Consider the following 72089-nt stretch of genomic DNA (forward strand, 5'->3'; position numbering starts at 1 on the left):
TGATACAATAAGCCTGCACTGGTGCATCGGAATCCAATACTGGTCTCCCAGGAGCCGCTCAAAGCACAAACTCTTAGAAGATTCACTCTTCTTGTACTTAAGTCGGCATTGTGCATTTTATATTCAATTCCGATGCGATTTCTGTGTTTGATCGTCAATGTGAAGGTCCAAGTGATACAGTAAACCTTGACTGGTGCATCGGAATCCAATACTGGTCTCCCAGGAGCCGCTCAAAGCACCAACTCTTAATAGATTCACTCTTCTTGTACTTAAGTCGGCATTGTGCCTTTTATATTCAATTCCGATGCGATTTCTGTGTTTCATCGTCAATGTGCAGGTCTAAGGGATACAGTAAACCTACACTGGTGCATCGGAATCCAATACTGGTCTCCCAGGAGCCGCTCAAACCACAAACTCTTAGAAGATTCACTCTTCTTGTCCTTAAGTCGGCATTGTGCCTTTCATATTCAATTCCGATGCGATTTCTGTGTTTCATCGTCAATGTGAAGGTCCAAGGGATACAGTAAACAAGCACTGGTGCATCGGAATCCAATACTGGTCTCCCAGGAGCCGCTCAAAGCACAAACTCTTAGAAGATTCACTCTTCTTGTACTTTAGTCGGCATTTTGCATTTTATATTCAATTCCGATGCGATTTCTGTGTTTGATCGTCAATGTGAAGGTCCAAGTGATACAGTAAACTTTCACTGGTGCATCGGAATCCAATACTAGTCTCCCAGGAGCCGCTCAAACAACAATCTCTTAGAAGATTCACTCTTCCTGTACTTAAGTCGGCATTGTGCCCTTTTATATTCACTTCCGATGCGATTTCTGTGTTTCATCGTCAATGTGAAGGTCCAAGCGATACAGTAAACCTACACTGGTGCATCGGAATCCAATACTGGTCTCCCAGGAGCCGCTCAAAGCACAAACTGTTAGAAGACTCACTCTTCTTTTACTTAAGTCGGCATCGTGCCTTTTATATTCAATTCCGATGCGATTTCTGTGTTTCATCGTCAATGTGAAGGTCCAAGGGATACTGTAAACCTGCACTGAAGCATCGGAATTTAATACTGGTCTCCCCGGAGCCGCTCATACCACAAAATCTTAGAAGATTCACTTTCTTGTACTTAGGTCGTCATTTTGCCTTTTACATTTAATTCCGATGCGATTTCTGTGTTTCATCGTCAATGTAAAGGTCCAAGGGATACAGTAAAACTGCACTGGTGCATCGGAATCCAATACTGGTCTCCCAGGAGCCGCTCAAAGCACAAACTCTTAGAAGATTCTCTCTTCTTGTACTTAAGTCGGCATTGTGTCTTTTACATTCAATTCCGATGCGATTTCTGTGTTTCATCGTCAATGTGCAGGTCCAAGTGATACAGTAAACCTGCACTGGTGCATCGGAATCCAATACTGGACTCCCAGGTGCCGCTCAAAGACTCACTCTTCTTGTACTTAAGTCGGCATTGTGCCTTTTATATTCAATTCCGATGCGATTTCTGTGCTTCATCGTCAATGTGAAGGTCCAAGTGATACAGTAAGCCTGAACTGGTGCATCGGAATCCAATACCGGTCTTCCAGGAGCCGCTCAAAGCACAAACTCTTAGAAGATTCACTCTTCTTGTACTTAAGTCAGCATTGTGCATTTTATATTCAATTCCGATGCGATTTCTGTGTTTGATTGTCAATGTGAAGGTCAAAGTGATACAGTAAATCTTCACTGGTGCATCGGAATCCAATACTGGTCTCCCAGGAGCCGCTCAAACAACAAACTCTTAGAAGATTCACTCTTCTTGTAGTTAAGTCGACATTGTGCCTATTATATTCAATTCCGATGCTATTTCTTTGATTAATCGTCAATGTGAAGGTCCAAGGGATACAGTAAACCTGCACTGGTGCATCGGAATCTAATACTGGTCTCCCAGGAGCCGCTCAAAGCACTAACTCTTAGAAGATTCACTCCTCTTGTACTTAAGTCGCCATTGTGCCTTTTATATTCAATTCCGATGCGATTTCTGTGTTTCATCGTCAATGTGAAGGTCCAAGGGATACTGTAAACCTGCACTGGTGCATTGGAATCTAATACTGATTTCCCAGGACCCGCTCAAACCACAAACTCTTAGAAGATTCACTCTTCTTGTACTTAAGTCGGCATTGTGCCTTCTATGTTCAATTCCGATGCGATTTCTGTGTTTCATCGTCAATGTAAAGGTCCAAGGGATACAGTAAACCTGCACTGGTGCATCGGAATCCAATACTGGTCTCCCAGGAGCCGCTCAAAGCACAAACTCTTAGATGATTCACTCTTCTTGTAGTTAAGACAGCATTGTGCCTTTTATATTCAATTCCAATGCGATTTCTGTGTTTCATCGTCAATGTGAAGGTCATGGGATACAGTAAAACTGCACTGGTGCATCGGAATCCAATACTGGTCTCCTAGGAGCCGCTCAAGGCACAAACTCTTAGAAGATTCACTCTTCTTGTACTTAAGTCGGCATTGTGCCTTTTATATTCAATTCCGATGCGATTTCCGTGTTTCATCGTCAATGTGAAGGTCCAAGGGATACAGTAAACCTGCACTGGTGCATCGGAATCCAATACTGGTCCCCCTGGAGCCGCTCAAATCACAAACTCTTAGAAGACTCACTCTTCTTGTACTTCAGTTGGCATTGTGCCTTTTTATATTCAATTCCGATGCGATTTCTGTGTTTCATCGTCAATGTGAGGGTCCAAGCGATACAGTAAACCTACACTGGTGCATCGGAATCCAATAGTGGTCTCCCAGGAGCCGCTCAAAGCACAAACTCTTAGAAGATTCACTCTTCTTGTACTTAAGTCGCCATTGTGCCTTTTATATTCAATTCCGATGCGATTTCTGTGTTTCATGGTCAATGTGAAGGTCCAAGGGATACTGTAAACCTGCACTGGTGCATTGGAATCTAATACTGGTCTCCCAGGAGCCGCTCAAACCACAAACTCTTAGAAGATTCACTCTCCTTGTAGTTAAGTCGGCATTGTGCCTTCTATATTCAATTCCGATGCGATTTCTGTGTTTCATCGTCAATGTAAAGGTCCAAGGGATACAGTAAACCTGCACTGGTGCATCGGAATCCAATACTGGTCTCCCAGGAGCCGCTCAAAGCACAAACTCTTACATGATTCACTCTTCTTGTAGTTAAGTCGGCATTGTGCCTTCTATATTCAATTCCGATGCGATTTCTGTGTTTCATCGTCAATGTAAAGGTCCAAGGGGTACAGTAAACCTGCACTGGTGCATCGGAATCCAATACTGGTCTCCCAGGAGCCGCTCAAAGCACAAACTCTTAGATGATTCACTCTTCTTTTAGTTAAGACAGCATTGTGCCTTTTATATTCAATTCCAATGCGATTTCTGTGTTTCATCGTCAATGTGAAGGTCATGGGATACAGTAAAACTGCACTGGTGCATCGGAATTCAATACTGGTCTCCCAGGAGCCGCTCAAGGCACAAACTCTTAGAAGATTCACTCTTCTTGTACTTAAGTCGGCATTGTGCCTTTTATATTCAATTCCGATGCGATTTCTGTGTTTCATCGTCAATGTGACGGTCCAAGGGATACAGTAAACCTGCACTGGTGCATCGGAATCCAATACTGGTCTCCCAGGAGCCGCTCAAATCACAAACTCTTAGAAGACTCACTCTTCTTGTACTTCAGTCGGCATTGTGCCCTTTTATATTCAATTCCGATGCGATTTCTGTGTTTCATCGTCAATGTGAAGGTCCAAGTGATACAGAAACCTTGACTGGTGCATCGGAATCCAATACTGGTCTCCCAGGAGCCGCTCAAACAACAAACTCTTAGAAGATTCACTCTTCTTGTAGTTAAGTCGGCATTGTGCCTTTTATATTCAATTCCGATGCTATTTCTTTGTTTCATCGTCAATGTGAAGGTCCAAGGGATACAGGTAACCTGCACTGGTGCATCGGAATCCAATACTGGTCTCCCAGGAGCCGCTCAAAACACAAACTCTTAGAAGATTCACTCTTCTTGAACTTAAGTCGGCATTGTGCCTTTTATATTCAATTGCGATGCGATATCTGTGTTTCATCGTCAATGTGAAGGTCCAAGGGACACAGTAAACCTGCACTGGTGCATCGGAATCCAATACTGGTCTCCCAGGAGCCGCTCAAATCACAAACTCTCAGAAGACTCACTCTTCTTGTACTTCAGTCGGCATTGTGCCTCTTATATTCAATTCCGATGCGATTTCTGTGTTTCAGCGTCAATGTGAAGGTCCAAGGGATACAGTAAACCTGCACTGCTGCATCGGAATCTAATACTGGTCTCCCAGGAGCCGCTCAAAGCACTAACTGTTAGAAGATTCACTCTTCTTGTACTTAAGTCGCCATTGTGCCTTTTATATTCAATTCCGATGCGATTTCTGTGTTTCATCGTCAATGTGAAGGTCCAAGGGATACTGTAAACCTTCACTGGTGCATTGGAATCTAATACTGGTCTCCCAGGAGCCGCTCAAACCACAAACTCTTAGAAGATTCACTCTTCTTGTACTTAAGTCGGCATTGTGCCTTCTATATTCAATTCCGATGCGATTTCTGTGTTTCATCGTCAATGTAATGGTCCAAGGGATACAGTAAACCTGCACTGGTGCATCGGAATCCAATACTGGTCTCCCAGGAGCCGCTCAAAGCACAAACTCTTAGATGATTCACTCTTCTTGTAGTTAAGTCGGCATTGTGCCTTTTATATTCAATTCCGATGCGATTTCTGTGTTTCATCGTCAATGTGAAGTCCAAGGGATACAGTAAACAAGCACTGGTGCATCGGAATCCAATACTGGTCTCCCAGGAGCCGCTCAAAGCACAAACTCTTAGAAGATTCACTCTTCTTGTACTTAAGTCGGCATTTTGCATTTTATATTCAATTCCGATCCGATTTCTGTGTTTGATCGTCAATGTGAAGGTCCACGTGATACAGTAAACCTTCACTGGTGCATCGGAATCCAATACTAGTCTCCCAGGAGCCGCTGAAACATCAAACTCTTAGAAGATTCACTCTTCCTGTACTTAAGTCGGCATTGTGCATTTTATATTCAATTCCGATGCGATTTCTGTGTTTCATCGTCAATGTGAAGATCCAAGCAATACAGTAAACCTACACTGGTGCATCGGAATCCAATACTGGTCTCCCAGGAGCCGCTCAAAGCACAAACTCTTAGAAGATTCACTCTTCTTGTACATTAGTCGGCAATGTGCCTTTTATATTCAATTCCGATGCGATTTTTGTGTTTCAGCGTCAATGTGAAGGTCCAAGGGATACAGTAAACCTGCACTGGTGCATCGGAATCTAATACTGGTTTCCCAGGAGCCGCTCAAAGCACGAACTATTAGAAGATTCACTCTTCTTGTACTTAAGTCGGCATTGTGCCTTTTTATATTCAATTCCGATGCGATTTCTGTGATTCATCGTCAATGTGAAGGTCCAAGCGATACAGTAAACCTACACTGGTGCATCGGAATTCAATACTGGTCTCCCAGGAGCCGCTCAAAGCACAAACTCTTAGAAGATGCACTCTTCTTGTACATTAGTCGGCAATGTGCCTTTTATATTCAATTCCGATGCGATTTCTGTGTTTCATCGTCAATGTGAAGGTCCAAGGGATACTGTAAACCTGCACTGGTGCATCGGAATTTAATACTGGTCTCCCCGGAGCCGCTCATACCACAAACTCTTAGAAGATTCACTCTTCTTGTACTTAGGTCGTCATTGTGCCTTTTACATTTAATTCCGATGCGATTTCTATGTTTCATCGTCAATGTAAAGGTCCAAGGGATACAGTAAAACTGCACTGGTGCATCGGAATCCAATACTGGTCTCCCAGGAGCCGCTCAAAGCACAAACTCTTAGAAGATTCTCTCTTCTTGTACTTAAGTCGGCATTGTGCCTTTTATATTCAATTCCGATGCGATTTCTGTGTTTCATCGTCAATGTGCAGGTCCAAGTGATACAGTAAACCTGCACTGGTGCATCGGAATCCAATACTGGACTCCCAGGTGCCGCTCAAAGCACAAACTGTTAGAAGACTCACTCTTCTTGTACTTAAGTCGGCATTGTGCCTTTTATATTCAATTCCGATGCGATTTCTGTGTTTCATCGTCACTGTGAAGGTCCAAGTGATACAGTAAGCCTGCACTGGTGCATCGGAATCCAATACTGGTCTCCCAGGTGCCGCTCAAACAACAAACTCTTAGAAGATTCACTCTTCTTGTAGTTAAGTCGCCATTGTGCCTTTTATATTCAATTCCGATGCTATTTCGTTGTTTCATCGTCAATGTGAAGGTTCAAGGGACACAGTAAACCTGCACTGGTGCATCGGAATCCAATACTGGTCTCCCAGGAGCCGCTCAAATCACAAACTCTTAGAAGACTCACTCTTCTTCTACTTCAGTCGGCATTGTGCCTCTTATATTCAATTCCGATGCGATTTCTGTGTTTCAGCGTCAATGTGAAGGTCCAAGGGATACAGTAAACCTGCACTGCTGCATCGGAATCTAATACTGGTCTCCCAGGAGCCGCTCAAAGCACTAACTGTTAGAAGATTCACTCTTCTTGTACTTAAGTCGCCATTGTGCCTTTTATATTCAATTCCGATGCGATTTCTGTGTTTCATCGTCAATGTGAAGGTCCAAGGGATACTGTAAACCTTCACTGGTGCAATGGAATCTAATACTGGTCTCCCAGGAGCCGCTCAAACCACAAACTCTTAGAAGATTCACTCTTCTTGTACTTAAGTCGGCATTGTGCCTTCTATATTCAATTCCGATGCGATTTTTGTGTTTCATCGTCAATGTAATGGTCCAAGGGATACAGTAAACCTGCACTGGTGCATCGGAATCCAATACTGGTCTCCCAGGAGCCGCTCAAAGCACAAACTCTTAGATGATTCACTCTTCTTGTAGTTAAGTCGGCATTGTGCCTTTTATATTCAATTCCGATGCGATTTCTGTGTTTCATCGTCAATGTGAAGGTCCAAGGGATACAGTAAACCTGCACTGGTGCATCGGAATCCAATACTGGTCTCCCAGGAGCCGCTCAAATCAAAAACTCTTAGAAGACTCACTCTTCTTGTACTTAAGTCGGCATTGTGCGTTTTATATTCAATTCCGATGCGATTTCTGTGTTTCATCGTCAATGTGAAGGTCCAAGGGATACAGTAAACCTGCACTGGTGCATCGGAATCCAATACTGGTCTCCCAGGAGCCGGCTCAAAGCACAAACTCTTAATAGATTCACTCTTCTTGTACTTAAGTCGGCATTGTGCCTTTTATATTCAATTCCGATGCGATTTCTGTGTTTCATCGTCAATGTGCAGGTCTAAGGGATACAGTAAACCTGCACTGGTGCATCGGAATCCAATACTGGTCCCCCAGGAGCCGCTCAAACCACAAACTCTTAGAAGATTCACTCTTCTTGTAGTTAAGTCGGCATTGGGCCTTTCATATTCAATTCCGATGCGATTTCTGTGCTTCATCGTCAATGTGAAGGTCCAAGGGATACAGTAAACAAGCACTGGTGCATCGGAATCCAATACTGGTCTCCCAGGAGCCGCTCAAAGCACAAACTCTTAGAAGATTCACTCTTCTTGTGCTTAAGTCGGCATTTTGCATTTTATATTCAATTCCGATGCGATTTCTGTGTTTGATCGTCAATGTGAAGGTCCACGTGATACAGTAAACCTTCACTGGTGCATCGGAATCCAATACTAGTCTCCCAGGAGCCGCTGAAACATCAAACTCTTAGAAGATTCACTCTTCCTGTACTTAAGTCGGCATTGTGCATTTTATATTCAATTCCGATGCGATTTCTGTGTTTCATCGTCAATGTGAAGATCCAAGCAATACAGTAAACCTACACTGGTGCATCGGAATCCAATACTGGTCTCCCAGGAGCCGCTCAAAGCACAAACTCTTAGAAGATTCACTCTTCTTGTACATTAGTCGGCAATGTGCCTTTTATATTCAATTCCGATGCGATTTTTGTGTTTCAGCGTCAATGTGAAGGTCCAAGGGATACAGTAAACCTGCACTGGTGCATCGGAATCTAATACTGGTTTCCCAGGAGCCGCTCAAAGCACGAACTATTAGAAGATTCACTCTTCTTGTACTTAAGTCGGCATTGTGCCTTTTTATATTCAATTCCGATGCGATTTCTGTGTTTCATCGTCAATGTGAAGGTCCAAGCGATACAGTAAACCTACACTGGTGCATCGGAATTCAATACTGGTCTCCCAGGAGCCGCTCAAAGCACAAACTCTTAGAAGATGCACTTTTCTTGTACATTAGTCGGCAATGTGCCTTTTATATTCAATTCCGATGCGATTTCTGTGTTTCATCGTCAATGTGAAGGTCCAAGGGATACTGTAAACCTGCACTGGTGCATCGGAATTTAATACTGGTCTCCCCGGAGCCGCTCATACCACAAACTCTTAGAAGATTCACTCTTCTTGTACTTAGGTCGTCATTGTGCCTTTTACATTTAATTCCGATGCGATTTCTATGTTTCATCGTCAATGTAAAGGTCCAAGGGATACAGTAAAACTGCACTGGTGCATCGGAATCCAATACTGGTCTCCCAGGAGCCGCTCAAAGCACAAACTCTTAGAAGATTCTCTCTTCTTGTACTTAAGTCGGCATTGTGCCTTTTATATTCAATTCCGATGCGATTTCTGTGTTTCATCGTCAATGTGCAGGTCCAAGTGATACAGTAAATCTGCACTGGTGCATCGGAATCCAATACTGGACTCCCAGGTGCCGCTCAAAGCACAAACTGTTAGAAGACTCACTCTTCTTGTACTTAAGTCGGCATTGTGCCTTTTATATTCAATTCCGATGCGATTTCTGTGTTTCATCGTCACTGTGAAGGTCCAAGTGATACAGTAAGCCTGCACTGGTGCATCGGAATCCAATACTGGTCTCCCAGGTGCCGCTCAAACAACAAACTCTTAGAAGATTCACTCTTCTTGTAGTTAAGTCGGCATTGTGCCTTTTATATTCAATTCCGATGCTATTTCGTTGTTTCATCGTCAATGTGAAGGTTCAAGGGACACAGTAAACCTGCACTGGTGCATCGGAATCCAATACTGGTCTCCCAGGAGCCGCTCAAATCACAAACTCTTAGAAGACTCACTCTTCTTGTACTTCAGTCGGCATTGTGCCTCTTATATTCAATTCCGATGCGATTTCTGTGTTTCAGCGTCAATGTGAAGGTCCAAGGGATACAGTAAACCTGCACTGCTGCATCGGAATCTAATACTGGTCTCCCAGGAGCCGCTCAAAGCACTAACTGTTAGAAGATTCACTCTTCTTGTACTTAAGTCGCCATTGTGCCTTTTATATTCAATTCCGATGCGATTTCTGTGTTTCATCGTCAATGTGAAGGTCCAAGGGATACTGTAAACCTTCACTGGTGCATGGGAATCTAATACTGGTCTCCCAGGAGCCGCTCAAACCACAAACTCTTAGAAGATTCACTCTTCTTGTACTTAAGTCGGCATTGTGCCTTCTATATTCAATTCCGATGCGATTTCTGTGTTTCATCGTCAATGTAAAGGTCCAAGGGATACAGTAAACCTGCACTGGTGCATCGGAATCCAATACTGGTCTCCCAGGAGCCGCTCAAAGCACAAACTCTTAGATGATTCACTCTTCTTGTAGTTAAGTCAGCATTGTGCCTTTTATATTCAATTCCGATGCGATTTCTGTGTTTCATCGTCAATGTGAAGGTCCAAGGGATACAGTAAACCTGCACTGGTGCATCGGAATCCAATACTGGTCTCCCAGGAGCCGCTCAAATCAAAAACTCTTAGAAGACTCACTCTTCTTGTACTTAAGTCGGCATTGTGCCTTTTATATTCAATTCCGATGCGATTTCTGTGTTTCATCGTCAATGTGAAGGTCCAAGGGATACAGTAAACCTGCACTGGTGCATCGGAATCCAATACTGGTCTCCCAGGAGCCGGCTCAAAGCACAAACTCTTAATAGATTCACTCTTCTTGTACTTAAGTCGGCATTGTGCCTTTTATATTCAATTCCGATCCGATTTCTGTGTTTCATCGTCAATGTGCAGGTCTAAGGGATACAGTAAACCTGCACTGGTGCATCGGAATCCAATACTGGTCCCCCAGGAGGCGCTCAAACCACAAACTCTTAGAAGATTCACTCTTCTTGTAGTTAAGTCGGCATTGTGCCTTTCATATTCAATTCCGATGCGATTTCTGTGTTTCATCGTCAATGTGAAGGTCCAAGGGATACAGTAAACAAGCACTGGTGCATCGGAATCCAATACTGGTCTCCCAGGAGCCGCTCAAAGCACAAACTCTTAGAAGATTCACTCTTCTTGTACTTAAGTCGGCATTTTGCATTTTATATTCAATTCCGATGCGATTTCTGTGTTTGATCGTCAATGTGAAGGTCCAAGTGATACAGTAAACCTTCACTGGTGCATCGGAATCCAATACTAGTCTCCCAGGAGCCGCTGAAACATCAAACTCTTAGAAGATTCACTCTTCCTGTACTTAAGTCGGCATTGTGCATTTTATATTCCATTCCGATGCGATTTCTGTGTTTCATCGTCAATGTGAAGGTCCAAGCAATACAGTAAACCTACACTGGTGCATCGGAATCCAATACTGGTCTTCCAGGAGCCGCTCAAAGCACAAACTCTTAGAAGATTCACTCTTCTTGTACATTAGTCGGCAAAGTGCCTTTTATATTCAATTCCGATGCGATTTTTGTGTTTCAGCGTCAATGTGAAGGTCCAAGGGATACAGTAAACCTGCACTGGTGCATCGGAATCTAATACTGGTTTCCCAGGAGCCGCTCAAAGCACGAACTATTAGAAGATTCACTCTTCTTGTACTTAAGTCGGCATTGTGCCTTTTTATATTCAATTCCGATGCGATTTCTGTGTTTCATCGTCAATGTGAAGGTCCAAGCGATACAGTAAACCTACACTGGTGCATCGGAATTCAATACTGGTCTCCCAGGAGCCGCTCAAAGCACAAACTCTTAGAAGATGCACTCTTCTTGTACATTAGTCGGCAATGTGCCTTTTATATTCAATTCCGATGCGATTTCTGTGTTTCATCGTCAATGTGAAAGTCCAAGGGATACTGTAAACCTGCACTGGTGCATCGGAATTTAATACTGGTCTCCCCGGAGCCGCTCATACCACAAACTCTTAGAAGATTCACTCTTCTTGTACTTAGGTCGTCATTGTGCCTTTTACATTTAATTCCGATGCGATTTCTATGTTTCATCGTCAATGTAAAGGTCCAAGGGATACAGTAAAACTGCACTGGTGCATCGGAATATAATACTGGTCTCCCAGGAGCCGCTCAAAGCACAAACTCTTAGAAGATTCTCTCTTCTTGTACTTAAGTCGGCATTGTGTCTTTTACATTCAATTCCGATGCGATTTCTGTGTTTCATCGTCAATGTGAAGGTCCAAGGGATACAGTAAACCTACACTCGTGCATCGGAATCTAATACTGGTCTCCCAGGAGCCGCTCAAAGCACAAACTCTTAGAAGATTCACTCTTCTTGTACTTAAGTCGGCATTGTGCCTTTTATATTCAATTCCGATGCGATTTCTGTGTTTCATCGTCAATGTGCAGGTCCAAGTGATACAGTAAACCTGCACTGGTGCATCGGAATCCAATACTGGACTCCCAGGTGCCGCTCAAAGCACAAACTGTTAGAAGACTCACTCTTCTTGTACTTAAGTCGGCATTGTGCCTTTTATATTCAATTCCGATGCGATTTCTGTGTTTCATCGTCACTGTGAAGGTCCAAGTGATACAGTAAGCCTGCACTGGTGCATCGGAATCCAATACTGGTCTCCCAGGTGCCGCTCAAACAACAAACTCTTAGAAGATTCACTCTTCTTGTAGTTAAGTCGGCATTGTGCCTTTTATATTCAATTCCGATGCTATTTCGTTGTTTCATCGTCAATGTGAAGGTCCAAGGGATACAGTAAACCTGCACTGGTGCATCGGAATCTAATACTGGTCTCCCAGGAGCCGCTCAAAGCACTAACTCTTAGAAGATTCACTCTTCTTGTACTTCAGTCGCCATTGTGCCTTTTATATTCAATTCCGATGCGATTTCTGTGTTTCATCGTCAATGTGAAGGTCCAAGGGATACTGTAAACCTGCACTGGTGCATTGGAACCTAATACTGATCTCCCAGGAGCCGCTCAAACCACAAACTCTTAGAAGATTAACTCTTCTTGTACTTAAGTCGGCATTGTGCCTTCTATATTCAATTCCGATGCGATTTCTGTGTTTCATCGTCAATGTTAAGGTCCAAGGGATACAGTAAACCTACACTCGTGCATCGGAATTTAATACTGGTCTCCCAGGAGCCGCTCAAAGCACAAACTCTTAGAAGATTCACTCTTCTTGTACTTAAGTCGGCATTGTGCCTTTTATATTCAATTCCGATGCGATTTCTGTGTTTCATCGTTAATGTGAAGGTCCAAGGGATACTGTAAACCTTCAGTGGTGCATTGGAATCTAATACTGGTCTCCCAGGAGCCGCTCAAACTATAAACTCTTAGAAGATTCACTCTTCTTGTACTTAAGTCGGCATTGTGCCTTCTATATTCAATTCCGATGCGATTTCTGTGTTTCATCGTCAATGTAAAGGTCCAAGGGATACAGTAAACCTGCACTGGTGCATCGGAATCCAATACTGGTCTCCCAGGAGCCGCTCAAAGCACAAACTCTTAGATGATTCACTCTTCTTGTAGTTAAGTCGGCATTGTGCCTTTTATATTCAATTCCGATGCGATTTCTGTGTTTCATCGTCAATGTGAAGGTCCAAGGGATACAGTAAACCTGCACTGGTGCATCGGAATCCAATACTGGTCTCCCAGGAGCCGCTCAAATCAAAAACTCTTAGAAGACTCACTCTTCTTGTACTTAAGTCGGCATTGTGCCTTTTATATTCAATTCCGATGCGATTTCTGTGTTTCATCGTCATTGTGAAGGTCCAAGGGATACAGTAAACCTGCACTGGTGCATCGGAATCCAATACTGGTCTCCCAGGAGCCGGCTCAAAGCACAAACTCTTAATAGATTCACTCTTCTTGTACTTAAGTCGGCATTGTGCCTTTTATATTCAATTCCGATGCGATTTCTGTGTTTCATCGTCAATGTGCAGGTCTAAGGGATACAGTAAACCTGCACTGGTGCATCGGAATCCAATACTGGTCCCCAAGGAGCCGCTCAAACCACAAACTCTTAGAAGATTCACTCTTCTTGTACTTAAGTCGGCATTGTGCATTTCATATTCAATTCCGATGCGATTTCTGTGTTTCATCGTCAATGTGAAGGTCCAAGGGATACAGTAAACAAGCACTGGTGCATCGCAATCCAATACTGGTCTCCCAGGAGCCGCTCAAAGCACAAACTCTTTGAAGATTCACTCTTCTTGTACTTAAGTCGGCATTTTGCATTTTATATTCAATTCCGATGCGATTTCTCTGTTTGATCGTCAATGTGAAGGTCCAAGTGATACAGTAAACCTTCACTGGTGCATCGGAATCCAATACTAGTCTCCCAGGAGCCGCTCAAACAACAAACTCTTAGAAGATTCACTCTTCCTGTACTTAAGTCGGCATCGTGCATTTTATATTCAATTCCGATGCGATTTCTGTGTTTCATCGTCAATGTGAAGGTCCAAGCAGTACAGTAAACCTACACTGGTGCATCGGAATCCAATACTGGTCTCCCAGGAGCCGCTCAAAGCACAAACTCTTAGAAGATTCACTCTTCTTGTACATTAGTCGGCAATGTGCCTTTTATATTCAATTCCGATGCGATTTTTGTGTTTCAGCGTCAATGTGATGGTCCAAGGGATACAGTAAACCTGCACTGGTGCATCGGAATCTAATACTGGTTTCCCAGGAGCCGCTCAAAGCACGAACTATTAGAAGATTCACTCCTCTTGTACATAAGTCCGCATTGTGCCCTTTTATATTCAATTCCGATGCGATTTCTTTGTTTCATCGTCAATGTGAAGGTCCAAGCGATACAGTAAACCTACACTGGTGCATCGGAATCCAATACTGGTCTCCCAGGAGCCGCTCAAAGCACAAACTCTTAGAAGATGCACTCTTCTTGTACATTAGTCGGCAATGTGCCTTTTATATTCAATTCCGATGCGATTTCTGTGTTTCATCGTCAATGTGAAGGTCCAAGGGATACTGTAAACCTGCACTGGTGCATTGGAATTTAATACTGGTCTCCCCGGAGCAGCTCATACCACAAACTCTTAGAAGATTCACTCTTCTTGTACTTAGGTCGTCATTGTGCCTTTTACATTTAATTCCAATGCGATTTCTATGTTTCATCGTCAATGTAAAGGTCCAAGGGATACAGTAAAACTGCACTGGTGCATCGGAATCCAATACTGGTCTCCCAGGAGCCGCTCAAAGCACAAACTCTTAGAAGATTCTCTCTTCTTGTACTTAAGTCGGCATTGTCTCTTTTACATTCCATTCCGATGCGATTTCTGTGTTTCATCGTCAATGTGAAGGTCCAAGGGATACAGTAAACCTACACTCGTGCATCGGAATCTAATACTGGTCTCCCAGGAGCCGCTCAAAGCACAAACTCTTAGAAGATTCACTCTTCTTGTACTTAAGTCGGCATTGTGCCTTTTATATTCAATTCCGATGCGATTTCTGTGTTTCATCGTCAATGTGAAGGTCCAAGTGATACAGTAAGCCTGCACTGGTGCATCGGAATCCAATACTGGTCTCCCAGGTGCCGCTCAAACAACAAACTCTTAGAAGATTCACTCTTCTTGTAGTTAAGTCGGCATTGTGCCTTTTATATTCAATTCCGATGCTATTTCTTTGTTTCATCGTCAATGTGAAGGTCCAAGGGATATAGTAAACCTGCACTGGTGCATCGGAATCTAATACTGGTCTCCCAGGAGCCGCTCAAAGCACTAACTCTTAGAAGATTCACTCTTCTTGTACTTAAGTCGCCATTGTGGCTTTTATATTCAATTCCGATGCGATTTCTGTGTTTCATCGTCAATGTGAAGGTCCAAGGGATACTGTAAACCTGCACTGGTGCATTGGAATCTAATACTGATCTCCCAGGAGCCGCTCAAACCACAAACTCTTAGAAGTTTCACTCTTCTTGTACTTAAGTCGGCATTGTGCCTTCTATATTCAATTCCGATGCGATTTCTGTGTTTCATCGTCAATGTTAAGGTCCAAGGGATACAGTAAACCTGCACTGGTGCATCGGAATCCAATACAGGTCTCCCAGGAGCCGCTCAAAGCACAAACTCTCAGATGATTCACTCTTCTTGAAGTTAAGACAGAATTGTCCCTTTTATATTCAATTCCGATGCGATTTCTGTGTTTCATCGTCAATGTGAAGGTCCAAGGGATACAGTAAACCTGCACAGGTGCATCGGAATCCAATACTGGTCTCCCAGGAGCCGCTCAAATCACAAACTCTTAGATGACTCACTCTTCTTGTACTTCAGTCGGCATTGTGCCCTTTTATATTCAATTCCGATGCGATTTCTGTGTTTCATCGTCAATGTGAAGGTCCAAGCGATACAGTAAACCTACACTGGTGCATCGGAATCCAATACTGGTCTCCCAGGAGCCGCTCAAAGCACAAACCCTTAGAAGATTCTCTCTTCTTGTACTTAAGTCGGCATTGTGTCTTTTACATTCAATTCCGATGCGATTTCTGTGTTTCATCGTCAATGTGAAGGTCCAAGGTATACAGTCAACCTGCACTGGTGCATCGGAATCCAATACTGGACTCCCAGGAGCCGCTCAAAGCACAAACTGTTAGAAGACTCACTCTTCTTCTACTTAAGTCGGCATTGTGCCTTTTATATTCAATTCCGATGCGATTTCTGTGTTTCATCGTCAATGTGAAGGTCCAAGGGATACAGTAAACCATTACTGGTGCATCGGAATCCAATACTGGTCTCTCAGGAGCCACTCAAACCACAAACTCTTAGAATATTCACTTTTCTTGTACTTAAGTCGGCATTGTGCCTTTTATATTCAATTCAGATGTGATTTCTGTGTTTCATCGTCAATGTGAAGGTCCAAGGGATACAGTAAACCTGCACTGGTGCATCGGAATCCAATACTGGACTCCCAGGAGCCGCTCAAAGCACAAACTGTTAGAAGACTCACTCTTCTTGTACTTAAGTCGGCATTGTGCCCTTTTATATTCAATTCCGATGCGATTTCTGTGTTTCATCGTCAATGTGAAGGTCCAAGGGATACAGTAAACCTGCACTGGTGCATCGGAATCCAATACTGGACTCCCAGGAGCCGCTCAAAGCACAAACTGTTAGAAGACTCACTCTTCTTGTACTTAAGTCGGCATTGTGCCTTTTATATTCAATTCCGATGCGATTTCTGTGTTTCATCGTCAATGTGAAGGTCCAAGGGATACTGTAAATCTGCACAGGTGCATCGGAATCCAATACTGGTCTCCCAGGAGCCGCTCAAATCACAAACTCTTAGATGACTCACTCTTCTTGTACTTCAGTCGGCATTGTGCCCTTTTATATTCAATTCCGATGCGATTTCTGTGTTTCATCGTCAATGTGAAGGTCCAAGCGATACAGTAAACCTACACTGGTGCATCGGAATCCAATACTGGTCTCCCAGGAGCCGCTCAAAGCACAAACCCTTAGAAGATTCTCTCTTCTTGTACTTAAGTCGGCATTGTGTCTTTTACATTCAATTCCGATGCGATTTCTGTGTTTCATCGTCAATGTGAAGGTCCAAGGGATATAGTAAACCTGCACTGGTGCATCGGAATCTAATACTGGTCTCCCAGGAGCCGCTCAAAGCACTAACTCTTAGAAGATTCACTCTTCTTGTACTTAAGTCGCCATTGTGGCTTTTATATTCAATTCCGATGCGATTTCTGTGTTTCATCGTCAATGTGAAGGTCCAAGGGATACTGTAAACCTGCACTGGTGCATTGGAATCTAATACTGATCTCCCAGGAGCCGCTCAAACCACAAACTCTTAGAAGTTTCACTCTTCTTGTACTTAAGTCGGCATTGTGCCTTCTATATTCAATTCCGATGCGATTTCTGTGTTTCATCGTCAATGTTAAGGTCCAAGGGATACAGTAAACCTGCACTGGTGCATCGGAATCCAATACAGGTCTCCCAGGAGCCGCTCAAAGCACAAACTCTCAGATGATTCACTCTTCTTGAAGTTAAGACAGAATTGTCCCTTTTATATTCAATTCCGATGCGATTTCTGTGTTTCATCGTCAATGTGAAGGTCCAAGGGATACAGTAAACCTGCACAGGTGCATCGGAATCCAATACTGGTCTCCCAGGAGCCGCTCAAATCACAAACTCTTAGATGACTCACTCTTCTTGTACTTCAGTCGGCATTGTGCCCTTTTATATTCAATTCCGATGCGATTTCTGTGTTTCATCGTCAATGTGAAGGTCCAAGCGATACAGTAAACCTACACTGGTGCATCGGAATCCAATACTGGTCTCCCAGGAGCCGCTCAAAGCACAAACCCTTAGAAGATTCTCTCTTCTTGTACTTAAGTCGGCATTGTGTCTTTTACATTCAATTCCGATGCGATTTCTGTGTTTCATCGTCAATGTGAAGGTCCAAGGTATACAGTCAACCTGCACTGGTGCATCGGAATCCAATACTGGACTCCCAGGAGCCGCTCAAAGCACAAACTGTTAGAAGACTCACTCTTCTTCTACTTAAGTCGGCATTGTGCCTTTTATATTCAATTCCGATGCGATTTCTGTGTTTCATCGTCAATGTGAAGGTCCAAGGGATACAGTAAACCATTACTGGTGCATCGGAATCCAATACTGGTCTCTCAGGAGCCACTCAAACCACAAACTCTTAGAATATTCACTTTTCTTGTACTTAAGTCGGCATTGTGCCTTTTATATTCAATTCAGATGTGATTTCTGTGTTTCATCGTCAATGTGAAGGTCCAAGGGATACAGTAAACCTGCACTGGTGCATCGGAATCCAATACTGGACTCCCAGGAGCCGCTCAAAGCACAAACTGTTAGAAGACTCACTCTTCTTGTACTTAAGTCGGCATTGTGCCCTTTTATATTCAATTCCGATGCGATTTCTGTGTTTCATCGTCAATGTGAAGGTCCAAGGGATACAGTAAACCTGCACTGGTGCATCGGAATCCAATACTGGACTCCCAGGAGCCGCTCAAAGCACAAACTGTTAGAAGACTCACTCTTCTTGTACTTAAGTCGGCATTGTGCCTTTTATATTCAATTCCGATGCGATTTCTGTGTTTCATCGTCAATGTGAAGGTCCACGTGATACAGTAAGCCTGCACTGGTGCATCGGAATCCAATACTGGTCTCCCAGGAGCCGCTCAAAGCACAAACTCTTAGAAGATTCACTCTTCTTGTACTTAAGTCGGCACTTTGCATTTTATATTCAATTCCGATGCGAGTTCTCTGTTTGATCGTCAATGTGAAGGTCCAAGTGATACAGTAAACCTTCACTGGTGCATCGGAATCCAATACTAGTCTCCCAGGAGCCGCTCAAACAACAAACTCTTAGAAGATTCACTCTTCGTGTACTTAAGTCGGCATCGTGCATTTTATATTCAATTCCGATGCGATTTCTGTGTTTCATCGTCAATGTGAAGGTCCAAGCAGTACAGTAAACCTACACTGGTGCATCGGAATCCAATACTGGTCTCCCAGGAGCCGCTCAAAGCACAAACTCTTAGAAGATTCACTCGTCTTGTACATTAGTCGGCAATGTGCCTTTTATATTCAATTCCGATGCGATTTTTGTGTTTCAGCGTCAATGTGAAGGTCCAAGGGATACAGTAAACCTGCACTGGTGCATCGGAATCTAATACTGGTTTCCCAGGAGCCGCTCAAAGCACGAACTATTAGAAGATTCACTCTTCTTGTACTTAAGTCCGCATTGTGCCCTTTTATATTCAATTCCGATGCGATTTCTGTGTTTCATCGTCAATGTGAAGGTCCAAGCGTTACAGTAAACCTACACTGGTGCATCGGAATCCAATACTGGTCTCCCAGGAGCCGCTCAAAGCACAAACTCTTAGAAGATGCACTCTTCTTGTACATTAGTCGGCAATGTGCCTTTTATATTCAATTCCGATTCGATTTCTGTGTTTCATCGTCAATGTGAAGGTCCAAGGGATACTGTAAACCTGCACTGGTGCATTGGAATTTAATACTGGTCTCCCCGGAGCCGCTCATACCACAAACTCTTAGAAGATTCACTCTTCTTGTACTTAGGTCGTCATTGTGCCTTTTACATTTAATTCCAATGCGATTTCTATGTTTCATCGTCAATGTAAAGGTCCAAGGGATACAGTAAAACTGCACTGGTGCATCGGAATCCAATACTGGTCTCCCAGGAGCCGCTCAAAGCACAAACTCTTAGAAGATTCTCTCTTCTTGTACTTAAGTCTGCATTGTGTCTTTTACATTCAATTCCGATGCGATTTCTGTGTTTCATCGTCAATGTGAAGGTCCAAGGGATACAGTAAACCTACACTCGTGCATCGGAATCTAATACTGGTCTCCCAGGAGCCGCTCAAAGCACAAACTCTTAGAAGATTCACTCTTCTTGTACTTAAGTCGGCATTGTGCCTTTTATATTCAATTCCGATGCGATTTCTGTGTTTCATCGTCAATGTGAAGGTCCAAGTGATACAGTAAGCCTGCACTGGTGCATCGGAATCCAATACTGGTCTCCCAGGTGCCGCTCAAACAACAAACTCTTAGAAGATTCACTCTTCTTGTAGTTAAGTCGGCATTGTGCCTTTTATATTCAATTCCGATGCTATTTCTTTGTTTCATCGTCAATGTGAAGGTCCAAGGGATACAGTAAACCTGCACTGGTGCATCGGAATCTAATACTGGTCTCCCAGGAGCCGCTCAAAGCACTAACTCTTAGAAGATTCACTCTTCTTGTACTTAAGTCGCCATTGTGGCTTTTATATTCAATTCCGATGCGATTTCTGTGTTTCATCGTCAATGTGAAGGTCCAAGGGATACTGTAAACCTGCACTGGTGCATCGGAATCCAATACAGGTCTCCCAGGAGCCGCTCAAAGCACAAACTCTCAGATGATTCACTCTTCTTGTAGTTAAGACAGCATTGTGCCTTTTATATTCAATTCCGATGCGATTTCTGTGTTTCATCGTCAATGTGAAGGTCCAAGGGATACAGTAAACCTGCACAGGTGCATCGGAATCCAATACTGGTCTCCCAGGAGCCGCTCAAATCACAAACTCTTAGATGACTCACTCTTCTTGTACTTCAGTCGGCATTGTGCCCTTTTATATTCAATTCCGATGCGATTTCTGTGTTTCATCGTCAATGTGAAGGTCCAAGCGATACAGTAAACCTACACTGGTGCATCGGAATCCAATACTGGTCTCCCAGGAGCCGCTCAAAGCACAAACTCTTAGAAGATTCTCTCTTCTTGTACTTAAGTCGGCATTGTGTCTTTTACATTCAATTCCGATGCGATTTCTGTGTTTCATCGTCAATGTGAAGGTCCAAGGTATACAGTAAACCTGCACTGGTGCATCGGAATCCAATACTGGACTCCCAGGAGCCGCTCAAAGCACAAACTGTTAGAAGACTCACTCTTCTTCTACTTAAGTCGGCATTGTGCCTTTTATATTCAATTCTGATGCGATTTCTGTGTTTCATCGTCAATGTGAAGGTCCAAGGGATACAGTAAACCTGCACTGGTGCATCGGAATCCAATACTGGACTCCCAGGAGCCGCTCAAAGCACAAACTGTTAGAAGACTCACTATTCTTGTACTTAAGTCGGCATTGTGCCCTTTTATATTCAATTCCGATGCGATTTCTGTGTTTCATCGTCAATGTGAAGGTCCAAGCGATACAGTAAACCTACACTGGTGCATCGGAATTCAATACTGGTCTCCCAGGAGCCGCTCGAAGCACAAACTCATAGAAGATTCTCTCTTCTTGTACTTAAGTCGGCATTGTGTCTTTTACATTCAATTCCGATGCGATTTCTGTGTTTCATCGTCAATGTGAAGGTCCAAGGGATACAGTAAACCTGCACTGGTGCATCGGAATCCAATACTGGACTCCCAGGAGCCGCTCAAAGCACAAACTGTTAGAAGACTCACTCTTCTTGTACTTAAGTCGGCATTGTGCCTTTTATATTCAATTCCGATGCGATTTCTGTGTTTCATCGTCAATGTGAAGGTCCACGTGATACAGTAAGCCTGCACTGGTGCATCGGAATCCAATACTGGTCTCCCAGGAGCCGCTCAAAGCACACACTCTTAGAAGATTCACTCTTCTTGTACTTAAGTCGGCATTGTGCATTTTATATTCAATTCCGATGCGATTTCTCTGTTTGATCGTCAATGTGAAGGTCCAAGTGATACAGTAAACCTTGACTGGTGCATCGGAATCCAATACTGGTCTCTCAGGAGCCGCTCAAAGCACAAACTGTTAGAAGACTCACTCTTCTTGTACTTAAGTCGGCATTGTGCCTTTTATATTCCATTCCGATGATATTTCTGTGTATCATCATCAATGTGAAGGCCCGAGGGATACAGTAAACCATTACTGGTGCATCGGAATCCAATACTGGACTCCCAGGAGCCGCTCAAAGCACAAACTGTTAGAAGTCTCACTCTTCTTGTACTGAAGTCGGCATTGTGCCTTTTATATTCAATTCCGATGCGATTTCTGTGTTTCATTGTCTATGTGAAGGTCCAAGTGATACAGTAAACCTGCACTGGTGCATCGGAATCCAATACTGGTCTCCCAGGAGCCGCTCAATGCACAAACTCTTAATAGATTCACTCTTCTTGTACTTAAGTCGGCATTGTGCCTTTTATATTCAATTCCGATGCGATTTCTGTGTTTCATCGTCAATGTAAAGGTCCAAGGGATACAGTAAACCTGCACTGGTGCATCGGAATCCAATACTGGTCTCCCAGGAGCCGCTCAAAGCACAAATTCTTAGATGATTCACTCTTCTTGTAGTTAAGTCGGCATTGTGCCTTTTATATTCAATTCCGATGCGATTTCTGTGTTTCATCGTCAATGTGAAGGTCCAAGGGATACAGTAAACCTGCACTGGTGCATCGGAATCCAATACTGGTCTCCCAGGAGCCGCTCAAATCTAAAACTCTTAGAAGACTCACTCTTCTTGTACTTAAGTCGGCATTGTGCCTTTTATATTCAATTCCGATGCGATTTCTGTGTTTCATCGTCAATGTGAAGGTCCAAGTGATACAGTAAACCTGCACTGGTGCATCGGAATCCAATACTGGTCTCCCAGGAGCCGCTCAATGCACAAACTCTTAATAGATTCACTCTTCTTGTACTTAAGTCGGCATTGTGCCTTTTATATTCAATTCCGATGCGATTTCTGTGTTTCATCGTCAATGTGCAGGTCCAAGGGATACAGTAAACCTGCACTGGTGCATCGGAATCCAATACTGGTCTCCCAGGAGCCGCTCAAACCACAAACTCTTAGAAGATTCACTCTTCTTGTACTTAAGTCGGCATTGTGCCCTTTTATATTCAATTCCGATGCGATTTCTGTGTTTCATCGTCAATGTGAAGGTCCAAGCGATACAGTAAACCTACAGTGGTGCATCGGAATCCAATACTGGTCCCCCAGGAGCCGCTCAAAGCACAAACTCTTAGAAGATGCACTCTTCTTGTACATTAGTCGGCAATGTGCGTTTTATATTCAATTCCGATGCGATTTCTGTGTTTCATCGTCAATGTGAAGGTCCAAGGGATACTGTAAACCTGCACTGGTGCATCGGAATTTAATACTGGTCTCCCCGGAGCCGCTCATACCACAAACTCTTAGAAGATTCACTCTTCTTGTACATAGGTCGTCATTGTGCCTTTTACATTTAATTCCGATGCGATTTCTGTGTTTCATCGTCAATGTAAAGGTCCAAGGGATACAGTAAAACTGCACTGGTGCATCGGAATCCAATACTGGTCTCCCAGGAGCCGCTCAAAGCACAAACTCTTAGAAGATTCTCTCTTCTTGTACTTAAGTCGGCATTGTGTCTTTTACATTCAATTCCGATCCGATTTCTGTGTTTCATCGTCAATGTGAAGGTCCAAGGGATACAGTAAACCTACACTCGTGCATCGGAATCTAATACTGGTCTCCCAGGAGCCGCTCAAAGCACAAACTCTTAGAAGATTCACTCTTCTTGTACTTAAGTCGGCATTTTGCATTTTATATTCAATTCCGATGCGATTTCTGTGTTTGATCGTCAATGTGAAGGTCCAAGTGACACAGTAAACCTTCACTGGTGCATCGGAATCCAATACTAGTCTCCCAGGAGCCGCTCAAACAACAAACTCTTAGAAGATTCACTCTTCCTGTACTTAAGTCGGCATCGTGCATTTTATATTCAATTCCGATGCGAATTCTGTGTTTCATCGTCAATGTGTAGGTCCAAGCAATACAGTAAACCTACACTGGTGCATCAGAATCCAATACTGGTCTCCCAGGAGCCGCCCAAAGCACAAACTCTTAGAAGATTCACTCTTCTTGTACATTAGTCGGCAATGTGCCTTTTATATTCAATTCCGATGCGATTTTTGTGTTTCAGCGTCAATGTGAAAGTCCAAGGGATACAGTAAACCTGCACTGGTGCATCGGAATCTAATACTGGTTTCCCAGGAGCCGCTCAAAGCACGAACTGTTAGAAGATTCACTCTTCTTGTACTTAAGTCGGCATTGTGCCCTTTTATATTCAATTCCGATGCGATTTCTGTGTTTCATCGTCAATGTGAAGGTCCAAGCGATACAGTAAACCTACACTGGTGCATCGGAATCCAATACTGGTCTCCCACGAGCCGCTCAAAGCACAAACTCTTAGAAGATGCACTCTTCTTGTACATTAGTCGGCAATGTGCCTTTTATATTCAATTCCGATGCGATTTCTGTGTTTCATCGTCAATGTGAAGGTCCAAGGGATACTGTAAACCTGCACTGGTGCATCGGAATTTAATACTGGTTTCCCCAGAGCCGCTCATACCACAAACTCTTAGAAGATTCACTCTTCTTGTACTTAGGTCGTCATTGTGCCTTTTACATTTAATTCCGATGCGATTTCTATGTTTCATCGTCAATGTGAAGGTCCAAGGGATACAGTAAACCATTACTGGTGCATCGGAATCCAATACTGGTCTCCCAGGAGCCACTCAAACCACAAACTCTTAGAATATTCACTTTTCTTGTACTTAAGTCGGCATTGTGCCTTTTATATTCAATTCAGATGTGATTTCTGTGTTTCATCGTCAATGTGAAGGTCCAAGGGATACAGTAAACCTGCACTGGTGCATCGGAATCCAATACTGGACTCCCAGGAGCCGCTCAAAGCACAAACTGTTAGAAGACTCACTCTTCTTGTACTTAAGTCGGCATTGTGCCCTTTTATATTCAATTCCGATGCGATTTCTGTGTTTCATCGTCAATGTGAAGGTCCAAGGGATACAGTAAACCTGCACTGGTGCATCGGAATCCAATACTGGACTCCCAGGAGCCGCTCAAAGCACAAACTGTTAGAAGACTCACTCTTCTTGTACTTAAGTTGGCATTGTGCCTTTTATATTCAATTCCGATGCGATTTCTGTGTTTCATCGTCAATGTGAAGGTCCAAGGGATACTGTAAATCTGCACAGGTGCATCGGAATCCAATACTGGTCTCCCAGGAGCCGCTCAAATCACAAACTCTTAGATGACTCACTCTTCTTGTACTTCAGTCGGCATTGTGCCCTTTTATATTCAATTCCGATGCGATTTCTGTGTTTCATCGTCAATGTGAAGGTCCAAGCGATACAGTAAACCTACACTGGTGCATCGGAATCCAATACTGGTCTCCCAGGAGCCGCTCAAAGCACAAACCCTTAGAAGATTCTCTCTTCTTGTACTTAAGTCGGCATTGTGTCTTTTACATTCAATTCCGATGCGATTTCTGTGTTTCATCGTCAATGTGAAGGTCCAAGGGATATAGTAAACCTGCACTGGTGCATCGGAATCTAATACTGGTCTCCCAGGAGCCGCTCAAAGCACTAACTCTTAGAAGATTCACTCTTCTTGTACTTAAGTCGCCATTGTGGCTTTTATATTCAATTCCGATGCGATTTCTGTGTTTCATCGTCAATGTGAAGGTCCAAGGGATACTGTAAACCTGCACTGGTGCATTGGAATCTAATACTGATCTCCCAGGAGCCGCTCAAACCACAAACTCTTAGAAGTTTCACTCTTCTTGTACTTAAGTCGGCATTGTGCCTTCTATATTCAATTCCGATGCGATTTCTGTGTTTCATCGTCAATGTTAAGGTCCAAGGGATACAGTAAACCTGCACTGGTGCATCGGAATCCAATACAGGTCTCCCAGGAGCCGCTCAAAGCACAAACTCTCAGATGATTCACTCTTCTTGAAGTTAAGACAGAATTGTCCCTTTTATATTCAATTCCGATGCGATTTCTGTGTTTCATCGTCAATGTGAAGGTCCAAGGGATACAGTAAACCTGCACAGGTGCATCGGAATCCAATACTGGTCTCCCAGGAGCCGCTCAAATCACAAACTCTTAGATGACTCACTCTTCTTGTACTTCAGTCGGCATTGTGCCCTTTTATATTCAATTCCGATGCGATTTCTGTGTTTCATCGTCAATGTGAAGGTCCAAGCGATACAGTAAACCTACACTGGTGCATCGGAATCCAATACTGGTCTCCCAGGAGCCGCTCAAAGCACAAACCCTTAGAAGATTCTCTCTTCTTGTACTTAAGTCGGCATTGTGTCTTTTACATTCAATTCCGATGCGATTTCTGTGTTTCATCGTCAATGTGAAGGTCCAAGGTATACAGTCAACCTGCACTGGTGCATCGGAATCCAATACTGGACTCCCAGGAGCCGCTCAAAGCACAAACTGTTAGAAGACTCACTCTTCTTCTACTTAAGTCGGCATTGTGCCTTTTATATTCAATTCCGATGCGATTTCTGTGTTTCATCGTCAATGTGAAGGTCCAAGGGATACAGTAAACCATTACTGGTGCATCGGAATCCAATACTGGTCTCTCAGGAGCCACTCAAACCACAAACTCTTAGAATATTCACTTTTCTTGTACTTAAGTCGGCATTGTGCCTTTTATATTCAATTCAGATGTGATTTCTGTGTTTCATCGTCAATGTGAAGGTCCAAGGGATACAGTAAACCTGCACTGGTGCATCGGAATCCAATACTGGACTCCCAGGAGCCGCTCAAAGCACAAACTGTTAGAAGACTCACTCTTCTTGTACTTAAGTCGGCATTGTGCCCTTTTATATTCAATTCCGATGCGATTTCTGTGTTTCATCGTCAATGTGAAGGTCCAAGGGATACAGTAAACCTGCACTGGTGCATCGGAATCCAATACTGGACTCCCAGGAGCCGCTCAAAGCACAAACTGTTAGAAGACTCACTCTTCTTGTACTTAAGTCGGCATTGTGCCTTTTATATTCAATTCCGATGCGATTTCTGTGTTTCATCGTCAATGTGAAGGTCCACGTGATACAGTAAGCCTGCACTGGTGCATCGGAATCCAATACTGGTCTCCCAGGAGCCGCTCAAAGCACAAACTCTTAGAAGATTCACTCTTCTTGTACTTAAGTCGGCACTTTGCATTTTATATTCAATTCCGATGCGAGTTCTCTGTTTGATCGTCAATGTGAAGGTCCAAGTGATACAGTAAACCTTCACTGGTGCATCGGAATCCAATACTAGTCTCCCAGGAGCCGCTCAAACAACAAACTCTTAGAAGATTCACTCTTCGTGTACTTAAGTCGGCATCGTGCATTTTATATTCAATTCCGATGCGATTTCTGTGTTTCATCGTCAATGTGAAGGTCCAAGCAGTACAGTAAACCTACACTGGTGCATCGGAATCCAATACTGGTCTCCCAGGAGCCGCTCAAAGCACAAACTCTTAGAAGATTCACTCGTCTTGTACATTAGTCGGCAATGTGCCTTTTATATTCAATTCCGATGCGATTTTTGTGTTTCAGCGTCAATGTGAAGGTCCAAGGGATACAGTAAACCTGCACTGGTGCATCGGAATCTAATACTGGTTTCCCAGGAGCCGCTCAAAGCACGAACTATTAGAAGATTCACTCTTCTTGTACTTAAGTCCGCATTGTGCCCTTTTATATTCAATTCCGATGCGATTTCTGTGTTTCATCGTCAATGTGAAGGTCCAAGCGTTACAGTAAACCTACACTGGTGCATCGGAATCCAATACTGGTCTCCCAGGAGCCGCTCAAAGCACAAACTCTTAGAAGATGCACTCTTCTTGTACATTAGTCGGCAATGTGCCTTTTATATTCAATTCCGATTCGATTTCTGTGTTTCATCGTCAATGTGAAGGTCCAAGGGATACTGTAAACCTGCACTGGTGCATTGGAATTTAATACTGGTCTCCCCGGAGCCGCTCATACCACAAACTCTTAGAAGATTCACTCTTCTTGTACTTAGGTCGTCATTGTGCCTTTTACATTTAATTCCAATGCGATTTCTATGTTTCATCGTCAATGTAAAGGTCCAAGGGATACAGTAAAACTGCACTGGTGCATCGGAATCCAATACTGGTCTCCCAGGAGCCGCTCAAAGCACAAACTCTTAGAAGATTCTCTCTTCTTGTACTTAAGTCTGCATTGTGTCTTTTACATTCAATTCCGATGCGATTTCTGTGTTTCATCGTCAATGTGAAGGTCCAAGGGATACAGTAAACCTACACTCGTGCATCGGAATCTAATACTGGTCTCCCAGGAGCCGCTCAAAGCACAAACTCTTAGAAGATTCACTCTTCTTGTACTTAAGTCGGCATTGTGCCTTTTATATTCAATTCCGATGCGATTTCTGTGTTTCATCGTCAATGTGAAGGTCCAAGTGATACAGTAAGCCTGCACTGGTGCATCGGAATCCAATACTGGTCTCCCAGGTGCCGCTCAAACAACAAACTCTTAGAAGATTCACTCTTCTTGTAGTTAAGTCGGCATTGTGCCTTTTATATTCAATTCCGATGCTATTTCTTTGTTTCATCGTCAATGTGAAGGTCCAAGGGATACAGTAAACCTGCACTGGTGCATCGGAATCTAATACTGGTCTCCCAGGAGCCGCTCAAAGCACTAACTCTTAGAAGATTCACTCTTCTTGTACTTAAGTCGCCATTGTGGCTTTTATATTCAATTCCGATGCGATTTCTGTGTTTCATCGTCAATGTGAAGGTCCAAGGGATACTGTAAACCTGCACTGGTGCATCGGAATCCAATACAGGTCTCCCAGGAGCCGCTCAAAGCACAAACTCTCAGATGATTCACTCTTCTTGTAGTTAAGACAGCATTGTGCCTTTTATATTCAATTCCGATGCGATTTCTGTGTTTCATCGTCAATGTGAAGGTCCAAGGGATACAGTAAACCTGCACAGGTGCATCGGAATCCAATACTGGTCTCCCAGGAGCCGCTCAAATCACAAACTCTTAGATGACTCACTCTTCTTGTACTTCAGTCGGCATTGTGCCCTTTTATATTCAATTCCGATGCGATTTCTGTGTTTCATCGTCAATGTGAAGGTCCAAGCGATACAGTAAACCTACACTGGTGCATCGGAATCCAATACTGGTCTCCCAGGAGCCGCTCAAAGCACAAACTCTTAGAAGATTCTCTCTTCTTGTACTTAAGTCGGCATTGTGTCTTTTACATTCAATTCCGATGCGATTTCTGTGTTTCATCGTCAATGTGAAGGTCCAAGGTATACAGTAAACCTGCACTGGTGCATCGGAATCCAATACTGGACTCCCAGGAGCCGCTCAAAGCACAAACTGTTAGAAGACTCACTCTTCTTCTACTTAAGTCGGCATTGTGCCTTTTATATTCAATTCTGATGCGATTTCTGTGTTTCATCGTCAATGTGAAGGTCCAAGGGATACAGTAAACCTGCACTGGTGCATCGGAATCCAATACTGGACTCCCAGGAGCCGCTCAAAGCACAAACTGTTAGAAGACTCACTATTCTTGTACTTAAGTCGGCATTGTGCCCTTTTATATTCAATTCCGATGCGATTTCTGTGTTTCATCGTCAATGTGAAGGTCCAAGCGATACAGTAAACCTACACTGGTGCATCGGAATTCAATACTGGTCTCCCAGGAGCCGCTCGAAGCACAAACTCATAGAAGATTCTCTCTTCTTGTACTTAAGTCGGCATTGTGTCTTTTACATTCAATTCCGATGCGATTTCTGTGTTTCATCGTCAATGTGAAGGTCCAAGGGATACAGTAAACCTGCACTGGTGCATCGGAATCCAATACTGGACTCCCAGGAGCCGCTCAAAGCACAAACTGTTAGAAGACTCACTCTTCTTGTACTTAAGTCGGCATTGTGCCTTTTATATTCAATTCCGATGCGATTTCTGTGTTTCATCGTCAATGTGAAGGTCCACGTGATACAGTAAGCCTGCACTGGTGCATCGGAATCCAATACTGGTCTCCCAGGAGCCGCTCAAAGCACACACTCTTAGAAGATTCACTCTTCTTGTACTTAAGTCGGCATTGTGCATTTTATATTCAATTCCGATGCGTTTTCTCTGTTTGATCGTCAATGTGAAGGTCCAAGTGATACAGTAAACCTTGACTGGTGCATCGGAATCCAATACTGGTCTCTCAGGAGCCGCTCAAAGCACAAACTGTTAGAAGACTCACTCTTCTTGTACTTAAGTCGGCATTGTGCCTTTTATATTCCATTCCGATGATATTTCTGTGTATCATCATCAATGTGAAGGCCCGAGGGATACAGTAAACCATTACTGGTGCATCGGAATCCAATACTGGACTCCCAGGAGCCGCTCAAAGCACAAACTGTTAGAAGTCTCACTCTTCTTGTACTGAAGTCGGCATTGTGCCTTTTATATTCAATTCCGATGCGATTTCTGTGTTTCATTGTCTATGTGAAGGTCCAAGTGATACAGTAAACCTGCACTGGTGCATCGGAATCCAATACTGGTCTACCAGGAGCCGCTCAAAGCACAAACTGTTAGGGGACCCACTCTTCTTGTACTTAAGTCGGCATTGTGCCTTTTATATAAAATTCCGATGCGATTTCTGTGTTTCATCCTCAATGTGAAGGCCCAAGGGATACAGTAAACCTGCACTGGTGCATCGGAATCCAATACTGGTCTCCCAGGAGCCGCTCAAAACACAAACTTTTAGAGGACTCACTCTTCTTGTACTTAAGTCGGCATTGTGCCTTTTATATTCAATTCCGATGCGATTTCTGTGTTTCATCGTCAATGTAAAGGTCCAAGGGATACAGTAAACCTGCACTGGTGCATCGGAATCCAATACTGGTCTCCCAGGAGCCGCTCAAAGCACAAATTCTTAGATGATTCACTCTTCTTGTAGTTAAGTCGGCATTGTGCCTTTTATATTCAATTCCGATGCGATTTCTGTGTTTCATCGTCAATGTGAAGGTCCAAGGGATACAGTAAACCTGCACTGGTGCATCGGAATCCAATACTGGTCTCCCAGGAGCCGCTCAAATCTAAAACTCTTAGAAGACTCACTCTTCTTGTACTTAAGTCGGCATTGTGCCTTTTATATTCAATTCCGATGCGATTTCTGTGTTTCATCGTCAATGTGAAGGTCCAAGTGATACAGTAAACCTGCACTGGTGCATCGGAATCCAATACTGGTCTCCCAGGAGCCGCTCAATGCACAAACTCTTAATAGATTCACTCTTCTTGTACTTAAGTCGGCATTGTGCCTTTTATATTCAATTCCGATGCGATTTCTGTGTTTCATCGTCAATGTGCAGGTCCAAGGGATACAGTAAACCTGCACTGGTGCATCGGAATCCAATACTGGTCTCCCAGGAGCCGCTCAAACCACAAACTCTTAGAAGATTCACTCTTCTTGTACTTAAGTCGGCATTGTGCCCTTTTATATTCAATTCCGATGCGATTTCTGTGTTTCATCGTCAATGTGAAGGTCCAAGCGATACAGTAAACCTACAGTGGTGCATCGGAATCCAATACTGGTCCCCCAGGAGCCGCTCAAAGCACAAACTCTTAGAAGATGCACTCTTCTTGTACATTAGTCGGCAATGTGCGTTTTATATTCAATTCCGATGCGATTTCTGTGTTTCATCGTCAATGTGAAGGTCCAAGGGATACTGTAAACCTGCACTGGTGCATCGGAATTTAATACTGGTCTCCCCGGAGCCGCTCATACCACAAACTCTTAGAAGATTCACTCTTCTTGTACATAGGTCGTCATTGTGCCTTTTACATTTAATTCCGATGCGATTTCTGTGTTTCATCGTCAATGTAAAGGTCCAAGGGATACAGTAAAACTGCACTGGTGCATCGGAATCCAATACTGGCACAAACTCTTAGAAGATTCTCTCTTCTTGTACTTAAGTCGGCATTGTGTCTTTTACATTCAATTCCGATCCGATTTCTGTGTTTCATCGTCAATGTGAAGGTCCAAGGGATACAGTAAACCTACACTCGTGCATCGGAATCTAATACTGGTCTCCCAGGAGCCGCTCAAAGCACAAACTCTTAGAAGATTCACTCTTCTTGTACTTAAGTCGGCATTTTGCATTTTATATTCAATTCCGATGCGATTTCTGTGTTTGATCGTCAATGTGAAGGTCCAAGTGACACAGTAAACCTTCACTGGTGCATCGGAATCCAATACTAGTCTCCCAGGAGCCGCTCAAACAACAAACTCTTAGAAGATTCACTCTTCCTGTACTTAAGTCGGCATCGTGCATTTTATATTCAATTCCGATGCGAATTCTGTGTTTCATCGTCAATGTGTAGGTCCAAGCAATACAGTAAACCTACACTGGTGCATCAGAATCCAATACTGGTCTCCCAGGAGCCGCCCAAAGCACAAACTCTTAGAAGATTCACTCTTCTTGTACATTAGTCGGCAATGTGCCTTTTATATTCAATTCCGATGCGATTTTTGTGTTTCAGCGTCAATGTGAAAGTCCAAGGGATACAGTAAACCTGCACTGGTGCATCGGAATCTAATACTGGTTTCCCAGGAGCCGCTCAAAGCACGAACTGTTAGAAGATTCACTCTTCTTGTACTTAAGTCGGCATTGTGCCCTTTTATATTCAATTCCGATGCGATTTCTGTGTTTCATCGTCAATGTGAAGGTCCAAGCGATACAGTAAACCTACACTGGTGCATCGGAATCCAATACTGGTCTCCCACGAGCCGCTCAAAGCACAAACTCTTAGAAGATGCACTCTTCTTGTACATTAGTCGGCAATGTGCCTTTTATATTCAATTCCGATGCGATTTCTGTGTTTCATCGTCAATGTGAAGGTCCAAGGGATACTGTAAACCTGCACTGGTGCATCGGAATTTAATACTGGTTTCCCCAGAGCCGCTCATACCACAAACTCTTAGAAGATTCACTCTTCTTGTACTTAGGTCGTCATTGTGCCTTTTACATTTAATTCCGATGCGATTTCTATGTTTCATCGTCAATGTGAAGGTCCAAGGGATACAGTAAACCATTACTGGTGCATCGGAATCCAATACTGGTCTCCCAGGAGCCACTCAAACCACAAACTCTTAGAATATTCACTTTTCTTGTACTTAAGTCGGCATTGTGCCTTTATATAATCAATTCAGATGTGATTTCTGTGTTTCATCGTCAATGTGAAGGTCCAAGGGATACAGTAAACCTGCACTGGTGCATCGGAATCCAATACTGGACTGCCAGGAGCCGCTCAAAGCACAAACTGTTAGAAGACTCACTCTTCTTATACTTAAGTCGGCATTGTGCCCTTTTATATTCAATTCCGTTGCGATTTCTGTGTTTCATCGTCAATGTGAAGGTCCAAGCGATACAGTAAACCTACACTGGTGCATCGGAATCCAATACTGGTCTCCCAGGAGCCGCTCAAACAACAAACTCTTAGAAGATTCACTCTTCTTGTAGTTAAGTCGCCATTGTGCTTTTTATATTCAATTCCGATGCTATTTCTTTGTTTCATCGTCAATGTGAAGGTCCAAGGGATACAGTAAACCTGCACTGGTGCATCGGAATCTAATACTGGTCTCCAAGAAGCCGCTCAAAGCACTAACTCTTAGAAGATTCACTCTTCTTGTACTTAAGTCGCCATTGTGCCTTTTATATTCAATTCCGATGCGATTTCTGTGTTTCATCGTCAATGTGAAGGTCCAAGGGATACTGTAAACCTGCACTGGTGCATTGGAATCTAATACTGATCTCCCAGGAGCCGCTCAAACCACAAACTCTTAGAAGATTCACTCTTCTTGTACTTAAGTCGGCATTGTGCCTTCTATATTCAATTCCGATGCGATTTCTGTGTTTCATCGTCAAAGTTAAGGTCCAAGGGATACAGTAAACCTGCACAGGTGCATCGGAATCCAATACTGGTCTCCCAGGAGCCGCTCAAAGCACAAACTCTCAGATGATTCACTCTTCTTGTAGTTAAGTCGGCATTGTGCCTTTTATATTCAATTCCGATGCGATTTCTGTGTTTGATCGTCAATGTGAAGGTCCAAGGGATACAGTAAACCTGCACAGGTGCATCGGAATCCAATACTAGTCTCCCAGGAGCCGTTCAAATCACAAACTCTTAGATGACTCACTCTTCTTGTACTTCAGTCGGCATTGTGCCCTTTTATATTCAATTCCGATGCGTTTTCTGTGTTTCATCGTCAATGTGAAGGTCCAAGCGATACAGTAAACCTACACTGGTGCATTGGAATCCAATACTGGTCTCCCAGGAGCCGCTCAAAGCACAAACTCTTAGAAGATTCTCTCTTCTTGTACTTAAGTCGGCATTGTGTCTTTTACATTCAATTCCGATGCGATTTCTGTGTTTCATCGTCAATGTGAAGGTCCAATGGATACAGTAAACCTGCACTGGTGCATCGGAATCCAGTACTGGACTCCCAGGAGCCGCTCAAAGCACAAACTGTTAGAAGACTCACTCTTCTTCTACTTAAGTCGGCATTGTGCCTTTTATATTCAATTCCGATGCGATTTCTGTGTTTCATCGTCAATGTGAAGGTCCAAGGGATACAGTAAACCATTACTGGTGCATCGGAATCCAATACTGGTCTCCCAGGAGCCACTCAAACCACAAACTCTTAGAATATTCACTTTTCTTGTACTTAAGTCGGCATTGTGCCTTTTATATTCAATTCAGATGTGATTTCTGTGTTTCATCGTCAATGTGAAGGTCCAAGGGATACAGTAAACCTGCACTGGTGCATCGGAATCCAATACTGGACTGCCAGGAGCCGCTCAAAGCACAAACTGTTAGAAGACTCACTCTTCTTATACTTAAGTCGGCATTGTGCCCTTTTATATTCAATTCCGTTGCGATTTCTGTGTTTCATCGTCAATGTGAAGGTCCAAGCGATACAGTAAACCTACACTGGTGCATCGGAATCCAATACTGGTCTCCCAGGAGCCGCTCAAAAGCACAAACTCATAGAAGATTCTCTCTTCTTGTACTTAAGTCGGCATTGTGTCTTTCACATTCAATTCCGATGCGATTTCTGTGTTTCATCGTCAATGTGAAGGTCCAAGGGATACAGTAAACCTGCACTGGTGCATCGGAATCCAATACTGGACTCCCAGGAGCCGCTCAAAGCACAAACTGTTAGAAGACTCACTCTTCTTGTACTTAAGTCGGCATTGTGCCTTTTACATTCAATTCCGATGCGATTTCTCTGTTTCATCGTCAATGTGAAGGTCCACGTGATACAGTAAGCCTGCACTGGTGCATCGGAATCCAATACTGGTCTCCCAGGAGCAGCTCAAAGCACACACTCTTAGAAGATTCACTCTTCTTGTACTTAAGTCGGCATTGTGCATTTTATATTCAATTCCGATGCGATTTCTGTGTTTGATCGTCAATGTGAAGGTCCAAGTGATACAGTAAGCCTTGACTGGTGCATCGGAATCCAATACTGGTCTCCCAGGAGCCGCTCAAACAACAAACTCTTCGAAGATTCACTCTTCTTGTAGTTAAGTCGGCATTGTGCCTTTTATATTCAATTCCGATGCTAATTCTTTGTTTCATTGTCAATGTGAAGGTCCAAGGGATACAGGTAACCTGCACTGGTGCATCGGAATCCAATACTGGTCTCCCAGGAGCCGCTCAAAACACAAACTCTTAAAAGATTCACTCTTCTTGAACTTAAGTCGGCATTGTGCCTTTTATATTAAATTGCGATGCGATATCTGTGTTTCATCGTCAATGTGAAGGTCCAAGGGATACAGTAAACCATCACTGGTGCATCGGAATCTAATACTGGTCTCCCAGGAGCCGCTCAAAGCACAAACTGTTAGAAGACTCACTCTTCTTGTACTTAAGTCGGCATTGTGCCTTTTATATTCAATTCCGATGCAATTTCTGTGTTTCATCCTCAATGTGAAGGCCCAAGGGATACAGTAAACCATTACTGGTGCATCGGAATCCAATACTGGTCTCCCAGGAGCCGCTCAAAGCACAAACTGTTAGAGGACTCACTCTTCTTGTACTTAAGTCGGCATTGTGCCTTTTATATTCAATTCCGATGCGATTTCTGTGTTTCATCGTCAATGTAAAGGTCCAAGGGATACAGTAAACCTGCACTGGTGCATCGGAATCCAATACTGGTCTCCCAGGAGCCGCTCAAAGCACAAATTCTTAAATGATTCACTGTTCTTGTAGTTAAGTCGGCATTGTGCCTTTTATATTCAATTCCGATGCGATTTCTGTGTTTGATCGTCAATGTGAAGGTCCAAGTGATACAGTAAACCTTGACTGGTGCATCGGAATCCAATACTGGTCTCCCAGGAGCCGCTCAAACAACAAACTCTTCGAAGATTCACTCTTCTTGTAGTTAAGTCGGCATTGTGCCTTTTATATTCAATTCCGATGCTAATTCTTTGTTTCATTGTCAATGTGAAGGTCCAAGGGATACAGGTAACCTGCAATGGTGCATCGGAATCCAATTCTGGTCTCCCAGGAGCCGCTCAAAACACAAACTCTTAGAAGATTCACTCTTCTTGAACTTAAGTCGGCATTGTGCCTTTTATATTCAATTCCGATGCGATTTCTGTGTTTCATCGTCAATGTGCAGGTCCAAGGGATACAGTAAACCTGCACTGGTGCATCGGAATCCAATACTGGTCTCCCAGGAGCCGCTCAAAGCAAAAACTCTTAGAAGATTCACTCTTCTTGTACTTAAGTCGGCATTTTGCATTTTATATTCAATTCCGATACGATTTCTGTGTTTGATCATCAATGTGAAGGTCCAAGTGATACAGTAAACCTTCACTGGTGCATCGGAATCCAATACTAGTCTCCCAGGAGCCACTCAAACAACAAACTCTTAGAAGATTCACTCTTCCTGTACTTAAGTCGGCATTGTGCATTTTATATTCAATTCCGATGCTATTTCTGTGTTTCATCGTCAATGTGAAGGTCCAAGCAATACAGTAAACCTACACTGGTGCATCGGAATCCAATACTGGTCTCCCAGGAGCCGCTCAAAGCACAAACTCTTAGAAGATTCACTCTTCTTGTACATTAGTCGGCAATGTGCCTTTTATATTCAATTCCGATGCGATTTTTGTGTTTCAGCGTCAATGTGAAGGTCCAAGGGATACAGTAAACCTGCACTGGTGCATCGGAATCAAATACTGGTTTCACAGGAGCCGCTCAAAGCACAAACTATTAGAAGATTCACTCTTCTTGTACTTAAGTCGGCATTGTGCCCTTTTATATTCAATTCCGATGCGATTTCTGTGTTTCATCGTCAATGTGAAGGTCCATGCGATACAGTAAACCTACACTGGTGCATCGGAATCCAATACTGGTCCCCCAGGAGCCGCTCAAAGCACAAACTCTTAGAAGATGCACTCTTCTTGTACATTAGTCGGCAATGTGCCTTTTATATTCAATTCCGATGCGATTTCTGTGTTTCATCGTCAATGTGAAGGTCCAAGGGATACTGTAAACCTGCACTGGTGCATCGGAATTTAATACTGGTCTCCCCGGAGCCGCTCATACCACAAACTCTTAGAAGATTCACTCTTCTTGTACTTAGGTTGTCATTGTGCCTTTTACATTTAATTCCGATGCGATTTCTGTGTTTCATCGTCAATGTAAAGGTCCAAGGGATACAGTAAAACTGCACTGGTGCATCGGAATCCAATACTGGTCTCCCAGGAGCCGCTCAAAGCACAAACTCTTAGAAGATTCTGTCTTCTTGTACTTAAGTCGGCATTGTGTCTTTTACATTCAATCCCGATCCGATTTCTGTGTTTCATCGTCAATGTGAAGGTCCAAGGGATACAGTAAACCTACACTCGTGCATCGGAATCTAATACTTGTCTCCCAGGAGCCGCTCAAAGCACAAACTCTTAGAAGATTCACTCTTCTTTTACTTAAGTCGGCATTTTGCATTTTATATTCAATTCCGATGCGATTTCTGTGTTTGATCGTCAATGTGAAGGTCCAAGTGATACAGTAAACCTTCACTGGTGCATCGGAATCCAATACTAGTCTCCCAGGAGCCGCTCAAAGAACAAACTCTTAGAAGATTCACTCTTCCTGTACTTAAGTCGGCATTGTGCATTTTATATTCAATTCCGATGCGATTTCTGTGTTTCATCGTCAATGTGAAGGTCCAAGCAATACAGTAAACCTACACTGGTGCATCGGAATCCAATACTGGTCTCCCAGGAGCCGCTCAAAGCACAAACTCTTAGAAGATTCACTCTTCTTGTACATTAGTCGGCAATGTGCCTTTTATATTCAATTCCGATGCGATTTTTGTGTTTCAGCGTCAATGTGAAGGTCCAAGGGATACAGTAAACCTGCACTGGTGCATCGGAATCTAATACTGGTTTCCCAGGAGCCGCTCAAAGCACGAACTATTAGAAGATTCACTCTTCTTGTACTTAAGTCGGCATTGTGCCCTTTTATATTCAATTCCGATGCGATTTCTGTGTTTCATCGTCAATGTGAAGGTCCAAGCGATACAGTAAACCTACACTGGTGCATCGGAATCCAATACTGGTCTCCCAGGAGCCGCTCAAAGCACAAACTCTTAGAAGATGCACTCTTCTTGTACATTAGTCGGCAATGTGCCTTTTATATTCAATTCCGATGCGATTTCTGTGTTTCATCGTCAATGTGAAGGTCCAAGGGATACTGTAAACCTGCACTGGTGCATCGGAATTTAATACTGGTCTCCCCGGAGCCGCTCATACCACAAACTCTCATCGGAAGATTCACTCCTCTTGTACTTAGGTCGTCATTGTGCCTTTTACATTTCATTCCGATGCGATTTCTATGTTTCATCGTCAATGTAAAAGTCCAAGGGATACAGTAAACCTGCACAGGTGCATCGGAATCCAATACTGGTCTCCCAGGAGCCGCTCAAAGCACAAACTCTTAGAAGATTCTCTCTTCTTGTACTTAAGTCGGCATTGTGTCTTTTACATTCAATTCCGATGCGATTTCTGTGTTTCATCGTCAATGTGAAGGTCCAAGGGATACAGTAAACCTACACTCGTGCATCGGAATCTAATACTGGTCTCCCAGGAGCCGCTCAAAGCAGAAACTCTTAGAAGATTCACTCTTCTTGTACTTAAGTCGGCATTGTGCCTTTTATATTCAATTCCGATGCGATTTCTGTGTTTCATCGTCAATGTGCAGGTCCAAGTGATACAGTAAACCTGCACTGGTGCATCGGAATCCAATACTGGACTCCCAGGTGCCGCTCAAAGCACAAACTGTTAGAAGACTCACTCTTCTTGTACTTAAGTCGGCATTGTGCCTTTTATATTCAATTCCGATGCGATTTCTGTGTTTCATCGTCAATGTGAAGGTCCAAGTGATACAGTAAGCCTGCACTGGTGCATCGGAATCCAATACTGGTCTCCCAGGTGCCGCTCAAACAACAAACTCTTAGAAGATTCACTCTTCTTGAAGTTAAGTCGGCATTGTGCCTTTTATATTCAATTCCGATGCTATTTCTTTGCTTCATCGTCAATGTGAAGGTCCAAGGGATACAGTAAACCTGCACTGGTGCATCGGAATCTAATACTGGTCTCCCAGGAGCCGCTCAAAGCACTAACTCTTAGAAGATTCACTCTTCTTGTACTTAAGTCACCATTGTGCCTTTTATATTCAATTCCGATGCGATTTCTGTGTTTCATCGTCAATGTGAAGGACCAAGGGATACTGTAAACCTGCACTGGTGCATTGGATTCTAATACTGATCTCCCAGGAGCCGCTCAAACCACAAACTCTTAGAAGATTCACTCTTCTTGCACTTAAGTCGGCATTGTGCCTTCTATATTCAATTCCGATGCGATTTCTGTGTTTCATCGTCAATGTTAAGGTCCAAGGGATACAGTTAACCTGCACTGGTGCATCGGAATCCAATACTGGTCTCCCAGGAGCCGCTCAAAGCACAAACTCTTAGATGATTCACTCTTCTTGTAGTTAAGACAGCATTGTGCCTTTTATATTCAATTCCGATGCTATTTCTTTGCTTCATCGTCAATGTGAAGGTCCAAGGGATACAGTAAACCTGCACTGGTGCATCGGAATCTAATACTGGACTCCCAGGAGCCGCTCAAAGCACAAACTGTTAGAAGACTCACTCTTCTTCTACTTAAGTCGGCATTGTGCCCTTTTATATTCAATTCCGATGCGATTTCTGTGTTTCATCGTCAATGTGAAGGTCCAAGGGATACAGTAAACCATTACTGGTGCATCGGAATCCAATACTGGTCTCCCAGGAGCCACTCAAGCCACAAACTCTTAGAATATTCACTTTTCTTGTACTTAAGTCGGCATTGTGCCTTTTATATTCAATTCAGATGTGATTTCTGTGTTTCATCGTCAATGTGAAGGTCCAAGGGATACAGTAAACCTGCACTGGTGCATCGGAATCCAATACTGGACTCCCAGGAGCCGCTCAAAGCACAAACTGGTAGAAGACTCACTCTTCTTGTACTTAAGTCGGCGTTGTGCCCTTTTATATTCAATTCCGATGCGATTTCTGTGTTTCATCGTCAATGTGAAGGTCCAAGCGATACAGTAAACCTACACTGGTGCATCGGAATCCAATACTGGTCTCCCAGGAGCCGCTCAAAGCACAAACTCATAGAAGATTCTCTCTTCTTGCACTTAAGTCGGCACTGTGTCTTTTACATTCAATTCCGATGCGATTTCTGTGTTTCATCGTCAATGTGAAGGTCCAAGGGATACAGTAAACCTTGACTGGTGCATCGGAATCCAATACTGGTCTCCCAGGAGCCGCTCAAACAACAAACTCTTAGAAGATTCACTCTTCTTGTAGTTAAGTCGGTATTTTGTGCCTTTTATATTCAATTCCGATGCGATTTCTGTGTTTCATTGTCAATGTGAAGGTCCAAGTGATACAGTAAACCTGCATTGGTGCATCGGAATCCAATAGTGGTCTACCAGGAGCCGCTCAAAGCACAAACTGTTAGGGGACTCACTCTTCTTGTACTTAAGTCGGCATTGTGCCTTTTATATTCAATTCCGATGCGATTTCTGTGTTTCATCCTCAATGTCAAGGCCCAAGGGATACAGTAAACCTGCACTGGTGCATCGGAATCCAATACTGGTCTCCCAGGAGCTGCTAAAAGCACAAACTGTTAGAGGACTCACTCTTCTTGTACTTAAGTCGGCATTGTGCCTTTTATATTCAATTCCGATGCGATTTCTGTGTTTCATCGTCAATGTAAAGGTCCAAGGGTAAACCTGCACTGGTGCATCGGAATCCAATACTGGTCTCCCAGGAGCCGCTCAAAGCACAAATTCTTAGATGATTCACTCTTCTTGTAGTTAAGTCGGCATTGTGCCTTTTATATTCAATTCCGATGCGATTTCTGTGTTTCATCGTCAATGTGAAGGTCCAAGGGATACAGTAAACCTGCACAGGTGCATCGGAATCCAATACTGGTCTCCCAGGAGCCGCTCAAATCAAAAACTCTTAGAAGACTCACTCTTCTTGTACTTAAGTCGGCATTGTGCCTTTTATATTCAATTCCGATGCGATTTCTGTGTTTCATCGTCAATGTGAAAGTCCAAGTGATACAGTAAACCTGCACTGGTGCATCGGAATCTAATACTGGTTTCCCAGGAGCCGCTCAAAGCACGAACTATTAGAAGATTCACTCTTCTTGTACTTAAGTCGGCATTGTGCCCTTTTATATTCAATTCCGATGCGATTTCTGTGTTTCATCGTCAATGTGAAGGTCCAAGCGATACAGTAAACCTACACTGGTGCATCGGAATCCAATACTGGTCTCCCAGGAGCCGCTCAAAGCACAAACTCTTAGAAGATGCACTCTTCTTGTACATTAGTCGGCAATGTGCCTTTTATATTCAATTCCGATGCGATTTCTGTGTTTCATCGTCAATGTGAAGGTCCAAGGGATACTGTAAACCTGCACTGGTGCATCGGAATTTAATACTGGTCTCCCCGGAGCCGCTCATACCACAAACTCTCATCGGAAGATTCACTCCTCTTGTACTTAGGTCGTCATTGTGCCTTTTACATTTCATTCCGATGCGATTTCTATGTTTCATCGTCAATGTAAAAGTCCAAGGGATACAGTAAACCTGCACAGGTGCATCGGAATCCAATACTGGTCTCCCAGGAGCCGCTCAAAGCACAAACTCTTAGAAGATTCTCTCTTCTTGTACTTAAGTCGGCATTGTGTCTTTTACATTCAATTCCGATGCGATTTCTGTGTTTCATCGTCAATGTGAAGGTCCAAGGGATACAGTAAACCTACACTCGTGCATCGGAATCTAATACTGGTCTCCCAGGAGCCGCTCAAAGCAGAAACTCTTAGAAGATTCACTCTTCTTGTACTTAAGTCGGCATTGTGCCTTTTATATTCAATTCCGATGCGATTTCTGTGTTTCATCGTCAATGTGCAGGTCCAAGTGATACAGTAAACCTGCACTGGTGCATCGGAATCCAATACTGGACTCCCAGGTGCCGCTCAAAGCACAAACTGTTAGAAGACTCACTCTTCTTGTACTTAAGTCGGCATTGTGCCTTTTATATTCAATTCCGATGCGATTTCTGTGTTTCATCGTCAATGTGAAGGTCCAAGTGATACAGTAAGCCTGCACTGGTGCATCGGAATCCAATACTGGTCTCCCAGGTGCCGCTCAAACAACAAACTCTTAGAAGATTCACTCTTCTTGAAGTTAAGTCGGCATTGTGCCTTTTATATTCAATTCCGATGCTATTTCTTTGCTTCATCGTCAATGTGAAGGTCCAAGGGATACAGTAAACCTGCACTGGTGCATCGGAATCTAATACTGGTCTCCCAGGAGCCGCTCAAAGCACTAACTCTTAGAAGATTCACTCTTCTTGTACTTAAGTCACCATTGTGCCTTTTATATTCAATTCCGATGCGATTTCTGTGTTTCATCGTCAATGTGAAGGACCAAGGGATACTGTAAACCTGCACTGGTGCATTGGATTCTAATACTGATCTCCCAGGAGCCGCTCAAACCACAAACTCTTAGAAGATTCACTCTTCTTGCACTTAAGTCGGCATTGTGCCTTCTATATTCAATTCCGATGCGATTTCTGTGTTTCATCGTCAATGTTAAGGTCCAAGGGATACAGTTAACCTGCACTGGTGCATCGGAATCCAATACTGGTCTCCCAGGAGCCGCTCAAAGCACAAACTCTTAGATGATTCACTCTTCTTGTAGTTAAGACAGCATTGTGCCTTTTATATTCAATTCCGATGCTATTTCTTTGCTTCATCGTCAATGTGAAGGTCCAAGGGATACAGTAAACCTGCACTGGTGCATCGGAATCTAATACTGGACTCCCAGGAGCCGCTCAAAGCACAAACTGTTAGAAGACTCACTCTTCTTCTACTTAAGTCGGCATTGTGCCCTTTTATATTCAATTCCGATGCGATTTCTGTGTTTCATCGTCAATGTGAAGGTCCAAGGGATACAGTAAACCATTCCTGGTGCATCGGAATCCAATACTGGTCTCCCAGGAGCCACTCAAGCCACAAACTCTTAGAATATTCACTTTTCTTGTACTTAAGTCGGCATTGTGCCTTTTATATTCAATTCAGATGTGATTTCTGTGTTTCATCGTCAATGTGAAGGTCCAAGGGATACAGTAAACCTGCACTGGTGCATCGGAATCCAATACTGGACTCCCAGGAGCCGCTCAAAGCACAAACTGGTAGAAGACTCACTCTTCTTGTACTTAAGTCGGCGTTGTGCCCTTTTATATTCAATTCCGATGCGATTTCTGTGTTTCATCGTCAATGTGAAGGTCCAAGCGATACAGTAAACCTACACTGGTGCATCGGAATCCAATACTGGTCTCCCAGGAGCCGCTCAAAGCACAAATTCATAGAAGATTCTCTCTTCTTGCACTTAAGTCGGCACTGTGTCTTTTACATTCAATTCCGATGCGATTTCTGTGTTTCATCGTCAATGTGAAGGTCCAAGGGATACAGTAAACCTTGACTGGTGCATCGGAATCCAATACTGGTCTCCCAGGAGCCGCTCAAACAACAAACTCTTAGAAGATTCACTCTTCTTGTAGTTAAGTCGGTATTTTGTGCCTTTTATATTCAATTCCGATGCGATTTCTGTGTTTCATTGTCAATGTGAAGGTCCAAGTGATACAGTAAACCTGCATTGGTGCATCGGAATCCAATAGTGGTCTACCAGGAGCCGCTCAAAGCACAAACTGTTAGGGGACTCACTCTTCTTGTACTTAAGTCGGCATTGTGCCTTTTATATTCAATTCCGATGCGATTTCTGTGTTTCATCCTCAATGTCAAGGCCCAAGGGATACAGTAAACCTGCACTGGTGCATCGGAATCCAATACTGGTCTCCCAGGAGCTGCTAAAAGCACAAACTGTTAGAGGACTCACTCTTCTTGTACTTAAGTCGGCATTGTGCCTTTTATATTCAATTCCGATGCGATTTCTGTGTTTCATCGTCAATGTAAAGGTCCAAGGGTAAACCTGCACTGGTGCATCGGAATCCAATACTGGTCTCCCAGGAGCCGCTCAAAGCACAAATTCTTAGATGATTCACTCTTCTTGTAGTTAAGTCGGCATTGTGCCTTTTATATTCAATTCCGATGCGATTTCTGTGTTTCATCGTCAATGTGAAGGTCCAAGGGATACAGTAAACCTGCACAGGTGCATCGGAATCCAATACTGGTCTCCCAGGAGCCGCTCAAATCAAAAACTCTTAGAAGACTCACTCTTCTTGTACTTAAGTCGGCATTGTGCCTTTTATATTCAATTCCGATGCGATTTCTGTGTTTCATCGTCAATGTGAAAGTCCAAGTGATACAGTAAACCTGCACTGGTGCATCGGAATCCAATACTGGTCTCCCAGGAGCCGCTCAAAGCACAAACTCTTAATAGATTCACTCTTCTTGTACTTAAGTCGGCATTGTGCCTTTTATATTCAATTCCGATGCGATTTCTGTGTTTCATCGTCAATGTGCAGGTCCAAGGGATACAGTAAACCTGCACTGGTGCATCGGAATCCAATACTGGTCTCCCAGGAGCCGCTCAAACCACAAACTCTTAGAAGATTCACTCTTCTTGTACTTAAGTCGGCATTGGAACTTTCATATTCAATTCCGATGCGATTTCTGTGTTTCATCGTCAATGTGAAGGTCCAAGGGATACAGTAAACAAGCACTGGTGCATCGGAATCCAATACTGGTCTCCCAGGAGCCGCTCAAAGCACAAACTCTTAGAAGATTCACTCTTCTTGTACTTAAGTCGGCATTTTGCATTTTATATTCAATTCCGATGCGATTTCTGTGTTTGATCATCAATGTGAAGGTCCAAGTGATACAGTAAACCTTCACTGGTGCATCGGAATCCAATACTAGTCTCCCAGGAGCCGCTCAAACAACTCTTAGAAGATTCACTCTTCCTGTACTTAAGTCGGCATTGTGCATTTTATATTCAATTCCGATGCTATTTCTGTCTTTCATCGTCAATGTGAAGGTCCAAGCAATACAGTAAACCTACACCGGTGCATCGGAATCCAAGACTGGTCTCCCAGGAGCCGCTCAAATCACAAACTTTTAGAAGACTCACTATTCTTGTACTTCAGTCGGCATTGTGGCCTTTTATATTCAATTCCGATGCGATTTCTGTGTTTCATCGTCAATGTGAAGGTCCAAGCGATACAGTAAATCTACACTGGTGCATCGGAATCCAATACTGGTCTCCCAGGAGCCGCTCAAAGCACAAACTCTTAGAAGAATCTCTCTTCCTGTACTTAAGTCGGCATTGTGTCTTTTACATTCAATTCCGATGCGATTTCTGTGTTTCATCCTCAATGTGAAGGTCCAAGGGATACAGTAAACCTGCACTGGTGCATCGGAATCCAATACTGGACTCCCAGGAGCCGCTCAAAGCACAAACTGTTAGAAGACTCACTCTTCTTGTACTTAAGTCGGCATTGTGCCTTTTATATTCAATTCCGATGCGATTTCTGTGTTTCATCGTCAATGTGAAGGTCCAAGTGATACAGTAAGCCTGCACTGGTGCATCGGAATCCAATACTGGTCTCCCAGGAGCCGCTCAAAGCACAAACTCTTAGAAGATTCACTCTTCTTGTACTTAAGTCGGCATTGTGCATTTTATATTCAATTCCGACGCGATTTCTGTGTTTGATCGTCAATGTGAAGGTCCAAGTGTTACAGTAAACCTTGACTGGTGCATCGGAATCCAATACTGGTCTCCCAGGAGCCGCTCAAACAACAAACTCTTAGAAGATTCACTCTTCTTGTAGTTAAGTCGGCACTGTGCCTTTTATATTCAATTCCGATGCTATTTCTTTGTTTCATCGTCAATGTGAAGGTCCAAGGGATACAGGTAACCTGCACTGGTGCATCGGAATCCAATACTGGTCTCCCAGGAGCCGCTCAAAACACAAACTCTTAGAAGATTCACTCTTCTTGAACTTAAGTCGGCATTGTGCCTTTTATATTCAATTGCGATGCGATATCTGTGTTTCATCGTCAATGTGAAGGTCCAAGGGATACAGTAAACCAGCACTGGTGCATCGGAATCTAATACTGGTCTCCCAGGAGCCGCTCAAAGCACAAACTGTTAGAAGACTCACTCTTCTTGTACTTAAGTCGGCATTGTGCCTTTTATATTCAATTCCGATGCAATTTCTGTGTTTCATCCTCAATGTGAAGGCCCAAGGGATACAGTAAACCTGCACTGGTGCATCAGAATCCAATACTGGACTCCCAGGAGCCGCTCAAAGCACAAACTCTTAGAAGATTCACTCTTCTTGTACTTAAGTCGGCATTGTGCCTTTTATATTCAATTCCGATGCGATTTCTGTGTTTCATCGTCAATGTGAAGGTCCAAGGGATACAGTAAACCTGCACTGATGCATCGGAATCCAATACTGGTCTCCCAGGAGCCGCTCAAAGCACAATCTTTTAGAAGACTCACTCTTCTTGTTCTTAAGTCGGCATTGTGCCTTTTATATTCAATTCCGATGCGATTTCTATGTTTCATCGTCAATGTGAAAGTCCAAGGGATGCAGTAAAACTGCACTGGTGCATCGGAATCTAATACTGGTCTCCCAGGAGCCGCTCATAGCACAAACTCCTAGAAGATTCACTCTTCTTGTAGTTAAGTCGGCATTGTGCCTTTTATATTCAATTCCTATGCGATTTCTGTGTTTCATCGTCAATGTGAAGGTCCAAGGAATACAGTAAACCTGCACTGGTGCATCGGAATCCAATACTGGTCTCCCAGGAGCCGCTCAAAGCAGAAACTCTTAGATGATTCACTCGGCATTGTGCCTTTTATATTCAATTCCGATGCGATTTCTGTGTTTCATCGTCAATGTGAAGGTACAAGGGATACAGTAAACCTACACTCGTGCATCGGAATCTAATACTGGTCTCCCAGGAGCCGCTCAAAGCACAAACTCTTAGAAGATTCACTCTTCTTGTACTTAAGTCGGCATTGTGCCTTTTATATTCAATTCCGATGCGATTTCTGTGTTTCATCGTCAATGTGCAGGTCCAAGGGATACAGTAAACCTGCACTGGTGCATCGGAATCCAATACTGGTCTCCCAGGAGCCGCTCAAAACACCAGGTCTTAGAAGATTCACTCTTCTTGTACTTAAGTCGGCATTGTGCCTTTTATATTATATTCCGATGCGATTTCTGTGTTTCATCGTCAATGTGAAGGTCCAAGGGATACAGTAAACCTGCACTAGTGCATCGAAATTTAATACTGGTGTCCCAGGAGACGCTCAAAGCACAAACTGTTAGAAGACTCACTCTTCTTGTACTTAAGCCGGCATTGTGCCTTTTATATTCAATTCCGATGCGATTTCTGTGTTTCATCCTCAATGTGAAGGTCCAAGGGATACTGTAAACTTGCACTGGTGCATCGGAATCCAATACTGGTCTCCCAGGAGCCGCTCAAACAACAAACTCTTAGAAGATTCACTCTTCTTGTAGTTAAGTCGGCACTGTGCCTTTTATATTCAATTCCGATGCTATTTCTATGTTTCATCGTCAATGTGAAGGTCCAAGGGATACAGGTAACCTGCACTGGTGCATCGGAATCCAATACTTGTCTCCCAGGAGCCGCTCAAAACACAAACTCTTAGAAGATTCACTCTTCTTGAACTTAAGTCGGCATTGTGCCTTTTATATTCAATTCCGATGCGATTTCTGTGTTTCATCCTCAATGTGAAGGCCCAAGGGATACAGTAAACCTGCACTGGTGCATCGGAATCCAATACTGGTCTCCCAGGAGCCGCTCAAAGTACAAACTGTTAGAGGACTCACTCTTCTTTTACTTAAGTCGGCATTGTGCCTTTTATATTCAATTCCGATGCGATATCTGTGTTTCATCGTCAATGTGAAGGTCCAAGGGATACAGTAAGCCTGCACTAGTGCATCGGAATGCAATACTGGTCTCCCAGGAGCCGCTCAAAGCACAAACTCTTAGAAGATTCACACTTCTTGTACTTAAGTCGCCATTGTGCCTTTTATATTCAATTCCGATGCGATTTCTGTGTTTCATCGTCAATGTGAAGGTCCAAGGGATACAGTAAACCTGCACTGATGCATCGGAATCCAATACTGGTCTCCCAGGAGCCGCTCAAAGCACAATCTTTTAGAAGACTCACTCTTCTTGTTCTTAAGTCGGCATTGTGCCTTTTATATTCAATTCCGATGCGATTTCTATGTTTCATCGTCAATGTGAAAGTCCAAGGGATACAGTAAAACTGCACTGGTGCATCGGAATCTTATACTGGTCTCCCAGGAGCCGCTCATAGCACAAACTCCTAGAAGATTCACTCTTCTTGTAGTTAAGTCGGCATTGTGCCTTTTATATTCAATTCCTATGCGATTTCTGTGTTTCATCGTCAATGTGAAGGTCCAAGGAATACAGTAAACCTGCACTGGTGCATCGGAATCCAATACTGGTCTCCCAGGAGCCGCTCAAAGCAGAAACTCTTAGATGAATCACTCGTCTTGTAGTTAAGTCGGCATTGTGCCTTTTATATTCAATTCCGATGCGATTTCTGTGTTTCATCGTCAATGTGAAGGTACAAGGGATACAGTAAACCTACACTCGTGCATCGGAATCTAATACTGGTCTCCCAGGAGCCGCTCAAAGCACAAACTCTTAGAAGATTCACTCTTCTTGTACTTAAGTCGGCATTGTGCCTTTTATATTCAATTCCGATGCGATTTCTGTGTTTCATCGTCAATGTGCAAGTCCAAGGGATACAGTAAACCTGCACTGGTGCATCGGAATCCAATACTGGTCTCCAAGGAGCCGCTCAAACCACAACCTCTTAGAAGATTCACTCTTCTTGTACTTAAGTCGGCATTGTGCCTTTTATATTCAATTCCGATGCGATTTCTGTGTTTTATCGTCAATGTGAAGGTCCAAGGGATATAGTAAACCTGCACTGGTGCATCGGAATCCAATACTGGTCTCCCAGGAGCCGCTCAAACCACAAACTCTTAAAAGATTCACTCTTCTTGTACTTAAGTCGGCATTGTGCATTTTATATTCAATTCCGATGCGATTTCTGTGTTTCATCGCCAATTTGAAGGTTCAAGGGATACAGTAAACCTGCACTAGTGCATCGAAATTTAATACTGGTGTCCCAGGAGACGCTCAAAGCACAAACTGTTAGAAGACTCACTCTTCTTGTACTTAAGTCGGCATTGTGCCTTTTATATTCAATTCCGATGCGATTTCTGTGTTTCATCCTCAATGTGAAGGTCCAAGGGATACTGTAAACCTGCACTGGTGCATCGGAATCCAATACTGGTCTCCCAGGAGCCGCTCAAACAACAAACTCTTAGAAGATTCACTCTTCTTGTAGTTAAGTCGGCACTGTGCCTTTTATATTCAATTCCGATGCTATTTCTTTGTTTCATCGTCAATGTGAAGGTCCAAGGGATACAGGTAACCTGCACTGGTGCATCGGAATCCAATACTTGTCTCCCAGGAGCCGCTCAAAACACAAACTCTTAGAAGATTCACTCTTCTTGAACTTAAGTCGGCATTGTGCCTTTTATATTCAATTGCGATGCGATATCTGTGTTTCATCGTCAATGTGAAGGTCCAAGGGATACAGTAAACCAGCACTGGTGCATCGGAATCTAATACTGGTCTCCCAGGAGCCGCTCAAAGCACAAACTGTTAGAAGACTCACTCTTCTTGTACTTAAGTCGGCATTGTGCCTTTTATATTCAATTCCGATGCAATTTCTGTGTTTCATCCTCAATGTGAAGGCCCAAGGGATACAGTAAACCTGCACTGGTGCATCAGAATCCAATACTGGACTCCCAGGAGCCGCTCAAAGCACAAACTCTTAGAAGACTCACTCTTCTTGTACTTAAGTCGGCATTGTGCCTTTTATATTCAATTCAATGCGATTTCTGTGTTTAATCGTCAATGTGAAGGTCCAAGTGATACAGTAAACCTGCACTGGTGCATCGGAATCCAATACTGGTCTCCCAGGAGCCGCTCAAAGCACAAACTGTTAGGGGACTCACTCTTCTTGTACTTAAGTCGGCATTGTGCCTTTTATATTCAATTCCGATGCGATTTCTGTGTTTCATCCTCAATGTGAAGGCCCAAGGGATACAGTAAACCTGCACTGGTGCATCGGAATCCAATACTGGTCTCCCAGGAGCCGCTCAAAGCACAAACTGTTAGAGGACTCACTCTTCTTTTACTTAAGTCGGCATTGTGCCTTTTATATTCAATTCCGATGCGATATCTGTGTTTCATCGTCAATGTAAAGGTCCAAGGGATACAGTAAGCCTTCACTAGTGCATCGGAATGCAATACTGGTCTCCCAGGAGCCGCTCAAAGCACAAACTCTTAGAAGATTCACACTTCTTGTACTTAAGTCGCCATTGTGCCTTTTATATTCAATTCCGATGCGATTTCTGTGTTTCATCGTCAATGTGAAGGTCCAAGGGATACAGTAAACCTGCACTGATGCATCGGAATCCAATACTGGTCTCCCAGGAGCCGCTCAAAGCACAAACTTTTAGAAGACTCACTCTTCTTGTTCTTAAGTCGGCATTGTGCCTTTTATATTCAATTCCGATGCGATTTCTATGTTTCATCGTCAATGTGAAAGTCCAAGGGATACAGTAAAACTGCACTGGTGCATCGGAATCTAATACTGGACTCCCAGGAGCCGCTCATAGCACAAACTCCTAGAAGATTCACTCTTCTTGTACTTAAGTCGGCATTGTGCCTTTTATATTCAATTCCTATGCGATTTCTGTGTATCATCGTCAATGTGAAGGTCCAAGGAATACAGTAAACCTGCACTGGTGCATCGGAATCCAATACTGGTCTCCCAGGAGCCGCTCATAGCAGAAACTCTTAGATGATTCACTCGTCTTGTAGTTAAGTCGGCATTGTGCCTTTTATATTCAATTCCGATGCGATTTCTGTGTTTCATCGTCAGTGTGAAGGTACAAGGGATACAGTAAACGTACACTCGTGCATCGGAATCTAATACTGGTCTCCCAGGAGCCGCTCAAAGCACAAACTCTTAGAAGATTCACTCTTCTTGTACTTAAGTCGGCATTGTGCCTTTTATATTCAATTCCGATGCGATTTCTGTGTTTCATCGTCAATGTGCAGGTCCAAGGGATACAGTTAACCTGCACTGGTGCATCGGAATCCAATACTGGTCTCCCAGGAGCCGCTCAAACCACAACCTCTTAGAAGATTCACTCTTCTTGTACTTAAGTCGGCATTGTGCCTTTTATATTCAATTCCGATGCGATTTCTGTGTTTTATCGTCAATGTGAAGGTCCAAGGGATACAGTAAACCTGCACTGGTGCATCGGAATCCAATACTGGTCTCCCAGGAGCCGCTCAAACCACAAACTCTTAAAAGATTCACTCTTCTTGTACTTAAGTCGGCATTGTGCATTTTATATTCAATTCCGATGCGATTTCTGTGTTTCATCGTCAATTTGAAGGTTCAAGGGATACAGTAAACCTGCACTGGTGCATCGGAATCTAATACTGGTCTCCCAGGAGCCGCTCAAAGCACCAGGTCTTAGAAGATTCACTCTTCTTGTACTTAAGTCGGCATTGTGCCTTTTATATTATATTCCGATGCGATTTCTGTGTTTCATCGTCAATGTGAAGGTCCAAGGGATACAGTAAACCTGCACTAGTGCATCGAAATTTAATACTGGTGTCCCAGGAGCCGCTCAAAGCACAAACTGTTAGAAGACTCACTCTTCTTGTACTTAAGTCGGCATTGTGCCTTTTATATTCAATTCCGATGCGATTTCTGTGTTTCATCCTCAATGTGAAGGTCCAAGGGATACTGTAAACCTGCACTGGTGCATCGGAATCCAATACTGGTCTCCCAGGAGCCGCTCAAACAACAAACTCTTAGAAGATTCACTCTTCTTGTAGTTAAGTCCGTATTGTGCCTTTTATATTCAATTCCGATGCTATTTCTTTGTTTCATCGTCAATGTGAAGGTCCAAGGGATACAGGTATCCTGCACTGGTGCATCGGAATCCAATACTGGTCTCCCAGGAGCCGCTCAAACCACAAACTCTTAGAAGATTCACTCTTCTTGAACTTAAGTCGTCATTGTGCCTTTTATATTCAAGTGCGATGCGATATCTGTGTTTCATCGTCAATGTGAAGGTCCAAGGGATACAGTAAACCAGCACTGGTGCATCGGAATCTAATACTGGCCTCCCAGGAGCCGCTCAAAGCACAAACTGTTAGAAGACTCACTCTTCTTGTACTTAAGTCGGCATTGTGCCTTTCATATTCAATTCCGATGCAATTTCTGTGTTTCATCCTCAATGTGAAGGCCCAAGGGATACAGTAAACCTGCACTGGTGCATCGGAATCTAATACTGGTCTCCCAGGAGCCGCTCAAAGCACAAACTCTTAGAAGATTCACTCTTCTTGTACTTAAGTCGTCATTGTGCCTTTTATATTCAATTCCGATGCGATTTCTGTGTTTCATCGTCAATGTGAAGGTCCAAGGGATACTGTAAACCTGCACTGGCGCATTGGAATCTAATACTGGTCTCCCAGGAGCCGCTCAAACCACAAACTCTTAGAAGATTCACTCTTCTTGTACTTAAGTCGGCATTGTGCCTTCTATATTCAATTCCGATTCGATTTCTGTGTTTCATCGTCAATGTAAAGGTCCAAGGCATACAGTAAACCTGCACTGGTGCATCGGAATCCAATACTGGTCTCCCAGGAGCCGCTCAAAGCACAAACTCTTAGATGATTCACTCTTCTTGTAGTTAAGACAGCATTGTGCCTTTTATATTCAATTCCGATGCGATTTCTGTGTTTCATCGTCAATGTGAAGGTCATGGGATACAGTAAAACTGCACTGGTGCATCGGAATCTAATACTGGTCTCCCAGGAGCCGCTCAAGGCACAAACTCTTAGAAGATTCACTCTTCTTGTACTTAAGTCGGCATTGTGCCTTTTATATTCAATTCCGATGCGGTTTCTGTGTTTCATCGTCAATGTGAAGATCCAAGGGATACAGTAAACCTGCACTGTTGCATCGGAATCCAATACTGGTCTCCCAGGAGCCGCTCAAATCACAAACTCTTAGAAGACTCACTATTCTTGTATTTCAGTCTGCATTGTGCCCTTTTATACTCAATTCCGATGCGATTTCTGTGTTTCATCGTCAATGTGAAGGTCCAAGCGATACAGTAAACCTACACTGGTGCATCGGAATCCCATACTGGTCTCCCAGGAGCCGCTCAAAGCACAAACTCTTAGAAGATTCTCTCTTCTTGTACTTAAGTCGGCATTGTGTCTTTTACATTCAATTCCGATGCGATTTCTGTGTTTCATCGTCAATGTGAAGGTCCAAGGGATACAGTAAACCTGCACTGGTGCATCGGAATCCAATACTGGACTCCCAGGAGCCGCTCAAAGCACAAACTGTTAGAAGACTCACTCTTCTTGTACTTAAGTCGGCATTGTGCCTTTTATATTTAATTCCGATGCGATTTCTGTGTTTCATCGTCAATGTGAAGGTCCAAGTGATACAGTAAGCCTGCACTGGTGCATTGGAATCCAATACTGGTCTCCCAGGAGCCGCTCAAAGCACAAACTCTTAGAAGATTCACTCTTCTTGTACTTAAGTCGGCATTGTGCATTTTATATTCAAATCCGATGCGATTTCTGTGTTTGATCGTCAATGTGAAGGTCCAAGTCTTACAGTAAACCTTGACTGGTGCATCGGAATCCAATACTGGTCTCCCAGGAGCCGCTCAAACAACAAACTCTTAGAAGATTCATTCTTCTTGTAGTTAAGTCGGCATTGTGCCTTTTATATTCAATTCCGATGCTATTTCTTTGTTTCATCGTCAATGTGAAGTTCCAAGGGATACAGGTAACCTGCACTGGTGCATCGGAATCCAATACTGGTCTCCCAGGAGCCGCTCAAAACACAAACTCTTAGAAGATTCACTCTTCTTGAACTTAAGTCGGCATTGTGCCTTTTATATTCAATAGCGATGCGATATCTGTGTTTCATCGTCAATGTGAAGGTCCAAGGGATACAGTAAACCTGCACTGGTGCATCGGAATCTAATACTGGTCTCCCAGGAGCCGCTCAAAGCACAAACTGTTAGAAGACTCACTCTTCTTGTACTGAAGTCGGCATTGTGCCTTTTATATTCAATTCCGATGCAATTTCTGTGTTTCATCCTCAATGTGAAGGCCCAAGGGATACAGTAAACCTGCACTGGTGCATCAGAATCCAATACTGGACTCCCAGGAGCCGCTCAAAGCACAAACTGTTAGAAGACTCACTCTTCTTGTACATAAGTCGGCATTTTGCCTTTTATATTCAATTCCGATGCGATTTCTGTGTTTCATCGTCAATGTGAAGGTCCAAGTGATACAGTAAATCTGCACTGGTGCATCGGAATCCAATACTGGTCTCCCAGGAGCCGCTCAAAGCACAAATTGTTAGGGGACTCACTCTTCTTGTACTTAAGTCGGCATTGTGCCTTTTATATTCAATTCCGATGCGATTTCTGTGTTTCATCCTCAATGTGAAGGCCCAAGGGATACAGTAAACCTGCACTGGTGCATCGGAATCCAATACTGGTCTCCCAGGAGCCGCTCAAAGCACAAACTGTTAGAGGACACACTCTTCTTTTACTTAAGTCGGCATTGTGCCTTTTATATTCAATTCCGATGCGATTTCTGTGTTTCATCGTCAATGTGAAGGTCCAAGGGATACAGTAAACCTGCACTGGTGCATCGGAATCCAATACTGGTCTCCCAGGAGCCGCTCAAAGCACAAACTCTTAGATGATTCACTCGTCTTGACGTTAAGTCGGCATTGTGCCTTTTATATTCAATTCCGATGCGATGTCTGTGTTTCATCGTCAATGTGAAGGTACAAGGGATACAGTAAACCTACACTCGTGCATCGGAATCTAATACTGGTCTCCCAGGAGCCGCTCAAAGCACAAACTCTTAGAAGATTCACTCTTCTTGTACTTAAGTCGGCATTGTGCCTTTTATATTCAATTCCGATGCGATTTCTGTGTTTCATCGTCAATGTGCAGGTCCAAGGGATACAGTAAACCTGCACTGGTGCATCGGAATCCAATACTGGTCTCCCAGGAGCCGCTCAAACCACAACCTCTTAGAAGATTCACTCTTCTTGTACTTAAGTCGGCATTGTGCCTTTTATATTCAATTCCGATGCGATTTCTGTGTTTTATCGTCAATGTGAAGGTCCAAGGGATACAGTAAACCTGCACTGGTGCATCGGAATCATACTGGTCTCCCAGGAGCCGCTCAAACCACAAACTCTTAAAAGATTCACTCTTCTTGTACTTAAGTCGGCATTGTGCATTTTATATTCAATTCCGATGCAATTTCTGTGTTTCATCGTCAATTTGAAGGTTCAAGGGATACAGTAAACCTGCACTGGTGCATCGGAATCTAATACTGGTCTCCCAGGAGCCGCTCAAAGCACCAGGTCTTAGAAGATTCACTCTTCTTGTACTTAAGTCGGCATTGTGCCTTTTATATTATATTCCAATGCGATTTCTGTGTTTCATCGTCAATGTGAAGGTCCAAGGGATACAGTAAACCTGCACTAGTGCATCGAAATTTAATTCTGGTGTCCCAGGAGACGCTCAAAGCACAAACTGTTAGAAGACTCACTCGTACTTAAGTCGGCATTGTGCCATTTATATTCAATTCCGATGCGATTTCTGTGTTTCATCCTCAATGTGATGGTCCAAGGGATACAGTAAACCTGCACTGGTGCATCGGAATCCAATACTGGTCTCCCAGGAGCCGCTCAAACAACAAACTCTTAGAAGATTCACTCTTCTTGTAGTTAAGTCGGCATTGTGCCTTTTATATTCAATTCCGATGCTATTTCTTTGTTTCATCGTCAATGTGAAGGTTCAAGGGATACAGGTAACCTGCACTGGTGCATCAGAATCCAATACTGGACTCCCAGGAGCCGCTCAATGCACAAACTGTTAGAAGACTCACTCTTCTTGTACTTAAGTCGGCATTGTGCCTTCTATATTCAATTCCGATTCGATTTCTGTGTTTCATCGTCAATGTGAAGGTCCAAGGCATACAGTAAACCTGCACTGGTGCATCGGAATCCAATACTGGTCTCCCAGGAGCCGCTCAAAGCACAAACTCTTAGATGATTCACTCTTCTTGTAGTTAAGACAGCATTGTGCCTTTTATATTCAATTCCGATGCGATTTCTGTGTTTCATCGTCAATGTGAAGGTCATGGGATACAGTAAAACTGCACTGGTGCATCGGAATCTAATACTGGTCTCCCAGGAGCCGCTCAAGGCACAAACTCTTAGAAGATTCACTCTTCTTGTACTTAAGTCGGCATTGTGCATTTTATATTCAATTCCGATGCGGTTTCTGTGTTTCATCGTCAATGTGAAGGTCCAAGGGATACAGTAAACCTGCACTGGTGCATCGGAATCCAATACTGGTCTCCCAGGAGCCGCTCAAATCACAAACTCTTAGAAGACTCACTATTCTTGTACTTCAGTCTGCATTGTGACCTTTTATATTCAATTCCGATGCGATTTCTGTGTTTCATCGTCAATGTGAAGGTCCATGCGATACAGTAAACCTACACTGGTGCATCGGAATCCCATACTGGTCTCCCAGGAGCCGCTCAAAGCACAAACTCTTAGAAGATTCTCTCTTCTTGTACTTAAGTCGGCATTGTGTCTTTTACATTCAATTCCGATGCGATTTCTGTGTTTCATCGTCAATGTGAAGGTCCAAGGGATACAGTAAACCTGCACTGGTGCATCGGAATCCAATACTGGACTCCCAGGAGCCGCTCAAAGCACAAACTGTTAGAAGACTCACTCTTCTTGTAGTTAAGTCGGCATTGTGCCTTTTATATTCAATTCCAATGCGATTTCTGTGTTTCATCGTCAATGTGAAGGTCCAAGTGATACAGTAAGCCTGCACTGGTGCATCGGAATCCAATACTGGTCTCCCAGGAGCCGCTCAAAGCACAAACTCTTAGAAGATTCACTCTTCTTGTACTTAAGTCGGCATTTTGCATTTTATATTCAATTCCGATGCGATTTCTGTGTTTGATCGTCAATGTGAAGGTCCAAGTCTTACAGTAAACCTTGACTGGTGCATCGGAATCCAATACTGGTCTCCCAGGAGCCGCTCAAACAACAAACTCTTAGAAGATTCACTCTTCTTGTAGTTAAATCGGCATTGTGCATTTTATATTCAATTCCGATGCTATTTCTTTGTTTCATCGTCAATGTGAAGGTCCAAGTGATACAGTAAGCCTGCACTGGTGCATCGGAATCCAATACTGGTCTCCCAGGAGCCGCTCAAACCACAAACTCTTAAAAGATTCACTCTTCTTGTACTTAAGTCGGCATTGTGCATTTTATATTCAATTCCGATGCGATTTCTGTGTTTCATCGCCAATTTGAAGGTTCAAGGGATACAGTAAACCTGCACTGGTGCATCGGAATCTAATACTGGTCTCCCAGGAGCCGCTCAAAGCACCAGGTCTTAGAAGATTCACTCTTCTTGTACTTAAGTCGGCATTGTGCCTTTTATATTATATTCCGATGCGATTTCTGTGTTTCATCGTCAATGTGAAGGTCCAAGGGATACAGTAAACCTGCACTAGTGCATCGAAATTTAATACTGGTGTCCCAGGAGACGCTCAAAGCACAAACTGTTAGAAGACTCACTCTTCTTGTACTTAAGCCGGCATTGTGCCTTTTATATTCAATTCCGATGCGATTTCTGTGTTTCATCCTCAATGTGAAGGTCCAAGGGATACTGTAAACCTGCACTGGTGCATCGGAATCCAATACTGGTCTCCCAGGAGCCGCTCAAACAACAAACTCTTAGAAGATTCACTCTTCTTGTAGTTATGTCGGCACTGTGCCTTTTATATTCAATTCCGATGCTATTTCTTTGTTTCATCGTCAATGTGAAGGTCCAAGGGATACAGGTAACCTGCACTGGTGCATCGGAATCCAATACTTGTCTCCCAGGAGCCGCTCAAAACACAAACTCTTAGAAGATTCACTCTTCTTGAACTTAAGTCGGCATTGTGCCTTTTATATTCAATTCCGATGCGATTTCTGTGTTTCATCCTCAATGTGAAGGCCCAAGGGATACAGTAAACCTGCACTGGTGCATCGGAATCCAATACTGGTCTCCCAGGAGCCGCTCAAAGCACAAACTGTTAGAGGACTCACTCTTCTTTTACTTAAGTCGGCATTGTGCTTTTTATATTCAATTCCGATGCGATATCTGTGTTTCATCGTCAATGTAAAGGTCCAAGGGATACAGTAAGCCTGCACTAGTGAATCGGAATGCAATACTGGTCTCCCAGGAGCCGCTCAAAGCACAAACTCTTAGAAGATTCACACTTCTTGTACTTAAGTCGCCATTGTGCCTTTTATATTCAATTCCGATGCGATTTCTGTGTTTCATCGTCAATGTGAAGGTCCAAGGGATACAGTAAACCTGCACTGATGCATCGGAATCCAATACTGGTCTCCCAGGAGCCGCTCAAAGCACAATCTTTTAGAAGACTCACTCTTCTTGTTCTTAAGTCGGCATTGTGCCTTTTATATTCAATTCCGATGCGATTTCTATGTTTCATCGTCAATGTGAAAGTCCAAGGGATACAGTAAAACTGCACTGGTGCATCGGAATCTTATACTGGTCTCCCAGGAGCCGCTCATAGCACAAACTCCTAGAAGATTCACTCTTCTTGTAGTTAAGTCGGCATTGTGCCTTTTATATTCAATTCCTATGCGATTTCTGTGTTTCATCGTCAATGTGAAGATCCAAGGAATACAGTAAACCTGCACTGGTGCATCGGAATCCAATACTGGTCTCCCAGGAGCCGCTCAAAGCAGAAACTCTTAGATGAATCACTCGTCTTGTAGTTAAGTCGGCATTGTGCCTTTTATATTCAATTCCGATGCGATTTCTGTGTTTCATCGTCAATGTGAAGGTACAAGGGATACAGTAAACCTACACTCGTGCATCGGAATCTAATACTGGTCTCCCAGGAGCCGCTCAAAGCACAAACTCTTAGAAGATTCACTCTTCTTGTACTTAAGTCGGCATTGTGCCTTTTATATTCAATTCCGATGCGATTTCTGTGTTTCATCGTCAATGTGCAGGTCCAAGGGATACAGTAAACCTGCACTGGTGCATCGGAATCCAATACTGGTCTCCCAGGAGCCGCTCAAACCACAACCTCTTAGAAGATTCACTCTTCTTGTACTTAAGTCGGCATTGTGCCTTTTATATTCAATTCCGATGCGATTTCTGTGTTTTATCGTCAATGTGAAGGTCCAAGGGATATAGTAAACCTGCACTGGTGCATCGGAATCCAATACTGGTCTCCCAGGAGCCGCTCAAACCACAAACTCTTAAAAGATTCACTCTTCTTGTACTTAAGTCGGCATTGTGCATTTTATATTCAATTCCGATGCGATTTCTGTGTTTCATCGCCAATTTGAAGGTTCAAGGGATACAGTAAACCTGCACTGGTGCATCGGAATCTAATACTGGTCTCCCAGGAGCCGCTCAAAGCACCAGGTCTTAGAAGATTCACTCTTCTTGTACTTAAGTCGGCATTGTGCCTTTTATATTATATTCCGATGCGATTTCTGTGTTTCATCGTCAATGTGAAGGTCCAAGGGATACAGTAAACCTGCACTAGTGCATCGAAATTTAATACTGGTGTCCCAGGAGACGCTCAAAGCACAAACTGTTAGAAGACTCACTCTTCTTGTACTTAAGTCGGCATTGTGCCTTTTATATTCAATTCCGATGCGATTTCTGTGTTTCATCCTCAATGTGAAGGTCCAAGGGATACTGTAAACCTGCACTGGTGCATCGGAATCCAATACTGGTCTCCCAGGAGCCGCTCAAACAACAAACTCTTAGAAGATTCACTCTTCTTGTAGTTAAGTCGGCACTGTGCCTTTTATATTCAATTCCGATGCTATTTCTTTGTTTCATCGTCAATGTGAAGGTCCAAGGGATACAGGTAACCTGCACTGGTGCATCGGAATCCAATACTTGTCTCCCAGGAGCCGCTCAAAACACAAACTCTTAGAAGATTCACTCTTCTTGAACTTAAGTCGGCATTGTGCCTTTTATATTCAATTGCGATGCGATATCTGTGTTTCATCGTCAATGTGAAGGTCCAAGGGATACAGTAAACCAGCACTGGTGCATCGGAATCTAATACTGGTCTCCCAGGAGCCGCTCAAAGCACAAACTGTTAGAAGACTCACTCTTCTTGTACTTAAGTCGGCATTGTGCCTTTTATATTCAATTCCGATGCAATTTCTGTGTTTCATCCTCAATGTGAAGGCCCAAGGGATACAGTAAACCTGCACTGGTGCATCAGAATCCAATACTGGACTCCCAGGAGCCGCTCAAAGCACAAACTGTTAGAAGACTCACTCTTCTTGTACTTAAGTCGGCATTGTGCCTTTTATATTCAATTCCGATGCGATTTCTGTGTTTAATCGTCAATGTGAAGGTCCAAGTGATACAGTAAACCTGCACTGGTGCATCGGAATCCAATACTGGTCTCCCAGGAGCCGCTCAAAGCACAAACTGTTAGGGGACTCACTCTTCTTGTACTTAAGTCGGCATTGTGCCTTTTATATTCAATTCCGATGCGATTTCTGTGTTTCATCCTCAATGTGAAGGCCCAAGGGATACAGTAAACCTGCACTGGTGCATCGGAATCCAATACTGGTCTCCCAGGAGCCGCTCAAAGCACAAACTGTTAGAGGACTCACTCTTCTTTTACTTAAGTCGGCATTGTGCCTTTTATATTCAATTCCGATGCGATATCTGTGTTTCATCGTCAATGTAAAGGTCCAAGGGATACAGTAAGCCTTCACTAGTGCATCGGAATGCAATACTGGTCTCCCAGGAGCCGCTCAAAGCACAAACTCTTAGAAGATTCACACTTCTTGTACTTAAGTCGCCATTGTGCCTTTTATATTCAATTCCGATGCGATTTCTGTGTTTCATCGTCAATGTGAAGGTCCAAGGGATACAGTAAACCTGCACTGATGCATCGGAATCCAATACTGGTCTCCCAGAAGCCGCTCAAAGCACAAACTTTTAGAAGACTCACTCTTCTTGTTCTTAAGTCGGCATTGTGCCTTTTATATTCAATTCCGATGCGATTTCTATGTTTCATCGTCAATGTGAAAGTCCAAGGGATACAGTAAAACTGCACTGGTGCATCGGAATCTAATACTGGACTCCCAGGAGCCGCTCATAGCACAAACTCCTAGAAGATTCACTCTTCTTGTACTTAAGTCGGCATTGTGCCTTTTATATTCAAATCCTATGCGATTTCTGTGTTTCATCGTCAATGTGAAGGTCCAAGGAATACAGTAAACCTGCACTGGTGCATCGGAATCCAATACTGGTCTCCCAGGAGCCGCTCATAGCAGAAACTCTTAGATGATTCACTCGTCTTGTAGTTAAGTCGGCATTGTGCCTTTTATATTCAATTCCGATGCGATTTCTGTGTTTCATCGTCAGTGTGAAGGTACAAGGGATACAGTAAACGTACACTCGTGCATCGGAATCTAATACTGGTCTCCCAGGAGCCGCTCAAAGCACAAACTCTTAGAAGATTCACTCTTCTTGTACTTAAGTCGGCATTGTGCCTTTTATATTCAATTCCGATGCGATTTCTGTGTTTCATCGTCAATGTGCAGGTCCAAGGGATACAGTTAACCTGCACTGGTGCATCGGAATCCAATACTGGTCTCCCAGGAGCCGCTCAAACCACAACCTCTTAGAAGATTCACTCTTCTTGTACTTAAGTCGGCATTGTGCCTTTTATATTCAATTCCGATGCGATTTCTGTGTTTTATCGTCAATGTGAAGGTCCAAGGGATACAGTAAACCTGCACTGGTGCATCGGAATCCAATACTGGTCTCCCAGGAGCCGCTCAAAGCACAAACTCTTAAAAGATTCACTCTTCTTGTACTTAAGTCGGCATTGTGCATTTTATATTCAATTCCGATGCGATTTCTGTGTTTCATCGTCAATTTGAAGGTTCAAGGGATACAGTAAACCTGCACTGGTGCATCGGAATCTAATACTGGTCTCCCAGGAGCCGCTCAAAGCACCAGGTCTTAGAAGATTCACTCTTCTTGTACTTAAGTCGGCATTGTGCCTTTTATATTATATTCCGATGCGATTTCTGTGTTTCATCGTCAATGTGAAGGTCCAAGGGATACAGTAAACCTGCACTAGTGCATCGAAATTTAATACTGGTGTCCCAGGAGCCGCTCAAAGCACAAACTGTTAGAAGACTCACTCTTCTTGTACTTAAGTCGGCATTGTGCCTTTTATATTCAATTCCGATGCGATTTCTGTGTTTCATCGTCAATGTGAAGGTACAAGGGATACAGTAAACCTACACTCGTGCATCGGAATCCAATACTGGTCTCCCAGGAGCCGCTCAAACAACAAACTCTTAGAAGATTCACTCTTCTTGTAGTTAAGTCCGTATTGTGCCTTTTATATTCAATTCCGATGCTATTTCCTTGTTTCATCGTCAATGTGAAGGTCCAAGGGATACAGGTATCCTGCACTGGTGCATCGGAATCCAATACTGGTCTCCCAGGAGCCGCTCAAACCACAAACTCTTAGAAGATTCACTCTTCTTGAACTTAAGTCGTCATTGTGCCTTTTATATTCAAGTGCGTAGCGATATCTGTGTTTCATCGTCAATGTGAAGGTCCAAGGGATACAGTAAACCAGCACTGGTGCATCGGAATCTAATACTGGCCTCCCAGGAGCCGCTCAAAGCACAAACTGTTAGAAGACTCACTCTTCTTGTACTTAAGTCGGCATTGTGCCTTTCATATTCAATTCCGATGCAATTTCTGTGTTTCATCCTCAATGTGAAGGCCCAAGGGATACAGTAAACCTGCACTGGTGCATCGGAATCTAATACTGGTCTCCCAGGAGCCGCTCAAAGCACAAACTCTTAGAAGATTCACTCTTCTTGTACTTAAGTCGTAATTGTGCCTTTTATATTCAATTCCGATGCGATTTCTGTGTTTCATCGTCAATGTGAAGGTCCAAGGGATACTGTAAACCTGCACTGGCGCATTGGAATCTATTACTGGTCTCCCAGGAGCCGCTCAAACCACAAACTCTTAGAAGATTCACTCTTCTTGTACTTAAGTCGGCATTGTGCCTTCTATATTCAATTCCGATTCGATTTCTGTGTTTCATCGTCAATGTAAAGGTCCAAGGCATACAGTAAACCTGCTCTGGTGCATCGGAATCCAATACTGGTCTCCCAGGAGCCGCTCAAAGCACAAACTCTTAGATGATTCACTCTTCTTGTAGTTAAGACAGCATTGTGCCTTTTATATCCAATTCCGATGCGATTTCTGTGTTTCATCGTCAATGTGAAGGTCATGGGATACAGTAAAACTGCACTGGTGCATCGGAATCTAATACTGGTCTCCCAGGAGCCGCTCAAGGCACAAACTCTTAGAAGATTCACTCTTCTTGTACTTAAGTCGGCATTGTGCCTTTTATATTCAATTCCGATGCGGTTTCTGTGTTTCATCGTCAATGTGAAGATCCAAGGGATACAGTAAACCTGCACTGTTGCATCGGAATCCAATACTGGTCTCCCAGGAGCCGCTCAAATCACAAACTCATAGAAGACTCACTATTCTTGTATTTCAGTCTGCATTGTGCCCTTTTATACTCAATTCCGATGCGATTTCTGTGTTTCATCGTCAATGTGAAGGTCCAAGCGATACAGTAAACCTACACTGGTGCATCGGAATCCCATACTGGTCTCCCAGGAGCCGCTCAAAGCACAAACTCTTAGAAGATTCTCTCTTCTTGTACTTAAGTCGGCATTGTGTCTTTTACATTCAATTCCGATGCGATTTCTGTGTTTCATCGTCAATGTGAAGGTCCAAGGGATACAGTAAACCTGCACTGGTGCATCGGAATCCAATACTGGACTCCCAGGAGCCGCTCAAAGCACAAACTGTTAGAAGACTCACTCTTCTTGTACTTAAGTCGGCATTGTGCCTTTTATATTCAATTCCGATGCGATTTCTGTGTTTCATCGTCAATGTGAAGGTCCAAGTGATACAGTAAGCCTGCACTGGTGCATTGGAATCCAATACTGGTCTCCCAGGAGCCGCTCAAAGCACAAACTCTTAGAAGATTCACTCTTCTTGTACTTAAGACGGCATTGTGCATTTTATATTCAAATCCGATGCGATTTCTGTGTTTGATCGTCAATGTGAAGGTCCAAGTCTTACAGTAAACCTTGACTGGTGCATCGGAATCCAATACTGGTCTCCCAGGAGCCGCTCAAACAACAAACTCTTAGAAGATTCATTCTTCTTGTAGTTAAGTCGGCATTGTGCATTTTATATTCAATTCCGATGCTATTTCTTTGTTTCATCGTCAATGTGAAGTTCCAAGGGATACAGGTAACCTGCACTGGTGCATCGGAATCCAATACTGGTCTCCCAGGAGCCGCTCAAAACACAAACTCTTAGAAGATTCACTCTTCTTGAACTTAAGTCGGCATTGTGCCTTTTATATTCAATAGCGATGCGATATCTGTGTTTCATCGTCAATGTGAAGGTCCAAGGGATACAGTAAACCTGCACTGGTGCATCGGAATCTAATACTGGTCTCCCAGGAGCCGCTCAAAGCACAAACTGTTAGAAGACTCACTCTTCTTGTACAGAAGTCGGCATTGTGCCTTTTATATTCAATTCCGATGCAATTTCTGTGTTTCATCCTCAATGTGAAGGCCCAAGGGATACAGTAAACCTGCACTGGTGCATCAGAATCCAATACTGGACTCCCAGGAGCCGCTCAAAGCACAAACTGTTAGAAGACTCACTCTTCTTGTACATAAGTCGGCATTTTGCCTTTTATATTCAATTCCGATGCGATTTCTGTGTTTCATCGTCAATGTGAAGGTCCAAGTGATACAGTAAATCTGCACTGGTGCATCGGAATCCAATACTGGTCTCCCAGGAGCCGCTCAAAGCACAAACTGTTAGGGGACTCACTCTTCTTGTACTTAAGTCGGCATTGTGCCTTTTATATTCAATTCCGATGCGATTTCTGTGTTTCATCCTCAATGTGAAGGCCCAAGGGATACAGTAAACCTGCACTGGTGCATCGGAATCCAATACTGGTCTCCCAGGAGCCGCTCAAACCACAACCTCTTAGAAGATTCACTCTTCTTGTACTTAAGTCGGCATTGTGCCTTTTATATTCAATTCCGATGCGATTTCTGTGTTTTATCGTCAATGTGAAGGTCCAAGGGATACAGTAAACCTGCACTGGTGCATCGGAATCATACTGGTCTCCCAGGAGCCGCTCAAACCACAAACTCTTAAAAGATTCACTCTTCTTGTACTTAAGTCGGCATTGTGCATTTTATATTCAATTCCGATGCAATTTCTGTGTTTCATCGTCAATTTGAAGGTTCAAGGGATACAGTAAACCTGCACTGGTGCATCGGAATCTAATACTGGTCTCCCAGGAGCCGCTCAAAGCACCAGGTCTTAGAAGATTCACTCTTCTTGTACTTAAGTCGGCATTGTGCCTTTTATATTATATTCCAATGCGATTTCTGTGTTTCATCGTCAATGTGAAGGTCCAAGGGATACAGTAAACCTGCACTAGTGCATCGAAATTTAATTCTGGTGTCCCAGGAGACGCTCAAAGCACAAACTGTTAGAAGACTCACTCTTCTTGTACTTAAGTCGGCATTGTGCCATTTATATTCAATTCCGATGCGATTTCTGTGTTTCATCCTCAATGTGATGGTCCAAGGGATACAGTAAACCTGCACTGGTGCATCGGAATCCAATACTGGTCTCCCAGGAGCCGCTCAAACAACAAACTCTTAGAAGATTCACTCTTCTTGTAGTTAAGTCGGCATTGTGCCTTTTATACTCAATTCCGATGCTATTTCTTTGTTTCATCGTCAATGTGAAGGTTCAAGGGATACAGGTAACCTGCACTGGTGCATCAGAATCCAATACTGGACCCCCAGGAGCCGCTCAATGCACAAACTGTTAGAAGACTCACTCTTCTTGTACTTAAGTCGGCATTGTGCCTTCTATATTCAATTCCGATTCGATTTCTGTGTTTCATCGTCAATGTGAAGGTCCAAGGCATACAGTAAACCTGCACTGGTGCATCGGAATCCAATACTGGTCTCCCAGGAGCCGCTCAAAGCACAAACTCTTAGATGATTCACTCTTCTTGTAGTTAAGACAGCATTGTGCCTTTTATATTCAATTCCGATGCGATTTCTGTGTTTCATCGTCAATGTGAAGGTCATGGGATACAGTAAAACTGCACTGGTGCATCGGAATCTAATACTGGTCTCCCAGGAGCCGCTCAAGGCACAAACTCTTAGAAGATTCACTCTTCTTGTACTTAAGTCGGCATTGTGCATTTTATATTCAATTCCGATGCGGTTTCTGTGTTTCATCGTCAATGTGAAGGTCCAAGGGATACAGTAAACCTGCACTGGTGCATCGGAATCCAATACTGGTCTCCCAGGAGCCGCTCAAATCACAAACTCTTAGAAGACTCACTATTCTTGTACTTCAGTCTGCATTGTGACCTTTTATATTCAATTCCGATGCGATTTCTGTGTTTCATCGTCAATGTGAAGGTCCATGCGATACAGTAAACCTACACTGGTGCATCGGAATCCCATACTGGTCTCCCAGGAGCCGCTCAAAGCACAAACTCTTAGAAGATTCTCTCTTCTTGTACTTAAGTCGGCATTGTGTCTTTTACATTCAATTCCGATGCGATTTCTGTGTTTCATCGTCAATGTGAAGGTCCAAGGAATACAGTAAACCTGCACTGGTGCATCGGAATCCAATACTGGACTCCCAGGAGCCGCTCAAAGCACAAACTGTTAGAAGACTCACTCTTCTTGTAGTTAAGTCGGCATTGTGCCTTTTATATTCAATTCCAATGCGATTTCTGTGTTTCATCGTCAATGTGAAGGTCCAAGTGATACAGTAAGCCTGCACTGGTGCATCGGAATCCAATACTGGTCTCCCAGGAGCCGCTCAAAGCACAAACTCTTAGAAGATTCACTCTTCTTGTACTTAAGTCGGCATTTTGCATTTTATATTCAATTCCGATGCGATTTCTGTGTTTGATCGTCAATGTGAAGGTCCAAGTCTTACAGTAAACCTTGACTGGTGCATCGGAATCCAATACTGGTCTCCCAGGAGCCGCTCAAACAACAAACTCTTAGAAGATTCACTCTTCTTGTAGTTAAATCGGCATTGTGCATTTTATATTCAATTCCGATGCTATTTCTTTGTTTCATCGTCAATGTGAAGGTCCAAGGGATACAGTAAGCCTGCACTGGTGCATCGGAATCCAATACTGGTCTCCCAGGAGCCGCTCAAAGCACAAACTCTTAGATGATTCACTCGTCTTGACGTTAAGTCGGCATTGTGCCTTTTATATTCAATTCCGATGCGATTTCTGTGTTTCATCGTCAATGTGAAGGTACAAGGGATACAGTAAACCTACACTCGTGCATCGGAATCTAATACTGGACTCCCAGGAGCCGCTCAAAGCACAAACTCTTAGAAGATTCACTCTTCTTGTACTTAAGTCGGCATTGTGCCTTTTATATTCAATTCCAATGCGATTTCTGTGTTTCATCGTCAATGTGAAGGTCCAAGTGATACAGTAAGCCTGCACTGGTGCATCGGAATCCAATACTGGTCTCCCAGGAGCCGCTCAAAGCACAAACTCTTAGATGATTCACTCGTCTTGACGTTAAGTCGGCATTGTGCCTTTTATATTCAATTCCGATGCGATTTCTGTGTTTCATCGTCAATGTGAAGGTACAAGGGATACAGTAAACCTACACTCGTGCATCGGAATCTAATACTGGACTCCCAGGAGCCGCTCAAAGCACAAACTCTTAGAAGATTCACTCTTCTTGTACTTAAGTCGGCATTGTGCCTTTTATATTCAATTCCGATGCGATTTCTGTGTTTCATCGTCAATGTGCAGGTCCAAGGGATACAGTAAACCTGCACTGGTGCATCGGAATCCAATACTGGTCTCCCAGGAGCCGCTCAAACCACAACCTCTTAGAAGATTCACTCTTCTTGTACTTAAGTCGGCATTGTGCCTTTTATATTCAATTCCGATGCGATTTCTGTGTTTTATCGTCAATGTGAAGGTCCAAGGGATACAGTAAACCTGCACTGGTGCATCGGAATCATACTGGTCTCCCAGGAGCCGCTCAAACCACAAACTCTTAAAAGATTCACTCTTCTTGTACTTAAGTCGGCATTGTGCATTTTATATTCAATTCCGATGCAATTTCTGTGTTTCATCGTCAATTTGAAGGTTCAAGGGATACAGTAAACCTGCACTGGTGCATCGGAATCTAATACTGGTCTCCCAGGAGCCGCTCAAAGCACCAGGTCTTAGAAGATTCACTCTTCTTGTACTTAAGTCGGCATTGTGCCATTTATATTATATTCCAATGCGATTTCTGTGTTTCATCGTCAATGTGAAGGTCCAAGGGATACAGTAAACCTGCACTAGTGCATCGAAATTTAATTCTGGTGTCCCAGGAGACGCTCAAAGCACAAACTGTTAGAAGACTCACTCTTCTTGTACTTAAGTCGGCATTGTGCCATTTATATTCAATTCCGATGCGATTTCTGTGTTTCATCCTCAATGTGATGGTCCAAGGGATACAGTAAACCTGCACTGGTGCATCGGAATCCAATACTGGTCTCCCAGGAGCCGCTCAAACAACAAACTCTTAGAAGATTCACTCTTCTTGTAGTTAAGTCGGCATTGTGCCTTTTATATTCAATTCCGATGCTATTTCTTTGTTTCATCGTCAATGTGAAGGTTCAAGGGATACAGGTAACCTGCACTGGTGCATCAGAATCCAATACTGGACTCCCAGGAGCCGCTCAATGCACAAACTGTTAGAAGACTCACTCTTCTTGTACTTAAGTCGGCATTGTGCCTTCTATATTCAATTCCGATTCGATTTCTGTGTTTCATCGTCAATGTGAAGGTCCAAGGCATACAGTAATCCTGCACTGGTGCATCGGAATCCAATACTGGTCTCCCAGGAGCCGCTCAAAGCACAAACTCTAAGATGATTCACTCTTCTTGTAGTTAAGACAGCATTGTGCCTTTTATATTCAATTCCGATGCGATTTCTGTGTTTCATCGTCAATGTGAAGGTCATGGGATACAGTAAAACTGCACTGGTGCATCGGAATCTAATACTGGTCTCCCAGGAGCCGCTCAAACCACAAACTCTTAAAAGATTCACTCTTCTTGTACTTAAGTCGGCATTGTGCATTTTATATTCAATTCCGATGCGGTTTCTGTGTTTCATCGTCAATGTGAAGGTCCAAGGGATACAGTAAACCTGCACTGGTGCATCGGAATCCAATACTGGTCTCCCAGGAGCCGCTCAAAGCACCAGGTCTTAGAAGATTCACTCTTCTTGTACTTAAGTCGGCATTGTGCCATTTATATTATATTCCAATGCGATTTCTGTGTTTCATCGTCAATGTGAAGGTCCAAGGGATACAGTAAACCTGCACTAGTGCATCGAAATTTAATTCTGGTGTCCCAGGAGACGCTCAAAGCACAAACTGTTAGAAGACTCACTCTTCTTGTACTTAAGTCGGCATTGTGCCATTTATATTCAATTCCGATGCGATTTCTGTGTTTCATCCTCAATGTGATGGTCCAAGGGATACAGTAAACCTGCACTGGTGCATCGGAATCCAATACTGGTCTCCCAGGAGCCGCTCAAACAACAAACTCTTAGAAGATTCACTCTTCTTGTAGTTAAGTCGGCATTGTGCCTTTTATATTCAATTCCGATGCTATTTCTTTGTTTCATCGTCAATGTGAAGGTTCAAGGGATACAGGTAACCTGCACTGGTGCATCAGAATCCAATACTGGACTCCCAGGAGCCGCTCAATGCACAAACTGTTAGAAGACTCACTCTTCTTGTACTTAAGTCGGCATTGTGCCTTCTATATTCAATTCCGATTCGATTTCTGTGTTTCATCGTCAATGTGAAGGTCCAAGGCATACAGTAATCCTGCACTGGTGCATCGGAATCCAATACTGGTCTCCCAGGAGCCGCTCAAAGCACAAACTCTAAGATGATTCACTCTTCTTGTAGTTAAGACAGCATTGTGCCTTTTATATTCAATTCCGATGCGATTTCTGTGTTTCATCGTCAATGTGAAGGTCATGGGATACAGTAAAACTGCACTGGTGCATCGGAATCTAATACTGGTCTCCCAGGAGCCGCTCAAGGCACAAACTCTTAGAAGATTCACTCTTCTTGTACTTAAGTCGGCATTGTGCATTTTATATTCAATTCCGATGCGGTTTCTGTGTTTCATCGTCAATGTGAAGGTCCAAGGGATACAGTAAACCTGCACTGGTGCATCGGAATCCAATACTGGTCTCCCAGGAGCCACTCAAATCACAAACTCTTAGAAGACTCACTATTCTTGTACTTCAGTCTGCATTGTGACCTTTTATATTCAATTCCGATGCGATTTCTGTGTTTCATCGTCAATGTGAAGGTCCATGCGATACAGTAAACCTACACTGGTGCATCGGAATCCCATACTGGTCTCCCAGGAGCCGCTCAAAGCACAAACTCTTAGAAGATTCTCTCTTCTTGTACTTAAGTAGCCATTGTGTCTTTTACATTCAATTCCGATGCGATTTCTGTGTTTCATCGTCAATGTGAAGGTCCAAGGAATACAGTAAACCTGCACTGGTGCATCGGAATCCAATACTGGACTCCCAGGAGCCGCTCAAAGCACAAACTGTTAGAAGACTCACTCTTCTTGTAGTTAAGTCGGCATTGTGCCTTTTATATTCAATTCCAATGCGATTTCTGTGTTTCATCGTCAATGTGAAGGTCCAAGTGATACAGTAAGCCTGCACTGGTGCATCGGAATCCAATACTGGTCTCCCAGGAGCCGCTCAAAGCACAAACTCTTAGAAGATTCACTCTTCTTGTACTTAAGTCGGCATTTTGCATTTTATATTCAATTCCGATGCGATTTCTGTGTTTGATCGTCAATGTGAAGGTCCAAGTCTTACAGTAAACCTTGACTGGTGCATCGGAATCCAATACTGGTCTCCCAGGAGCCGCTCAAACAACAAACTCTTAGAAGATTCACTCTTCTTGTAGTTAAATCGGCATTGTGCATTTTATATTCAATTCCGATGCTATTTCTTTGTTTCATCGTCAATGTGAAGGTCCAAGGGATACAGGTAACCTGCACTGGTGCATCGGAATCCAATACTGGTCTCCCAGGAGCCGCTCAAAACACAAACTCTTAGAAGATTCACTCTTCTTGAACTTAAGTCGGCATTGTGCCTTTTAAATTCAATAGCGATGCGATATCTGTGTTTCATCGTCAATGTGAAGGTCCAAGGGATACAGTAAACCTGCACTGGTGCATCGGAATCTAATACTGGTCTCCCAGGAGCCGCTCAAAGCACAAACTGTTAGAAGACTCACTCTTCTTGTACTTAAGTCGGCATTGTGCCTTTTATATTCAATTCCGATGCAATTTCTGTGTTTCATCCTCAATGTGAAGGCCCAAGGGATACAGTAAACCTGCACTGGTGCATCAGAATCCAATACTGGACTCCCAGGAGCC

Source organism: Schistocerca nitens, unplaced genomic scaffold (assembly GCF_023898315.1).
Source record: "Schistocerca nitens isolate TAMUIC-IGC-003100 unplaced genomic scaffold, iqSchNite1.1 HiC_scaffold_528, whole genome shotgun sequence".
Classification (NCBI taxonomy): domain Eukaryota; kingdom Metazoa; phylum Arthropoda; class Insecta; order Orthoptera; family Acrididae; genus Schistocerca; species Schistocerca nitens.